This window comes from Azolla caroliniana, unplaced genomic scaffold, assembly GCF_043228905.1.
Source record: "Azolla caroliniana isolate FFs.n. ecotype wild unplaced genomic scaffold, voAzoCaro1.0.p SCAF_22, whole genome shotgun sequence".
NCBI classification, from domain to species: Eukaryota; Viridiplantae; Streptophyta; class Polypodiopsida; order Salviniales; family Salviniaceae; genus Azolla; species Azolla caroliniana.
In genome coordinates, this window is record NW_028230457.1 from 9,726,991 (window position 1) to 9,799,079 (window position 72,089).

The 72,089-nt window shown below is 39.4% G+C and overlaps 5 protein-coding genes and 1 non-coding gene across 6 annotated transcripts in view; 5 read left to right on the forward strand and 1 right to left on the reverse strand.

Moving 5' to 3' along the window:
- LOC147849953 (uncharacterized) overlaps positions 1-694 on the reverse strand; it is a 2,874-nt gene extending 2,180 nt beyond the window's left edge. Inside the window, 2 exon segments of the mRNA XM_087336988.1 lie at positions 1-152; positions 599-694. The exon segment at positions 1-152 is cut by the window's left edge and continues 394 nt beyond it. Coding sequence (XP_087193114.1) covers positions 1-152; positions 599-694 — 248 coding nt within the window.
- Positions 695-3,447: 2,753 nt separating this feature from the next.
- LOC147849954 (pentatricopeptide repeat-containing protein At4g13650-like) lies at positions 3,448-10,144 on the forward strand. Its single transcript, XM_087337162.1, has 6 exons — positions 3,448-6,394; positions 6,596-6,720; positions 7,577-7,637; positions 8,473-8,520; positions 8,641-8,738; positions 9,769-10,144. Exon 1 carries the CDS (start codon positions 3,847-3,849, stop codon positions 5,842-5,844), a length of 1,998 nt encoding a protein of 665 aa, XP_087193288.1. The 5' UTR covers positions 3,448-3,846; the 3' UTR covers positions 5,845-6,394; positions 6,596-6,720; positions 7,577-7,637; positions 8,473-8,520; positions 8,641-8,738; positions 9,769-10,144.
- Positions 10,145-27,410: 17,266 nt separating this feature from the next.
- On the forward strand, positions 27,411-31,295 carry LOC147849955 (hydroxyproline-rich glycoprotein family protein). Its single transcript, XM_087336976.1, has 6 exons — positions 27,411-27,625; positions 28,396-28,565; positions 28,670-28,746; positions 30,138-30,203; positions 30,289-30,363; positions 30,560-31,295. The coding sequence occupies exons 1-6, from the start codon at positions 27,474-27,476 to the stop codon at positions 31,052-31,054; spliced, it is 1,035 nt and encodes a 344-aa protein (XP_087193102.1). The 5' UTR covers positions 27,411-27,473; the 3' UTR covers positions 31,055-31,295.
- Positions 31,296-34,930: 3,635 nt separating this feature from the next.
- On the forward strand, positions 34,931-43,190 carry LOC147849956 (protein CLT2, chloroplastic-like). The gene is made up of 10 exons (XM_087336986.1): positions 34,931-35,663; positions 39,281-39,426; positions 39,615-39,652; positions 39,805-39,920; positions 40,384-40,486; positions 41,121-41,156; positions 41,783-41,833; positions 41,928-42,051; positions 42,216-42,341; positions 42,922-43,190. The coding sequence occupies exons 1-10, from the start codon at positions 35,023-35,025 to the stop codon at positions 43,074-43,076; spliced, it is 1,536 nt and encodes a 511-aa protein (XP_087193112.1). The 5' UTR covers positions 34,931-35,022; the 3' UTR covers positions 43,077-43,190.
- Positions 43,191-45,700: 2,510 nt separating this feature from the next.
- On the forward strand, positions 45,701-45,773 carry TRNAR-CCU (transfer RNA arginine (anticodon CCU)). The gene has a single exon. It is a non-coding gene; the product is annotated as a tRNA-Arg (tRNA).
- A 2,985-nt stretch (positions 45,774-48,758) lies between these two features.
- MNS3 (alpha-mannosidase 3) lies at positions 48,759-54,163 on the forward strand. Its single transcript, XM_087337034.1, has 6 exons — positions 48,759-48,956; positions 50,025-51,082; positions 51,581-51,848; positions 52,246-52,443; positions 52,538-52,686; positions 53,510-54,163. Exons 1-6 carry the CDS (start codon positions 48,888-48,890, stop codon positions 53,766-53,768), a joined length of 2,001 nt encoding a protein of 666 aa, XP_087193160.1. The 5' UTR covers positions 48,759-48,887; the 3' UTR covers positions 53,769-54,163.
- Positions 54,164-72,089: the final 17,926 nt, after the last annotated feature.

Genomic DNA, 72,089 nt, shown 5'->3' on the forward strand with positions numbered 1-72,089 from the left:
TCTTTACCTGAATCATGAGACTGCTTCACCATTTCTTTCCTCTTTCCAACCTCGGGTTTAAGGACCATATACATCCTTTGCACATCATCCATGCTTGTTGGGTGTTCTCTCTCAACTTTGGGTCTATAGAAAAAGAAGATTTCACCTTTTTCCTATAATAAAATGGCACGACAAAATATTGTCACCTTAATGAAAAAATTAAATCTGATTTAAAAATTAATACTTGCATGTACAAATAATATGTGCAACTACTACAGAAGAGTTAGTATTAATTATCCCCCTCAACTTTTGCCATTTAAGACCATATTACTCTTCTTACGGATACAATTGTCATCACAAACTTCACTCCTCTAGGGTTACATTTAATCATCACCACATACTTCATCGCTTAAGTTGAGTTACGTAATAATTATTCCAATAAGTAACTATTGCAATTTGCCATAGAAGATATAAGCAACTTTAGCAAACTCTTCATTATCTCTACATTGAAGAGAGGCAATTTTTCATTCAACCTCTTTATCATTGCAAGGGCCAATTCAATATCCATTGCTCTTAAATGCATAAAAATTCACAAAGAACTATCAAAATAAAAACATACCAAGATCTCGACAGAGGGACCATCAGGGATCATCAAAGCGATCACTAGACTTCGTTGTACTCTCTTTGTCATGTTTGTGAGCTTTGGCAGCTTCATGGCTACAAATATTTTCCATAGAAGAAAATTCCCTCTTGAATATAATAGGCAAGGAGAACAAGCTAGTTATGTTGAAAATAAGGGGTTTTGTGTTTGATGATCTAGTATGAAAAAGAAGACTAATTAGGGTTTTGCAAGCATAGAATTGTGCTCTACAACATGATGATGATGATGAAGATTTCACACTTGTGAGGCTCAATTTTCTCCACCATAGCCAATTTTCTCAATTTTCCTAGTTGGTTCAAGACAATTGGCAACTTCTTGCATGTTTGCCATGTCATACTTAGTTTCTCTAGGAAAACCTCACATGTGAACCTCTCTTGCCAAACTTAAGACAAAGTGAGTCATGTCCTTTGAAAGAGTGATTATAGGCACACCCACACGGAAATGCAAAGCACGCACATTCCATTTATAAGGGTTGTGGACATGAACTCTCCTCTACCATGAAGGCTAGACCGTACATGACATTTTTCCTAGCCCATGCATCGTGTGTTCTGAAAGAATCACAATCTTGCACACCTTGATTGAAATGTAGGGTGTTGAATGAATGACCTTGACATTTCTCACATATTGACAACCTTCGTGTACATATAGCTCTACAAACCCCGAAAATGACAAGGTTAAATGCATGTTGTATTATTGATGGTGTAGGAGACATTCCCGACATTTGCTAATGTTGTAGGAAACATCTACATTATTGTCACCAACAATAGTATCATAAATGTAGGCATTTTTATCATTCCTAGAAATTCAACCCCACTAGTGTGAAGTGCGCTACAATGTTCGAATATTTTTGTTTCGAGGAATAATACGATAGCTACCTCATATAAACAAACAAATCATAAGAGTTAATCAATTTAAGTTCAATACACATAATTGAATATTGTAGGAAAACAATAACATTATATGTTCAGATCACAATTGATCGAACAAGAAACATTATACATATGAATACATTTATGAGAACACTCCACGATTAGCAAAAACAACCTAGTCAATTCGTTGATGATCTGATGGGGGTTAGACCCATAAGTAGATGAGAAAAATGTGCTGAAATATTCACACGGTAAACAGAAAACAACAAAGTACACAATACACAGTTTTACGTGGAAAACCACAGGAACAGATATTCCACTATATCAACAGGAGTCCAGGGAGAAAAGAAGATTACACATATTTGAAACCTAGAGAATACCCCTTAGGGTTTAAGGCAAGTTCCACTGAACCATGTCATCGCTCTCTCGTCTCTTTGTCTTACTCTCTGTTACTCTTAGTACAACAACACTTCGTTATGTTCTACACTACACACACTAACACTATGTTTGCCCTAGGTGTATTTATACTCATACACAATATGGGCTATTTACAAACATAGCTTTCATTATAATTAATCTTAGTTGATCAGCCAACTAATCGACTCCTATGTCGATTTTCTAGTCGGCCCGTCTAGCCGACTCCCATGTGGGCTATCCATTCGGCTCGACTAGTCGGCCTTCTCCTTGACCAGGAGCATCCATGATGTAGTCGACTCTCTCTATCTCCTTCAAAGCACCGAGCAATCGACAACCCTGTCGACTCGCTGGTTGATCCAACCGACCATCCAATGTCGGCTTGTCTCTGTTCGACTATTGACTTCTCTCATAGACATCGACTGTCAACTTCTCCCATAGGAGGGACATATTCCTAACAGGATCAAAGTCACGCTTGGAGACTAATGGCACCCGAGATATCACTATCTTCATCAGAGGCATGTCGACATTGCAATTGTCATCCTTTAAAAACGATCCTATGTCTATTTGTATGTACATACGTACATAGGTATTTATGTATGTGTGTGTGTGTATGTATGTATGTATGTATGTTTGGACATATGGTTGGCATACATGAATGTATTGTATGAATGTTATGTAATTATGTATGTATGTTGTATGTTTGGACATACTATAGGGATGTATTCATACATTTATGTATTGTATGAATGTTATGTAATGTATGTATGTATGTACATACGTACGTACGTATTGTATGAATGTTTGTAGATATGTACGTATGTATTGGATGAATGTTTGTACGTACGTACATATGTATGTATTGTATTGTATGAATATACATATGTATTCATGTATATACATATGTACGTATATCCGATGGATGTATGCATTATATACACAAAGAAATACTTGCCTAACATGGTACTAGCTCTAAACCCTAAACCTAAATCGTAAGCCTCTATACGAACCCTAAACCTAAACCCTGTATGATTATGTTTACATGTGTATGTATGTTTTGCATAAACATAATTTAAACCTAAACCTTTAAACCCTAACTTCATTAAAATACTCAGTGAGAGAAAAACAGAAATAATGTATGTTTTGCATAAGCATAAATTTAACCTAAACCTTTAAACCCTAACTTCATTGAAATACTCAGTGAGAGAAAAACAGAAATAACTGGTATTTCCTTAGCCCAATGGGTGTGATTCCTCATTGACAGAATTTCTGGCACTAATAATACATATACAAAAATGATCGATTAATTTGTAGAAAAGGATAAAAAAACCTAGAATTTGCCACAATGGGCGCCATTCTATTACCTATTGCCACAGCATTACCCTCTGTGCACTTGTCGAATTACTTGAATCCAAGTTTTATAATGTATCTAATCTGTATGTGCATATATTTTACGTATATATTCAAGTTTTTTTTATAATGTATCTAACATTCAATCTGTATTCATTCAATCGACGCTATATATTCAAGTTTTTTTATAATGTGTCTAACATTCAATCTGTATTCATTCAATCGACGCTAATCTTTGTTCAAATTCACACAGCTATTTAATATCTACATGTTCGAATGGTTTAATCTGCAAAAGCTTCATGTGAGAGGGCAAATTCTGTCGCCAATCTTTGTAAGCATTAACTGGAAACTGATTGACGCAAATCGATCGAAGATTACATCTCGTAAAAGAGACATTGTGGCTCAATCGAACAAAGTTTTAGCATCGATGGAACAACGGAAAAGAAATCTAGCAGAGTTCAATATAAAAGACTTGGAATACCTTTGTAAGAGCTACTTACAGTACTGGTTGTACCCACTTCACCCAATCCCTTTCTCATCATTTTCCGTCTTTTAATCTGTGGCAAAGACGTCATGTCCGGGAGTAAATCGCTCACTGAAGAGCTCCAGCTACTCTGCAGCCAGGCCAAGCTCAAAGAGGCCTTGGACCTGTTATCGTCAAAGAGGAAGAACGGTGTCTACCCCACTTCAACTGATTATGTGTGCATAGTTCAAGGCTGTATCAGATTCAAAGCCATAGCTGAAGGTAAAGCACTTCATGCGTACATTCTTAACAGTGGTTTAAATGCTACTATCTTTCTATGGACATCTATTATGAACATGTATATCCAATTGGGAAACCTAGCCGAAGCTCGTTATGTATTTGATAGCATGCCTGGCCGAGATTTGATAGCATGGAACATGATGATAGGAGCCTACGCTAAATTTGCAAAGCCTAGATTGGCTTTTCAGCTTTTTGGTTTCCTTGAATGTGGGGGATTGAGGCCTGATTCTGTCACTTTGGTTAGCATCCTTAAGGCATGTTCTTCATTGTCCAATCTCAACCTCGGCATGTATATCCATGGGCATATGATGAAATTTGGTGTTGAAATCGGCCTCTTTTCAGCGAACACACTTATCAATATGTATGCAAAATGTGGGAGCATAGATGATGCTCGGGGAGTGTTTGATATGATGGCGCAACGCAATGTCGTGTCTTGGACAGCAATGATTGCTGGATATGCCAAACATGATCGATGTATGGAGGCTTTATGCCTATATAGGAGGATGGCATGTCATGGCATATTGCCAAATGAAGTAACCTTTGTGAGTGCATTGAATGCTTGTTCTGGCATTGGAGACCTAGAAGAAGGGAAGTTGGTGTTCATGGACATGAAGCGAAGTGGGATCAAACCGAATATTTTCATGGAAAATGCATGTATTGATATGTTCGTAAAATGTGGCAGCTTCAGTGATGCATGGCAAATATTCATGAATATGGCAGAGAGAGATGTGATAACATGGACCACAATCATTGCAGGATGTGCTCAGCAAGGTTATTCTGACAAGGCATTGAGTCTCATTGAACAAATGAAACAGGAAGGTCTTGAACCTGGGGATGTCTCACTTGTAAGTAATTTTAATGCTTTTGCAAGCCTTGGGAACCTCGAGCATGCTAGAACGATGCATGCACTTGTATTAAACTTCTTGAATAAGACAAATGACTTTGTTGGGAGTGCACTTGTAGATATGTATATCAAATGCAAAAGCATTGATGATGCAAAGCAAGCATTCTACCAACTGCCAAAAAAGGACATTATACTGTGGAATGCCATGTTATCAGGGTATATAGTTGATGGAAATGTGGAAGAGTCTCTAGAACTCCTGCAGCAAATGGATGATGTGAAAATGGTGCCCAACAATGCCACATTCACTATAGTTTTGAATACATGTGCAAACATGGCCGCGCTTGAACATGGAAAATACATTCATGCAAGGGTTGCGAAAGTGGGGCTTGTTTCTGATACATTCATAGGATGTGCGCTTGTTAACATGTATACAAAGTGTGGCATCATACAAGAAGCTGAACATGTTTTTTACAACATTCCGATGCGAGACATGGTACTGTATACCTCAATGATTGCTGGGTATGCTCAGCATAGTGAGGGCCATGCAGCCGTAAAACTTACAAACGAGATGTGGAAGGATGGTCTCACGCCCAATCATGTCACATTTGTTGGTGTGCTGTCAGCATGTAGTCATGCTGGCCTCATTGAGGAAGCCATTAGCCAGTTTGATCATATGTATCATTTCTTTAAGATCAAGCCAATAACAGAGCATTTTGTATGCATGGTTGATCTTTTGGGTCGTGCAGGTTGCTTGGATGAAGCAGAATTATATATCAACAAATTGACATGTAAACCTAGTGCCATGGTGTGGAGAGCATTGCTTGGCGCATGCCGGACATTTAATGACATAGAGAGAGCAAAGTGCATAGCTAAATGCATAATCGAATTGCAACCAGATGATGAGGGGGCCTTTGTTCTATTTTCTAATATATGTGGTGCAGCAGTCAATGCATATGATGACTAACAGGAAATGAATCATGGGTCGAAAGAACACTAATATCAGACTCGTATCACACAATGCGTACATACTGCAACAAAGCTGTAACCTCTTGTTATTGAAACACTCCAGCTATGGCACAAAAGGATTATTCTATATTCCTAGAGCAGTTTACAACATACCTTTGCATCTCTCAAATTTTCATATATGAAACAGAAGCCTTCCTAAAAGGTTATGTACAGTCGATTACAGGATGTATGTCTGATCCAGCTGATTCTAAATCTGGGGCTGATTGGATACAGTTACACTTTTTGTGCTCAGATTTGATGGCCAGTATCTGTTAGTCGAAGCTTGACCTCATACAGAGCTGTACCAGGGCAACAAATGGACTGTTACCGATGTTGACATGATCAACCCAAGGTTTGTTTTCAGTAAAAGCAAAAGGGAATGATAGTTTTGGATCTAGGATTCAACATAGTGTCAACAGGAAGATTGGCGTGGTTGTGGACAGAAATTGTGCTTGTTCAAATCTCCTGCTACTCGAGAAGAGAGCTAGTTATTGGCCAAACTTAGCCAGGTGTGTCGTCATGAACAATGGTTCTTTGTTGCAACATGTCACCTACTTTTTTCAGCTCTAAATCCAAAAGTCTCGCTCAAGATTTATCTTCAGAATTTTATCAGTAAAAGCAAGAAAATTTGTTTTCTCATAAAAATAGTCATAAGTGAGGTTTTTTCTTGAGAAAAGTAGATGATGGTTTCCTTTTCGTTTTGGATGTAGGATTCAACAATGTTAATGAGAAGACTGGCATGGATGTAGACAGGAATTATGCGTGTTTGAATATCCTGCTTATCGAGGGAAGACCTAGTTATTGATCAACTTAGTCAGGATGTGTCTATCATCAGGTGTGTCGTCATGAACAATGGTTCTTTTTTGTACAAGTAAGAGCCGCGTCTCGCCTAGTTTTCGCAGGTTTACTTTTAAGAATCTTGCTCTAGGTTTACCTTTAGTGGATCATTTGCTTCATTGCTTGTGAGCTCAGGTTACTGTGGACATTAGTGTGATCAATTAATTTTTGTTGGGTTAGTTAATTAAAGCTTAGATTATTAAATTATTTCTTTGCTAAAAATTTTAATTTCTTTGTTTTGGGTGTTTTTGGGGCACCTATTTGAACAGAACTTTATGGTTTCTTCTAGTTCTATTTTTTTTCTTTTGGGAGGGTCTGGGGGTCTTGCTGTCTTTTCTGATGTTTTGTTTATGGCATATATAGAAAAGATGAGAAAAAAGGATGTGATTTTATTTTTTTACTTTTCTTGGGTTTTACTGTCTTTTCTAGGGTTTCGGTTCGGGACATATATAAGATCAGATAAAACATATGATTTTATTTTTATTTTGTTTGGGTTTTACTGTCTTTTCTAGATTCTTTTCTGAGACATACATAGGATCTCAAAAAAAACATGGTTTTCAGATATGTAAAATGGATCAGTTGAAAGACAATTTTGTCCAACTATTTTGTTTTCGCGTCTTTGGTAGGATATTTGAGCCCACACATACAACATTAACTTATTTTCATTCTTTAAGTGTATTACCACGAGGTAACGTTTGAAGCTAAGGTTCTTCACTAAATGCTCTGTTCATTGTCGGTTTTCAGTATTGGCATATATTCTTTGCCATAGTTGAAAACTGGAATGAAATTTGGCAGTAGGATCTCTTTAAAAGTATTGAAAACTCAGTCTTTTGATTGCTTTATTGTTACTCCAGAATCTGACGAGATGGGGTGGAGCTTTGCTATAAGGACAAGCGTATGTGGATATGGTGAAAGGTATAAAGGAATATCTTTCTCAAACATACCTAGATCTTGAACATGTTTGGACTTATTTCCAAGAAGCTGTAGAAGTGATGATAAGTCTGCTCTCCTCTTCTCCTTTTGAAAAATTTCCAATTTTTTATCATGTGAAAACTTTGTCCTTAATAGAAATTCTCTTCTCCTCGATTTAGTGATGGCATATCACCATAGAATGTAAATTCTTTGGAGGTAAACTAAGGTATCGATATATTTTTTCTTAAATGGAAATACAACTCTTTATACTTGAGCATTGTTTTTAAGCTTTAGTGTCATAGTGCTGTTTAGGTAACATGGAAGTTTACTTTGATCGCATGAACATGTGTGTTTACTTAGGAAACCATTTTGATCTCATGAACACGTGCTTCACCATAGGTAATACGATGTGTGTTTTGATGAATGTAAAGACTTTTTAGAAGGAAATGGCTGCTCATCGAGAAAAACAACCTTGTGGCATGATGTTTCTTCCTGAATCCCTTGATATCAATAAATAAATCCTTCCTAACAAAGGCATATAGGATACGATGTGATCCATCAACAAAAAATTTCGTTCTATTTTGATGGTAACATCACCCTTTTACTTGACGATGTTATTTTTTTCTTGTACTCTATTTTGCATGGTCATTTCTTCCAACTGTATACAAGATTCTGGATTTATTGAATGTTAATGCACTTGCATTACTTGCACTATTTTATTCACTCTTCTTTTCATCACATTCGTATGCCCACATGCTACAAGATACATAGTTCTGGCCTAACATATGATGGTTTAATTTGAGGGCTAATCATTGAGAAAGTATGTGCTCTTTCCTAGGAACCTACCAATGAGTTACATCAAAAGGCAGTGGAAATGGCAATTTAGGTATCTGCACATAGTGGTTCCAAAAAAAAGCAATTTGAAAATTTGAAGTTAAAATTTTTGCCCCAGGTAAAAGTTGTGAACTTTCTTTTTCTGGTAATCCTGGTTTTGACTTCGATATAGGTTCTAGTGTCACACCAAGAACTCCAAGGTCAGTTGGTTGCCCCAAGGGTGTAGCTTTGATTCATCTTCTGGAGGTCTTCTGCAGTCTAGCTTCCAAGGTATGGGAAAGGAAACCCTTAATAAATTAGAAGAATTTGCTGTTTGCCAAAGCACAGTGAAAGCATTTGCATTTTATCGACATTCATTTAAACTATGCATAAATGTAATGCTTAAGGTTTTGCTTTATACTATCAAGCTCATGGGTTTAAGTCTAAAGCAATAAGTCTCTGCATTCTTCATTGTAAAACCAGTCATGTTTTCACTTCGAGATTATTACATCAATAAGTTCATTAACCATTTTCCTCCTAAGAAAAATCCTTTGGGACTTTGAGATGATTTCACTATTTACAAATTTCCTTAAAGGAAATGGATTTACAAACTCACTTCCTCTACAAAACATTCATATAGTTTGACCTTGAGATCAATCTACCAATAGCTAGCTAATGATTTTTGTCTATAAGGAAGTGTCATGATCTTGTGTCTAGTAGCATTCACTGTGAAGGGTGTGGCTGTTTCAATTTTCAATTTGTAGGGTATCATATCTTAGAAACATCTTTTTCATGTCTCAAAAGTTTCCCCTCTTAGCTTTGAAGATGGTACATCCCCGTGCCTCTACTCCATATTGGACTTGGACTACTATGGCAAGAGAATGTCCGAAAACAAGATTTAGTAACAAAATGAACAAAAATGTGTTAACATTAGGGTTATTATGTAATAAGCTATTTTTTTGTGTTGTTGTTGTCACATTAGTGGCTAAATCATGGGCATTGTCCATATTTATCCCAATTCCTTCTGAACATGAATTACCATGATGCTAAATTAGCAAAGCAAACAAATTTTGAATGATGAAAAGCCAACACATAATATATAATTAACATACTTGATGGATCAAAAGAATCTTAATGTTGAGCTAAATACTTTTATGGAGTATAACTTAAATATCTTAATAATCAAGACAAAATAACTCAAATTAAAGTATACGGCCTTTTTTAGAGGAATGAGTAGCGAACTTAGAATTATACACTTATTATGGACTTGCTCATTCACTACAACATTTGTACAAAGACTAAGTGCATCTCTTTATCACAGATTTCCTGGCCGAAGGTTTGGTAAACACTTTTGGATATTTGGACAAATTCCATGAGCCCTATCGGACAATGCTTATTTTCTCCAATGGACACGACTTTGGGCAATTTGGATCATTTGGACAACCCGCAATAATAAGGTCTTTTGATCGAAACTAATTGCATGAAATTAGCTTCTTTAAGAAATCCCTTAGGCAATCTCTATTTGATTGTTTGCAACTTAGGGACATCACACTCCAAATTTACAACCTTTACTTTGAGTGCTTTTAAGCTCTTTAGTGTCTAATCGACACTTGTATATTTTTCTTTATTCTTTGTGGGTTTTCACCTCACTTTGAGGTTTCCCACTAGTAATAAAAGTGTTACTAAAAAAAAGTTTTCACCATGGTACCATCTTGTGTACAAGGCATATTACTTTACATCATGTGACACTTTTGTCTCATGTGTATAGATGACCACAAATAGTTAGGAAAAATATGCAAATGGTTCAAAACAACAATTACAAATCTCCACCTTGATAATTAGATTTGTAGCTGTTGGGCCGAATCTTGATAGTCATCTAGAATCTTGATTATTGACGTAACATTCATCTTTGATCTATCACAAACCAACTAGTCATTTATAATATCTATCTATGCGCTCATATTCAAATGTTATGTGTCCTTCAAAAATGTTTAAGGGTAAATGGGGTTAAAAGACCTCAAGTTGAACTTTCTCTTGAGATAAAGTGCACATAACGTTTTTGGGTCAAGAAGAAACCAAATTCCTCATCATTTTGCTATTGGTGCCATGTTGATGCTAGAAGCATGCATTGGTAAGTAGTTTTACAAAATACGAGTTCTTGATGTTAAGCCATTGTGTAAAAACTACATAATAAATGTACAATATGTGAACATGGTGGTGCTAAAAGGGTGACTTCATGCATGCCCATCAACTTGCTAATACCAACATGTTAGACATATCATTTAACTCAATGAACAAGACCCCATTTTTGGTAACTATTCTAAGATTCAAACATGTAGGGTTTGAGTTACTATGACCATCCTTCCTTATCATTACATTATGCCTAAGGCACAGTACTAGAAGCACACCAACTTAATGGAAGGGCATTTAAGAAACGATCTTTTTAAGGATGCAAAAATAAGCATCACTAAATTCTACACTTCTTGACACATGAGAATAGATGTTGTTGTGCCGATGCTAGGATGACACATTGCTAAATATATGTAAGTAATGAATGTTTTTTACATAGTAAATTATAAGTTAGTGTTATGTTAATGCATGCATGGAAAGTGCAAAGTGAAAGTGCCCATCTTTCTATTGGTAGAGTTGGATTTCAATGACAATGTCATTTGTCAAGGGGTCCAAGCCGTCGTATTCCCTATTGATGGCGAGTCGGGCAAGAGAGGTTGTCCAACACTTTCATAACGTTACCCTCAGGTAGTGTTGATACATACACCTTGCTCCCCTCTCTCAAAAGTACAAACCTCATTAAGAAGCGCACTAGTATCTTAATATGGGTAATCATAGATACATACACTGAACTACAAACAAAAGAACTTATCCTTGTTCTATTAATGTGAGTGAAGACAAAACATACAAATGGAGGAGTGATTAGGGTTTGGCTAAATAATGCTTAAAACTAATCACTCCACAAATATATATATACGAGAGAGATGGAGATAAAGATTTGTTAAAAGAAATAAGGTTATATTCTTTAGTTTTAAACACCCTATAAGTCTTAGTCTTTCCAATCTAAAATATTGGTCATAGGCCAAATGTATGTAAGAAACATGACACTGTAATTTGTGGGAACTACCCTTTATTAGGTAGGAATAGTTAGTAACCAATGGGCTTGTAATGCGAAACAAACCCTTTATGATTTCTAACTTGTATAAAAGGGCACGAGATCTCATGTAAAAGAGGTGTTTGGATGCCCTAACTTTGGGGTGATATTTTGGTTCTCATTCTTTCCCTTTTGCATTCACTAAGAGTCACTTTCCTCCATATATCTTTTCCACATTAATATTTTTTACTTAGTAATTATATATAGTTAATTGAGACCCTTGTACGTTTCTTATTTAGTAATTATTGATTTAATTAAGATTACCATATATTAGTGTAGTGAGTAAGTGTGTGTTAATTTTATATTAATCTAATAGGCCTTTGAGGATCTTGTAGTTGCATGAAGTGGAGAGTGTTTTTATTGGTTCATGTATGAGATGGTCTTTGTCATTGGTGAGTGACGTCCTCCAATCCCTTGGTTAGCCCATCAAGAGGAAGGTGACCCCTTGAGACTTGATAGTGATCCTTAGAAGTGCAATACTCTTATGGGTTGTGTTGCCCCCCTTCGCAGAAACACAATTCAAACTATAACTCAAATTACAAGGGAGAAAGAAGACTAAATATTAAACAAGGAGCTAAAAAAGGAAGAAAAGTGACTTTTATAATTCACTTACGGAAAGATTGTCGTCTTTCACATTATAGACTGTAAAGAATCAAGAGATGGATTCTTATGAAGCCGAAGAGATATGAGTTATGTGTGTGTATGAGAGAGAGAGAGTGAGAGAGAGACAAGGAATAAGACACAGAGAATATGCAAGGTTAAGTATATTAACAAAGGAGAAAGACTCAACATTATACAAGGTGGGAGGAGAGTGCTTTATGTAGTCACCCTCTCTCTTCATTAACTACAAGCCCCATGGAGCATGGGGAATGTGAAAGCTCATAAGTTATGTGTCATAGAATATGATTCTATGACTCATACTAAATGCTAGAATACAAAGTGGTGACATAATGGTGACTCTTGACCGTTGGAGTGTCTCTTCACTCTCAAGGTGAGTTCACACACTAGACCAAGTTGAGCTTGATTCTCAACACGCCCCCTTAAGCTCAAGCCGGGTCGGTTTTAGACGGTATCCGAAATCCGCTTCAACTCTCGTTCCGGAGTCCGCGTCGGCTCGCTTTATGCGGAGTTGCGGAATCCGTGCTCCAACTTGCGTTGTGCGAAGTCTGTGTTTCGGCTTGCGTCTTTCTTCGCGGCTTTGCGCGGTAGATCGGCTCTTCGCTGCTTCGTTGTGTGGTTGCGGAATCCACGCGTTATTGCGTAGTGTCTTCAGTACTCCCCCTCAAGCTTGGCAGGTCAGGGATCGTCAATCCGAGATCGGTCATGAATTGCCACAGCTTGTCGGCTCCTAAGGCTTTAGTGAAGATGTCGGCCGTTTGAAGATTGGTGCTAATGTGTTGTAGGTTGACATCGCCAGCTAGAACGCGCTCTCGGATGAAGTGATAGTGCACTTCGATGTGCTTTGTCCGCACGTGGAACATCGGGTTCCAAGCCAGATAGATGTTGCTCATGTTGTCACAGTAAAGGGAAGTCAGATCCTTGATGGGTACGCCCAGATCCGTTAAAATCTTCTTGAGCCATACGACTTCACATGCAGCTACGGCTGCGCCCCTATATTCCGCCTCCGTACTCGAAAGAGCGACGGTGGGCTGCTTCTTGCTACTCCAGGATATTGCTCCATTGCCGAGGGAGAAAACAAATCCGAAGGTTGATCTTCTATCAGCTTTGTAGCCGGCCCAATTAGCGTCTGTGTACCCCTCGAGTCGTATTGGCATCACAGTCTCGTAGAGGATGCCGCAATCCATTGTGCCGCTCACGTATCGTAGAACTTGCTTAGCGCAATCCAAGTGAGTATCACGTGGTGTTTGCATGAATTGGCTAAGGAGACCGGCCGGATAACTGAGATCGGGTCGAGTGATCGTGAGGTAGATGAGACTCTCGATGAGTTGCCGATACTGAGTCGGCTCACACGCTTTGGTGCCGGAGTTCGCATCTAGTTTGAGATTACGATCGAGCGGGGTTGCCACAGATTTGCACTCAGCCATCCCGAACTTGTATAATAAGTTGAGGATGTAGTGCCGTTGAGAGATCATGATTCCGGCTGGAGTTCGAATTACCTCGATGCCGAGGAAGTAGTGGAGCTCCTTCATGTCCGTCATCTCGAACTTGTCAGAAAGGAGGGATTTGACTTTATTGATTTCGACGAGATGCTCACCTCCAATGATTAGGTCATCCACATATAAAATGATGACGATCGGACTTGCGGAATCGCTTCGTATGTAGAGGGAGTTGTCCGATTTTGACATACGAAAGCCGATTTCATGAAGATATTGCGTTATCTTCGAATGCCAAGCACGCGGTGCTTGCTTGAGGCCGTAGAGTGGCTTCTTGAGTCGGCATACGGCTTTTGGATGAGTGCTCGAGTTGAAACCAGGTGGTTGGATCATGTAGACCTCCTCTTCTAATTCACCTTGTAGAAAGGCGTTCTTGACGTCCATTTGATGGAGGTGCCACCCTTTGGCCGCGGCAATCGCAATTACGGTCCGCACCGTCGTCATCTTTGCCACCGGGGCAAAGGTCTCTTCGTAGTCGACGCCATGCGTTTGAGCGTATCCTTTTGCTACGAGTCGAGCTTTGTAGCGGTTTACGGAGCCATCAACGTTATACTTCACCTTGTAGATCCATCTGCATCCGATCTCCTTTTTGTGTGATGAAGTGGAAACGAGATCCCACGTCTCGTTCTTCCGTAGTGCCTGCATCTCCTCGTTCATTGCTTCGATCCATCGCGGCTTCCGAAAAGGTTTCCGGCTCCCGTACTGTCGCTACCTTCATCATAAAGGCGTAATGGTACGCCATATAATCATTGTAGCCGAATTGGCTTACGGGGTTCTTTTCACAGGTGGATCGGCAGAGTTTTTCATTTGGAGAGATGAGGGCTTTCTTAGCTCCGATTGGTACCTCGAAACCGCCGAACTCACTGTCGAGTGAGTGAGTCGATTCATCATCATCGAAGCGATCGTCTTCATATTCCGCCATTTTCGCCTTGCCTTTGTCCATCTTCGGGCTAGGCCGTGATGTGCTTTGATCACTCAAAGGCTCTTGTGGTCCGCTCAGTCGGGTCGTGATCGGACTTTCTTCGAACATGCGCGTAAGGTGATCTTCATCCTCTATCTCTTGTTCGGTGGATTCTGGGTCGAGCGGGGTCGGAGTCGAAGTTGTCTCTGGTGCGTACCAAGATGCGGACTCGTCAAAGACGACGTCTCGACTTACTCGAGATTTTCGAGTTGAGGGGTTGTAGCACTTGTACCCCTTTTGCTCCAGTGAGTATCCTACGAGGATACATTTCTCCGACTTCGGGTCGAGCTTTTGACGCTTCTCGTTGGGGATGTGCACGTATGCAATGGAGCCGAATATCCGAACATGTGATAGGTTCGGCTTCTTTCTGAGTGACCTCGTGCACGCCGGATGTTGTACACCGGTTCATTAGGTAGACGGCCGTATTTGCCGCTTCGGCCCAGTATGACTTGGGCATATGATTCTCGATCATCATGGCCTGCGCTACTTCGAGGATGTGCCAATTTTTGCGCTCGGCTACACCGTTTTGTTTGGGAGTGTGTCGGCAAGTGAATTCTCACCAAATTCCTTCCTTTCGGAGATACGTCGTGAAATCGTCCGAGAAGTACTCCTTGCCGCCATCCGATCGAAGGCATCGTACATGTCGGCCCGTGGCTTTCTCGACTTCATTCTTGAAATTTTGGAAGTGTCCGAACACTTCGCTCTTTTGCCGCATCGGGTAGATCCAAGTGTGCCTAGAAAAGTCGTCGATGAAGAGCACGTAATATCGGCATCCGCCGAATATCGCCATTTGAGCCGGACCCCATACATCGGAATGAATTACGTCGAGTACGCCTTTGCTCACATTCCGCTCCTTCGGAAATGGGTGTTGGTGTTGCTTGCCGAATTGGCACGCTTCGCATACACCTTCAATCTCCTTCTCTTTGAATGTCGGGAGTCCGATGACGACTCCTTTCGATTTCATTGCTTTGAATTTGTTGAGATTGATGTGGCCGATTCGCTTATGCCATAGCTCTATGTCGGAGTTGGCTTTCGTGCTTTTCGCGAACATGGCGGATTTCATCTCGTGCGAATCGAGAATGAACATCCGGCCCTCTCTTCTTCCGCGTTCGATGATTCGGCCTTCTTTTTCGATGAAGCACCCTTCTTGGTCAAATCGTACTTGCATCCCTTGCTCAACCATTTGGCCGACTGAGACCAAATTCTTTGTGATGGTGGGTACATGCAAGACATTTTTAATGTATGTTTGCTTACCTCTTTCGCCGAACGGAACATTGCCGATGTGCCGAATCGGGTGCGTAGTATCATCTCCGGTTTCGACATAACCGGGTCGCTCAGGCTCTCGAAGTTCGAGAAACCATTCTTTGTGGGATGTCATATGGTTTGAGGCTCCAAAGTCAACAAACCATACGTCCTCCGAATTGAGGGCACTAGTTGAGGTAGAGGCCGACATAGACTTTGCTCTATGTTTCATCATGAACATTCCGCCACGTTCGAAGTTGTATGCGTACATTCCACCACGATCCTCGTAGTCGGAGTTGTGCCCGTACATTTCGCTATACTCTTCGTAGTCGGAATTGTGCGCGTAATTCGTGAGTTGTCGGCTTGTGGAAGCCGATACACGAATCTTCTTTTGGCACTCTTCTTCGTGGTGGCCGAGCTTTCCGCAATATCCACATTCGGTTGTGTTTTGATGGCTCGGGCCGGAGTGGAAGCTCCTCCTTCTTGCGAAGGTTCCTCGTTGGCCTCCGTTTTGCGGCCGAAATTGGGAGTTGTTGTCGTAGGTCGGACCTCGTCCGCCTTGTCCTTGGCCGAATCGGCCTCTCACTCGTCCGCGTCCTCTTCCTCCATTAGAGTGTGTGTAGAGCATGTGGCCTTCCGACTCATTGCTCCTTGTACGCACGTGGTTTTCTTCGACCAATAACATTGATTGGAGCTCGAAGGAGGGAGATTTCTCCCATGCTAGAACGGCAGTTCGCATCGCGCCGAACTGTGGTGCGAGGCCGCCGAGGCATATTTGCACCATCTCATCATCATCTATACTTACTCTTATTGAGCCGAGCGAGTCGCAAAGCTCCTTGATCTTCAAGGTGTATGTTGTGATGGACATATCCATTTGTTGAATGTTGTTCAACTCTTGGTGGAGTTGAAGCTTCCTCGCGGTCGTGTTGGCGGCGAAAATCTTTCGTAGGTTTTCCCACGCGTCCTTCGGCGTCTTGGCTTCACGAATGTAACCGAGTATGTGTTCGTGAACACATGTCGCCAAACAATACATCACGCGGCTTGCGGCTTGCTCCCATGTCGCGTATCCGGGAGCCGCTTCGGCGGGTCGATCTTCATGCGCTCCTTTGATGTAGCTCCAATAGCCTTGTCCGACAAGGTATTGGTGCATCTTGTACTCCCAAGATGCGAAGTTGTTTCAATCCAACTTCTTGGTAGGGAGAGCGTTCCCCATTTGAGTATTCATTATGTCAATTCTTCTACTTCTTCTCCTCTCTTCGAATGCGAGCTATGTAGCGAAGCTACGATAGCGATGAGCCGGTTCTTGGTCGTCGGCGTGGAGCACAACACACGATCACGATGAGGCGAATGTGCTAGATCGAGCTACCAAATCGCTCTGATACCATGTAAAGAATCAAGAGATGGATTCTTGTGAAGCCGAAGAGATATGAGTTATGTGTGTGTATGAGAGAGAGAGAGAAAGTGAGAGAGAGACAAGGAATAAGACACAGAGAATACGCAAGGTTAAGTATATTAACAAAGGAGAAAGACTCAACATTATACAAGGTGGGAGGAGGGTGCTTTATGTAGTCACCCTCTCTCTTCATTAACTACAAGCCCCATGGAGCATGGGGAATGTGAAAGCTCATAAGTTATGTGTCATAGAATATGATTCTATGACTCATACTAAATGCTAGAATACAAAGTGGTGACATAATGGTGACTCTTGACCGTTGGAGTGTCTCTTCACTCTCAAGGTGAGTTCACACACTAGACCAAGTTGAGCTTGATTCTCAACATAGACCCTCTAAAAACTTCGAGGGGTTTCAACCTTATTTCAAGGAGCATCATTATGGTTGTAAGCATATCTTTTCTACCTTTTTGATAATGGTTCATATAGAAGGATGATCGATGTATGTGCTCGACTTATGGTTAGCAAGGATGTCAATGTCTATGCATTTAAAACAATTCACATGTTTGATAACTTTGGTTTTTTAAGTGACACGAGGATAAACGTACTTCTCTTTACAAAAAAATTCAATGAAAAGGACTCCCTCTTTGCAAAAGTCCTAAACAATGCGAAAGAAGTGTCAAAGGGTGTTAAAGCGCATGAGAAGAGCAACCTAGCTCACTGTCTGCATAAAGAACTACCACAATCATATATTTGCCTAAGGTTAATGATTTTGTGGTACTTGCATGGTGAAATCTTTTAAGTGATTTATGCATCAGCCAAATAATAGTGAGAATCCTCACCTTACCTTATGATTTCTTCCTCGCTGTTAGGGAGGTAACGTGATACGTTTGTCATTTAGTACAAGGTTAGGTAGGAGAGACATGCAAATTTTGTTTTTCTAGGGGAGAGATGCAACCCACGTTGAAGTGTATGTCTCTCACTCATGAATTAAGGTCTCCCATGCCGATCGTTATGTTTTTTTTTTGTACCCAAAATTAATTTGCATCTTCTTGCATAGATTGGTGAAAGGGTAACCATAGTTTGTCACTCGAAAGCCCAACAATACCTCCCCTCTCCCTCTGTATCCATTGAACAATCTTGGCCCATAAAGGAGTAGGTGATGACAATATGGTAGTTGTGTTGTGTGTTGGCAATGCGCAACCATTATTATGTTTTCCCATGCTCTTGTGAAGAAACTGGATGACGTCTTCGTGCAGTGCATCGAAGGTGGTGTCATCGCGTGGTGGGCGCGTGTCGTCCCAATTGTTTCGGTCTGACATTCTGGGAGCCACCATTTTTTCAACGATGCAATCTAGAAACAATCAGTGAAGGATCATAAGAGACTGGCCTACAATCATAGTTGAGTCAAGGGTTTGAGGATGGGAGAAGAAGATGGGTGGAATAGATGATCGTATTCTTACCTAAAGAGGAGGTTGAATTTAGGTCGGAGGTTCATTGTCTCTCTGTGATCTGCAAAGTGGTGGGAGCTCGGCCGAACAGAGGCATTGTCAGTCGCACGTAGGAATATTGAAGTACTTGTCAATACTTCTGTCAGTCCGTTATGGACTTGTATAAATAGTATTGTTTAGCACGTTGTATGTACAAAGTCGCAGAGTGTTTTTTTATCTTTGAATCTATGTTTATGTTTTGCTCTCTCTGTCTCTCTTGCGTATACTCTCTGTGTATTAAGCTTCTCCATTAAACCTCCATCCTATTCTCTGTTGCTATCCGGCTGAGCCAGTTCTGTCTAACGCTTCCGCACGTTAACATTCACATGGTATCAGAGCGCGAGGGTTGAGAACCTCTGTAGCTGACACTTGCTTTCGTAGACGAACCCTAGAACCCGGTAACAACATACAAAGAGAAGATATGGATAGAAGATATGGATAGAGGAATGGCGAGTTCACTTCCAACAGAGAAGCTCGATCGGAGCAACTATGCGTCCTGGTCATACAAGATGCACCAGTACCTGTTGGGGCATGGATATTGGAGCTTCGTGGAAGGAAGGAACGAGGTAGTGCCGAAGCCAGCACACGAGGACTTCCCAATATGGGAGCAAGGAGCGAGCCGAGTATTGTACTGCCTTGCATCCTATGTGCACGACCAGATGCTTGGCTACATAAAGGATGCAAAAACGTTGAAGCAGGCTTGGGGAAATCTGAGGAAGATATTCGCCGCGAGTACCACAACCCGTAAGTTGCAGCTCCGGCAAGAACTGAACAACATCCGGCAAAGAGACATGTCGGTTACGGACTACACCACCAAGATAAAGGAGATTTGTGACGCACTCGGGTCCATCAACGTGACGGTGGATGAAGAAGAGATGGTACAAATCTGCCTCGGTGGTCTAACGCAAAGGTACAGGCCAATCCAGACAGTGATCTGCACCCGGGAGAAGCCACCAACTTTTTTCGACTTGCAATCGATGCTAATGATCGAAGAAAACCACGCAAGTGGGTTGAGGACCACTCAATCGGACGACCGGATGCTATACATAGAGACAGATCGGCCCCATGGACGTGGTGGACGAGGTGGGTCGGCATGCAATGGAGGCGGCCAGCAAGAGCAGGACTGGAGGCACAGAGGTAGTGCGGACATCAGTTGCGGACCCTCCACAAGGTAGGGGGAGTCAAAGCGGCGCCGGAAGCCGACACGGAATGCTGGTACTGTGGCAAGAAGGGCCACAGGGAAAGCGAGTGCTAGAAGAAGCGCGTTGATTCGGACAAATCCGGATTTGGGAAAATCGGTTGGGAAAATCGGCAAAGCTCGCACTACGTGGAAGGATCGGAGGGATCCGGAACCGGGAAAACCGGAAAGGGGCCAACCTTCGTGATGAAGTACAAGGCTAACTCGATGAAGTAGACTACTTCCAAATCGGAGGAAGTATGGTACGTTGATTCCGGAGCGTCCAACCACATGACGAGCCATGAAGAGTGGTTCTCGTTTTTGGAAAAACCAGATCAACTGGGGATTGTCGAAACCGAAGACGACACCCCTCACCCGATTGTGCATGTCGGAGAAGTCCCTTTAAGCCATGTTGGACAAAAGGGGAAGCTAATGAACGTACTACACGTTCCAACTATCACAAAGAACCTGGTGTCGGTTGGACAAATCGTCGACTAGGGGATGCAAGTGCGGTTTACGCACCTTGAGTGCTTCATCGAGGAAGACGACCGGATAATCACGCAAGGGCGTAGGGAAGGGAGGATGTTCATCCTCAACACAAATGACGTTGGCACTACCATGTTTGCCAAAGGACAGAAGATTGAATCAGACATCGATCTTTGGCATAAGTGGATCAGCCACGTCAACTACCGGAGGCTTCAAAACCTGCAATAGAAGCATGTTGTGTTTGGTTTGCCGAAATTCAGTGGCCGGAAGGCCCAAGTTTGTGAAACCTGCCAACTCAGGAAGCAACACCGGCTTCCATTTCCCACCGAACGAAACCGGAGCCGTAACAAGCTCGATCTAATCCATTTAGATGTATGGGGACCGGTACAAAATGTTAGTCTTGGTAGGACTCGATACTTCGTCTCCTTCATCGACAGCTATAACCGGCACACATGGATCTACCTCATTGAGAGGAAGAGCGAAGACTTCAAATGTTTCCGAAACCTTCAAAGCTTAGTTGAACGGGAAACAGAGAGGAAGATCAAGTGCTTGCGGTCGGATGGTGGAAAAGAATACTTTTCTGACCAATTCAACAGTTATTTGCTGCAGAACGGAATTCAGAGAGAATTCAGCTGTAGATACACACCGGAGCAAAATGGTGTGGCCGAAAGGAAGAACCGGTCGATTGTTGACATGGCAAGGGCAATGCTAGAGGAGAAGAGCATGCCCCAATTCTATTGGGTTGAGGCGGTCCGGATGGCCGTCTACATCCAAAATCGGATCGGAGACAAGGTGTCAGCACATGAGCTATATTTCGGGCGGAAGCCGAATTTGAGGCACCTTCGGATATTCGGTAGCATAGCATATGTGCATGTACCGGATGAGAAGCGAAGGAAGCTGAATACGAAGTCGGAGAAGTGCATTCTAGTTGACTACTCGCATGAACAAAAGGGGTATAAGTGTTATAACCCTCAGACTAAACAGGTTTGAGTAAAAGTCAAGATGTCGAGTTTGATGAGACAACATCATGGTACTCCCTATCGACTCCAACTCCCGACGACGACCCAATCCCAGAGGATGAGGCCAGTGAGCCTGAACCGGTCCAGATAGAAGATGACGAGCTTGAGACTCTAGAAGAAAGTTAGGAATCGTTTCGGTTCAGCAGATCGAACGTGTGACTGGGTCAAAGTGACCAGTCAGATGAAGAACCGCCGAGTAGTGGAGACTCTGTCGTGCTCTCCCCGCGCAAGGAACTGAGGAGACCGTTCACGCACAAAGAAAAAGGGAAGCAAAAAATGTCAGAATACGAAGCCGACAACATTGAGTCGAATCAGAGCAAATCCGACTCCGGAAAGGATGAAGGCGGATCTTCGGGAACGAAGTCCGCACCGGCCAAGAAGGTCCCCAAATCGGGTGATGACAAGTTACGCCGGTCTTCCCGCCAGAAGAATCCCGTTACGCGGTGTCGTGATGTGGCATGTCTAGTGCGAGAAAAAGTCAAAAATTGAGGATCCACACACATTTCACGAATACTTGTAAAAATGAAAATAAATAAACCTAGGTCCCAATGGCATTGAGTGCATGTAGAGGGTTGCAAGTAGGATTTGAACCGTGCACCTCTAAGATAAGAGGCAATTTCCTTACCACTAAAGCTACTACTAAGTGCTTTAGATGTTCTATATTTCTTTCTCATATTCAGTATTCCGTAGGAAACAAACGAACAAAACCGTGTACACAAAACCACGGTTTTAAGCCCATGGTTTCCTGCATGTCACAAAGCAAAACTATGTGCATAGAAACCATGGCTCCAAGCCCATGGTTTTGTGCATGGACAAACCTATAAAACCCCTAGTACGGCTTGTGTAAAGGGGGGGGCTCAATATGATATGACCATCATCATCACCATCAATAATATAAGCTTCTATTTCTTCTTCTTCGCATCTATCTTGTAATTATTTATCTATTTCTCAAAGTGTACAATCTTCAATCTTCTCAAGTGTAATAGGTCTTCCTCCAATCTTACATTCACATCGTCCTCTTCTCAATACCTTGACGGACATCCTCCTTGGTCCAAGACCCCGGCGGTCCCGCTCAAGCGAAGCACGCTCGCACGCGCATCTTCGCGACAGCGGTACGGGTACAATGAGTACATGGCACATCACTATGTGTACATGATCAAAGTGGCGGAAGTGCGTGAGCCGGAGAGCTACGTAGAAGCAACAAAGGACACAAATTGGTGTGCCGCTATGGAGGAAGAAATGCGGGCAATTGATGCCAATGAGACATGGGACCTCGTTGACCCTCCCCGACACTGTAAACCGATGGGTTGCAAATGAGTGTACAAGGTAAAGTACAATGCCGAAGGTTCGGTTAACCGGTCCAAGGCCTGGTTAGTGGCGAAGGGATACACACAGACCCACGGAATCGACTACAACGAGACCTTCGCTCCAGTAGCGAAGATGACGATGGTTCGTGTGGTACTGGAGGGTGTTGCGGCAAGGGGGTGGCATCTTCACCATATGGCATCTTCAAGATGACCTTGATGTTGGGGCATAGCCCACTTGATGTGAGAGGTGCATGTGCATTTAGATGCCTTGGAAACAAGGTTTTTATCTTGTGGAGGCAATACGGAAAGGATATTGGATACTTCCGCTAATGATTGTCTTCCCGGGATTACGTAAGGAGTATTTGCCGATGCTTGGAGCGATAGCTTCGAGGATCGAAACAATGGTGAAGATCCAAGAAAGTAAGGCAGCAAGAATAACTAAAAGGTGAAGATTCTTGTCGGCCCGAATCTTGGTAGGATCACTTGAGAGCTTAGCTACAAAGATAATGCTACAAAATGCAGAAGGAGATCTTATCGAACAAAAGGTGGAGTTTGCCAGATTCCCCGAACAATGTTTCTATTATAGGCAAAAGGGACACTTAGCCAAGAATTCTCCAAGGAGAAATGCTAAATTGGGGGAAAAAAAACTTCATTGCGAGTATTGTAAACAAGATGGACATGAGGTAGATAATTGCAAGAAGAAATTAGCCTCAGATTGTATGCGTGTAAGGGCACAAGGGGAAATAGGAGAAGATCAATGGATGACTGTAAATGCTAATCATGGGTGCAAGTCATGTACGATGCCTACTCCTATTTCCCCTTGCACCCATGATTAGCATTTACAGTCATCCATTGATCTTCTCCTATGTCCAACTTCTATTGTCTACGATGACTGTAAATGCTAATCATGGATGGTACCACCAGTTTTCTCCCTTATCTCACTAGTGGGTATTGTCTGTTCTTGCATATCAACTTCTATGTCCAAGACATGCCTCACCTCTAATGCATACAATGCATTGGACATAGAAGTTGATATGCAAGAACAGACAATACCCACTAGTGAGATAAGGGAGAAAACTGGTGGTACCATCCAAACAAATGATGGGTGTGTAACTAGAACTTTTGCTTTGCATTTGCTTCGAAAAGAATGTTACATTCACGAAAACTAGATAATGTGGTCACAATAAGAATGCTTGGGATGTCAAAGGAGGATACTAGAAATGGTGGTTTTTCAATACTTGATTATGCAGCCCCCTTTGGACATGACTTTACAAAACATTTGGGTGTTAAGAATGTTCATGAGCTCACTGCAATAAGGGTACATGCTCTATTTAGATAGAAACAATTGGAAAACCCGTCCGTAGGTTATATTCCTTTCCGTTATGTGGTTATGAGAAAAATGTATGGAATCACCGTGATGTTATGTTGGCCATGAGAGGACAAGTTTTGCATTTTGCCAGGTATGTGCAAAGCCCTCATTTGGGGATTATTGGTGTGTTGTAAGGGATTTTAAGATGATTGAGAATCCCATTGATAGAAAAGGAGGGAGTGTGGTAACAATTCATGGGGGAGGAACTAGCAGTCTGGGAACGAATGTGTTTGAAATTACATATTTTGGATGCATGGCATATGCCTAACATGTATTGATCTCAGGAATCTTTGTGTTTCTCACGTTCTGATGGGAGAATTGGTGGAACCAATCTCTCAAGGTTGGATAGATTTTATGTTGGGGAGGCTTTTGTCTTAAATGGGGGGAATATCAAGATTATGCCAGGCATCGTTTTCTCCGATCATGCTCAAGTTATATAGAGAACCTTTTGTCAATCGAAAATGGCGTCCATATGATTTAGGATACCCGAAAACGTAATCCTAGACGATCAATGGTATCTTCAAGTGAGAGATATTTGGTGAAGCAAAGATAATATGGATGTTTCCATTTCCACCAAGGTGGCTTATGCGTTGACGGAAATATCACAATATTTTGCATTCAAATCAAAACCTGAATATATGGTATATCAGGAGAAGGAAAGTAGGATGCAGGCAATGTTGATGTCTTTGCAAAGATTGCAACAAGGTTGGCCAGAGTGTGCATGGGTAGCTTTACATCTTGAAGAAGCCCGAAACAGGTTCAACATATGGAAGATTGTCGTAGTCAATTTCATTATCACAACTTTGCTTCAAAATGGACGCAAATTGGGGATATATGTACATGCCATTTTTTAAATATGAAAGAACCCAAAAGAATCTCTAATATAATCTGTTGTATGCGGAATGAAAATGGCGAACATGAAATGGACCCAAATGTCATACGAGAAATTGCCATGAAGTTTTATGTTGCCCTTTTGTCAGAAGAGCCTATGGTTGAGGATATTAGACAAAATAGAATGAAGGTATGGACGGAAATTTAGCCCAAGGTTACTCGAGCAATGCAGGATTCATTGATGTCACTTATTAAAGAGTTGGAGTTGGAACAAATGTTACACTCATTATCGGACAATAGTCTTACACCTAAATTCTACAAGAAATATTGGGGGATATTGAAGGAAGACTTAAGATATGCTTACCAACATATGTTCGAAAGTGGAGAGATGCCCATGTTGTTATCTGAGGGGCTTATTTATCTTATACCTAAACAAAGGGGTTTTTGGAAGATATTCGTAAGTGGAGTTCGATCACCCTCTTGAATACTAGTTATAAAATATTTGCTAAGTTGCTTGGTTTTCGACTACAAGAGGTGCTACCAAAGAACATTCATGTATCGCAAACTGGATGTATGTCGGAAAGGAGTATTATGGATAATGTTTTAACATTTTGGGAGGCCACTACAGTAGTGGTGAAAAACAAAAAAAACCTAGTCGTGTTGTTGGATTTTGAGAAAGCGTATGATAGGGTTGACTGGAATTTTTTGGAAGGTACTATATATCGTCTGGGCTTCAACATGGCATGGATTAAGGGTGTTTCTGGTCTTTATAGGAATGCACATAGTTAGGTGTTGTTGGCAGGAGGAGTAGGACCTCGGTTTAACATTACTCGGTTTGTCCGCTTGCACCATTTTTGTTTATTCTATTTGCAGAGCATATACATGTATTTCAATCAGCACAATCTATGGGTTTGCGTGGTTTGGTGATGCTAATAAGTGGACAAGATATATTGGACTCGGATTTTGCAGACGATACTACACTAGATGTGGATGAGACGCTAATGAATTTGCAACATGTAGAAAGGGCTTTGTTACAGTTTTGTACATCATCCAGACCTAATCTAAATTGGAAAAAAACTATTGCATTTTGGGTGGACTCAAAGAGAAGTTGCGATTAGATACCTTGGAGTGCATGTCGGGATTGATTTGGCCCCATAATTACATGTTGCTCCATTATTATTAACTTTGAGGAAAAAGCTATTCTTGTGGAGCCATGCTAAGCTATCTTTGGCCGGTAGAGTGATAGTTGCCAATCATGTACTACTATCTACGGTGTGGTATATAACTTTCTCTTGGATCTTTTCAAAATCATGCATTGAACAAATTCAAAGGTTGGTTAAGAATTTTATATGAGCGGGGGAGGATAGGAGTCATGTAAGAGCGAAGGTGGCATGGTGTACGTTGATAACCCTGAAGCAACATGGTGGTCTGGGGATTATTAGTCCCCTAGATCAATGCATGGCCTTCTTAGCAAAGCTAATAGTTTGTGTCATTTTACTAGGACATGCCCCTTGGAAGCAATTGCTTATGCAAAGACTATATCGTTGTTCTCCACCGATGGGTGGATTATCGAGTGATAGTATACGATGGATCTTTATACTAGACAACAAATATGTTATGATTAGGAATTGGGAAGACCAATTTTTTAATAGTCTTGTAAGAGCATGGGAGCGTGTACATAAAGGGTTGGGACATGGTGTACCAACATGTGAGGAGAAATACTTGAGACAACACTTAGTGTGGAATTCGAATATGCATTTGTCGTCATGGCACATGTTGGGGTCCTGTACGAGATTGGATTGGGCCAAGCTCAATGCAGGACCAAGAGCGTCAGTTGATCAGCGTGGAAATCCTTTCTTACTTTGCATATAAATGGAAGGTCAGAATACTTTACCTCCTTGAGAGGGGGGCGGATTATGTGGGATCAGGTACATGCGGTTTTGGGGCACTCGTCCTCTATGATATGATCATTTAATCCTCCCAGGTGGGAAGGGGCATGTACGAGGGCTTGTCGATTTGGGTGTATAATTACTTTATACAGAGTACATTTTTGGACATAGGGGTAGTTTGGTAAATTTGGAACTTCCAGGGGCATTCTGGTAAATAGACGAACTTCCAGGGGGGGTAATCCTGATTGAAACATCCTCGAATGGGAATGCACGTATGGGACGTATGGTTCATAGTACATACTATGGATATACGTATAAAATACGTATGTACATAGTATACGTATAAAATACGTATGTATGGTATGTATGTATACACATGTTATGTATTACTTATTTCTGTCTCAGAGAAATCAAAGAAAGGAAAAATACGCAGAAATAAGTGATCCTAAGAAATCAGAGAAAACTCTGAGACAGAGACAGACAGACAGACAGCGAGGTAGCGAGCGTGCCTGCAGAAGGAGCAGGAAGGCAAAGAAAGAAGAAGAAGAAGAAGAAGAAGAAGAAGAAGAAGGAGAAGAAGGAGAAGCCATGGATCGGGCTTGGGGTAGTAAACCAGGGAGCGGTGGAGCTGCTTCAGCTCAGAATGAAGCCATCGACAGGCGGGAACGCCTGCGCCGCCTCGCGCTTGAGACCATCGACCTCGCCAAAGATCCTTACTTCATGCGAAATCATCTTGGCAGGCAAGTATATCTTCGCCCCTCCCTACTGTTGCGTTTACGTTAGCCTAACCCTAATTCCTACACTGCTTATTCTCTCAATGCCTTCCCCTTTAGTCTTCCCCTGCGTGCATCTTTTAGAAAAAGGAAACGGTCTTTTCTGATGCCTAAATCATAGTTCTCACCTCCGTCTGCAGTTTTTCCTTTCTTTTTTCTCTTTTTTCTTGTGTCATGACAGTGCTGTCTCTTCTTTTAAACCTGTTCTTTCTGCATGGCGGGGACCCTCTGATTTGGTTTTAGGTTTGCATTATATTTCTTCGCACAAACGGTTTTGAGCTCTTATCCTTTTTTCCTGTCTCTCTCGTATCTTTCTGACCGTATTATTGTATTGAAATACCCATTATTTTCCAGCTTTTCTGTCATTGGTACCGATAAATTTTCAAGAATCATAATCGATATAAGTACATATGCCTGAGAATAGGGTAAAGGGTTTGAGAAGATTCAGCAAAATACATCGGATCCATCAAGACCCCAAGGTTTGGGGCTCCTATTTGTTTCTCTCCACTATTCTAACTAGATTTGAAAGATCACAAGAAGAATGTATAATGTTCTGGCACAACTCATGTGCTTATAATACTGCTGAAGGAAGTATTGTTTTCTAATCAGGGTCATAAGTTGTATTAGGTAGAGGCTTGAGACGGGAAAATTCTTGAGAGTAAGTTTAGCTACTTGTGCTAATCTGTCTTCATCTTCTAGAATATGGATTTCACACTACTCTTGATTCTCTTGTGCAGTTACGAATGCAAGTTATGCCTCACACTTCATAACAATGAAGGGAATTATCTTGCCCACACGCAAGGGAAGAGGCATCAGACAAATTTGGCTAAAAGAGCAGCACGTGAAGCAAAAGAGGCTCCTATTCAACCACAGCCTAACAAAAGAAAAGTTGCACCACGGAAAACAGGCAAATTCTCATTTTGTTTATATGTTTCATAACTTCATTTTCCAAATATGGATTTTGGTTTGAGATTTGTTGATAACTTGAACCTCGTTTTCTACTTAAAACAGTCAAAATTGGGAGGCCAGGTTATAGAGTAACAAAACAGTATGATCCTGAGACAAAACAACGTTCTTTGCTTTTCCAGGTAATTTAATATCTCTTTTATTTTGTGTCGATATTAGAATAAATATGTTTTTCCATCTGTTAGTGTTTTGATTATGAGGTATTTTAGTTGGCTCAAGGTTAATCTCCCATAAAAGAAATGATTTTGTTAGTTTAAGGGCACAGAAGAGTTGACATGGTTACATTAAAATGATTCTTGTGGGCTGGGCCAGGAATCATTTTTTGGAGTTTCTTTAGACTTTCTAATTCTCCTTGATTTGTATGCACAAAAATGATTACCGTGCTTATTAAGTCCTCCTGCATAGTGCGGGCAAATGAATAATTATATTTGCTATTGTGGTCTATAGACCTGGGCCTCTTTTTGTTTCTTTGGTTCTGTCTAGGAATTTTGCAAAAAGGAACAGTATTATGTTGCACATTGTGACCTTCAAGCACATTAGTAGGAAACTGCTCCCTCTGATGATCATTCTGCATAATTTGTTTACGCCTAAATTTGCCTGGCATAAGGATTAAGGCATACCACAGAAAATATGAAGCGCCTGGATCCAAAGCACCATGGTCTGAAAACATTTAGTTGTTATCTGTGATTTGGTGTTTTAAAGATACCATATTTCATCTGGGAAAGAATATTTTCTCATTACAATGATCTAAGAATTTTCTCACTATGAATCTAGAATCAGCGGGGAAATGAAGGATGGATATATAAATCTACCTTGGAAACCCATGTTTACGAGAAATTAAAGAATGATCATTATCAGTGTTTCTAGAAACAATTGTTGCTCACTGAGACGCTGTTAAGATTTTGAAGATGAATTCATTTTAGTATGGTTGGAGATGACCCACGTTTTAAGAGGTTAGGTCTTTATATTGACTAGCAATATTTGAAATGGGTTTCATATGTTTAATACAAGAGGCCTCACACATCAGAATTTAGAATTCAGAGATGCCTTTATAGGGACTAGAAGTGGGAATAAGGCTGATTGGATGGAAAAAGAGACCTTAGTATCGGGTTGTCAGATTTTTTCTCCTTGTTGATGTTTTTGAATCATGTTTGATATTGTTTTATTCCCCAAAAAAACAGCTGACATGGTGTTTCAAGATAACTCTGCAGTTGTACATTTATAACAGAAGCTGACCTTGCAATTCTGTTATTTTAATCAATAAACTTATGAAAACAACTTCAAAATTTTGTCTTGTATATCATATTAGTGTAAATAATATTAGAAGAGGACTTTCTATAAAAATATCTCGTCTCATTGTCTCAATCTGCTGGTGCTATATATAACAATTACCAAAGTTGGGTTGTCACTATCTCTACCTTACGTTTGTGTTGTTTTGTTGAATTATATTTTATTCTGAAACTAAGAATCTGTCCTTTTGGTTGCATTAACACATGCTTTTTCTATATTGCAGATTGAATACCCAGAAATTGAGGATCTTGTAAAACCGCGCACCCGTTTTATGTCATCATATGAGCAAGTATGTGCCATTACTTTCAACCTTTGGATTGTTTGTGTATTACATTACCATACCATGTTTCTGATCAGCGTTTATTATGTTGCAGAGAGTGTACGCTTGTGACAGGAACCATCAGTTCATACTTTTTGCTGCAGAACCATATGAAATCATTGGATTCAAGGTAAATCAATGATAAGATAGAAAATTTAATTAGCCTCCATTACTTTCCAAGATTGCATTCTAATCGATGATAAGCATGACAAATGTATTGATATTCAACAGAAAAATTAAGCCATGTGAAAAGTTTATGCGAAATATCCATTAAGCATGAAGGCTAGTCTCTAAGTCTAACATCCCTTGTGATGTGAATAATGTAGATACCTAGCACCGAGATCGATTCTATCTCTTCAAATGGTTTTACACACTGGGATCCTGACTCCAAGATGTACACAGTTCAGCTCTACTTTAGGCCAAGACCAATAGGTGGAGGTCCACCACCACCACCACCACCAATGGTGAATGGTGCACCTCCTCCTCAGCCACCTTCAGCTCCACCACCAGTGCGTCCACCGCCACCTCAAGGTGGTTTAGGAATACCACCGCCACCAGGTGGTATACCACCTCCCCCTCGAACCTTAGCAAATGTTCCGCCACCGCCACCACCTATGAGTAACATGAATAATGGGTATCCGTCAGTAGTGCCTCCGGTTCCCGTTCCCCCCATGGGTGCACCTTTTTCTCAACCGCCGCCGCCGCCACAAGGGATGCGGCCTCCACCTCCACCTGCAGGTTTTTCCTTTCAGCCTCAGCAACAAGGTGTTCGACCTCCTCCGCCACCGCCATTGATGGGACAACAAGCAATGCAGCAATAGGACTGCTAGGAACTTCTTAAGGACAAGTACCACCATCAATTGGTCAACAAGCAATAGGCGCATTGCGTTTTCTTTTCATAGTTTAGAACACTGATGTACCTGTATTTTCTGGAGAGCTTTGTAGTGAGAACTGAGCTGCGAGCCATTTGGCTATCACTACCAGTACCACCATTAGTAATGAGTCAACACAACAGTGATCATTTTTGTTTCTTCATCATTTTATAGATTGATATCTTGTATATTGGCTTTGTGTAGCGATTGATAACCTTCCTACTGTCTGATTGCAAGCTGAGTTCGCCATCATAACCCACCAGCAAGTTAGCAACAGGCAATGACCTCTATGTGTTACTTTCACAGGTGGGTGTTTTCAGTATGTATTGGCTGTAGTTGGAACCTTCTAGTTTTTGAAAATTTGTTACATTTGCAATCATTTGGACACATTTGTTCAAGTTTCTGAAGCATTATGGGGGTAAATCGACAAACTTACAAATGTGTTGAACGTTCCATTTCTACATAAGTACCACAGCCACACTGTCATCAGAAGTTAATAAATGGTGGAAAGCATCAGCAAAGTTGCAAATGATTATGAACAAGGGAGATTTCAGTGTTAAATTTAACACCACATGAATGTTATAGAAGAATATGCAGGTTGTGTTTATTTAGAGAGTGAAATCTACTATTTTATTGTCTATCATCACATCAAGGAACAACCATATTATGCCATGTTATGGACGTAGTTTGTAATATTCATATACATCTAGTTTAGTAGACGTATGCGAACGTTTGCATATGTTCACGTATGGTACGTGATATTTGTTTCCCTTTTGGGTTTTTATTGGTGGTATATGCACATCGCAAGTCTGAGAAGGACGAAATGAACCAGGCACGCGACCTCCACCTGCGGCCCTCCTCCCCCTATCTCTGCAGCTGGACCAATTGATCATGTTCATTCTGTAGAAGATGATCAATGATGAAGGATGGCGGAGCAACAACCATGATGATGATGGTGGTGGAGCAACAACCATGGCTCCTTTTGCACTCCCCTGTTCCTCCACCCAATCATCATCCCATCTTTGTGCATGAGAAGCTTTGTGATAGCTCCACTTATACCCCCAAATCTAGAGGTCCCTTTTGATTGATTTGAGAGAGAGAGAGATGGATGGTTGTGGTTGCCTTTCAATGTGTTCCAGATGAAGAGGAGCCATGGCGTGGATAACAAAGAAGAGGGTCCAAAGAACACAGTGAATGGAAAACCAGAGCAGGGGGACTAGGCAAATAGAAAAAACAAAGCAAAAGAGAGAAATAGAGTAGTAAAAGGAAGCAAATTAATAGATCCCCCCATCGGTGTCTAACCCCCTAACAAGGGTAGGTCCATGCACTTTACGCATTGCAAACATCCAATTTGGCAACGGGCATATTTGGTGGGTCAAACAAAAGGCCCAAGGATGATTAACTTTATTCAATTATCCATGAATATTGAACTTCCCAAATTGACAAGGGTTAGAAAATCCCAAATTTTCAAATGTAAAGACAGATATCTATAGATGATATCACCCTTCCGACACAAGAAATAACATAAATATAAATATAGACGAATGGATTTCAATCATACATGGAACCATTTCATGTATGAGTATGATACGAATATTCACGTATGAGTATGACACAAATGGGAAGTATGGCTCGAACTATGGTTATGGAAGCTCTTCAATTTGTTTATGAAGATGAAATGCTATGGCCAAATAAACAAAAGTTCTAGAAGCCACATATGGAAGAGAATGCTCACGACCCTTTGTATGGTGATACGTATACGCAAATTCCACATCGCAGCATCCAAACCTCTTCATTATTAATTCTTAGAATGGCCTTTTGATTAGGTTGCAACAAGAATTGTAGAGGTGGGGGTTCAAACCTAACATAGTTCAATATTGATTGTGTTATGTTTCACAAGTTTGCTTGAGTAAGATTTGCTAATTACACTAATGAGTTGATAATCGTGTTTGACATCATATGAGGTGTTCTCATCATAGTTATCATAATCATCTATATAATATGGTCTATAATATTGAAGTTTAAATTATCAAGGCCATTTTAATGGTTTACAAAACATGAACATATAAACTAGTTAAATAAGTAAATATGATTCTTATTACTAGTTGTATTTTTCTTCGAATAACTTTGCCGTTTTCTACAAATGACTTAAGTAATACTAGATGTAGAACATACATGATTGTATTTATGTTATCCAAGAGGGCACCGCCTATCCAATGCATGCATCCTTGATGATTTTAACTTATCTAGTATGCATGAGCTGTTGACAACAATGCAAATTTGGCGATGGCGCTAAAGGATGCAAATTGGTAGTTTCTCCTTCTCCAAGAGCTTTTACAAATTGCTTTTCGTAATCCATGAGTTTAGAAAAGTAGTTGCACATGACATGCACAACCATAGTTAATCATATTCTCCTTCACTTCACAAATTTCCTTTTTTACATTGGAAACAATTGCTAACTGTGATTTGGTTGGACTTGTTGGTTCCAAGAGAATGTAAGTCGGCGATGTCTCCTCTTAAACATTCCAAACTTAAAAAGTGGCAAGAGGGTTTTTGCACATGTTTTGCAAAAGTTCTTATTCAAGAGCATACAATAAAAAAACCCATAGTTTCTCGTGCTTTCCAGATTTCACTTTTCACTAGCACAAAGTGTGGCTTAATTAAGGCAATCAGTAAAGGAATAAATGAACAAACAAGGCATCTGTTTGTTAGTTAAGTGACAAAGTGCACTTCGATGCATCGCCTCTTTATGCGTAAAATGTATGCCCTCGAGGCAATCAAAACTGTATCTAACTGTATCAACACATTTTAAACATCCAAGATCTTCGTTGACTTCCTTCTTAAAAATACGAAAAAGCAAAACAAAGTCCTTAAGTAACAATAAACTAAGTGATATATATACTAAAACACACTCTAGATAGAGATCATTTAATTTTTTCATCATCGTCACCACCAATTGTTGTTGTTGTCTGTACAAGAACCATAAAAGCTATATATGAAGTAAAGAAATAGAGATGGCTAAAATGATTGGAATCACTCAAATGACTTGAATCATCATCTTCATCATTGTTGTCGTCATAACGAAGGTTAGTTGTGTGCATACTTCGTTGGGTCATTAGCTCTTCAACATGGTCATTAAAGCATGGTTGTGTCTCATACACACACACACACACACACACACATATCACCCTGTTGTCTCTCTTAGGGTTTTGAAATGTAGTAATGGCAAGAAAGCAGCTAAACACAACAGTAATCGAAAGAAAGAGCCAGTGACCGTCTCCCATGACCATGACCATGATTCATGCATCCTTGATTACATATAGCATCACCCATCATAACTAATGACCATGATTCATGCATCCTTGATTACATGTAGCATCACCCATCACCCATCACTACTCATGACCATGACCATGACCATGACCATGACCATGACTATGACCATGATTCATGCATCCTTGATTACATGTAGCACCATCCATCATCACTAATGGCCATGATCCATGCATCCTTGATTACATATAGCATCACCCATCACCACTCATGACCATGAGCATGACCATGATTCATGCAATCCTTGATTACATGTAGCATCATCCATCATCACTCATGAGCATGACTATGATTCATGCATCCTTGATTACATGTAGCATCATCCATCATCACTAATGACCATGATCCATGCATCCTTGATTACATGCATGACCATGGCCATGATTCATGCATCCTTGATTACATGTAGCATCATCATCCATTCATCCATTCATCCATCATCATCCATCATCATCCATCATCATCATCATCATCATTCATGATTCTTGATGTTCTGTGTATATCACTCCAGACATGGATCGATGAAGTCTCTGCTGCAAGCAAGCTAACGCTTTCACAGCTCCTGCTGCTTCACAGTAAGAGATATGGTGTGCTCCCCTCCCCCCCCCTCCCTCTCTCTTTCCCCTTCTTCAATCGCCCATCAACACCTGCTTCTTCTCCTTCGTCTCCATAAGACCCGCTTGATCGGAAATGCAGCTTTTGTTCAAGCAAAACCGCTCCTCCTCAGTTTCGATCGCCCTCCTCCTCGGATTCGAGTGAAGAGATTCTCCCTCGCAAGCGCTCCTCTTGATGATCAAGGGACCGTGGAACCTGATGCAGAGAAGAGCGGCATGGAGAGTGGATTACCTGTGGGACCAGCGGAGAAAAGCATGAGAAATGAGAATGCAAATGCATTTGGGCATATGGAGATTGCCCCTGAAAAGCAGGGTAAACAGAATGGAAAGGGAATCGCTGGTAATGGATCGAAAACGGTGAAGGGAAGCCCAGAGGGAAACGGAGAGGAACCTGTGAAAGCAGATTCAGGTATGGAGACAAATCAAACAGGTTTATCAATGGAGAAAGAAATGCGAATCGGAAGGTTATCCTTCTCTCAGAAAGATATGAAAATTGCTGCTGGAGCATCTCTGGTTGTAGTCTTCTATTTGGCCAATAGATTGTTGTACAAAATGGCATTGGTTCCAATGAAAGAGTATCCCTTCTTCTTGGCGTTATTCAATACTTTCGGGTAAGCTATTCTTCTTTCTCCTTCTTCTCTGAATCTTGTATCATCACTGGACATCTTGGTGTGCTTCCGATTTTTTAATTCTCAGTGCTAGAAAATAATTCTCTCTTAATATTTTATCCAAGAAATGCTAAAGGTGAACAATTGAATAAGAATCACAATAACGACAACAAAAAGAACAAAGTGATTTGTGTTGCTGTTTATCCGAATCTTCTGCTGAATAAGAAATGGTGAAGATCGAAATTTTGTTGCTGATTTGTGTTGTTGCTTATCCGATGCAGCTGTTGATGAAGGAGAAATAGTATGATTCAAACTATGAACTAGATTTTTGTTGTGGTATGTGTTTTTACTTATCTGGCGCAGCTGTTGTTGAAGTTGAAGTTGAAATGCTAAGATTGAAATTGTGAACAAGAATTTGCCGCAAAGATAATGCTAAAAAAGTTTTGAGTTTGCGATTTTAACGTTTTTTAGGTATGCCAACGCAAAGATGAAGAAAGATTTGTGTTTAATCAAGCAAAAGTAAATTGAACAATGAGGAAATCGAAAAACTTTGAACATGAATTGCAACAACACAGCACATATGGCAGAGGTGTTCTTCATTGCAATTCTTGTTTGAAATTTTTTATCTTATCTTGTTGATTATATTCTGGTATATGCCAACGCAATCATTTCATCATCTCTGCCCATGCATGCTTGCTGCAATTCTTATCCAGGTTTTTTTATCTTGCAATTGTTCAATTGACTTTTCGGTATCAAAATGAGAAATCTTTCATCATTTCTGCCATGACTGCTTGTGTTGCAATTCTTGTTCAAGTTTTTAATCTTGTCAATGTTCAATTTACTTTCGGGTATGCCAGCACGGACCTTTTATCATCTCTGCTGTGCATGTGCTGCGACACTGCTAGTTCAAAATTTCAATCTGAATGCCATTAAGGAAACATAAACCTTGCGTCAGTTTTGCAATCAGTGCTCCATTTCTTCTACACATTTTTTGATCTTTATCTTCTTCAATACTTTCGGATGCATAAATATTTTATTGTTCTATGCTTATTCTTGCTTTCTGTGTTTGATATAAATCTATCACAATCCCTATATGTTTTTTTGTGGAATTCTTGTTCAAAGTTTTGAAGTTTGGATTACTCAGTGCTTTTGGGTAATCCTTTCATAAAATTTGTGTGCTTTCTTGTTGAAATTATTGTTCACAAATTTGAGTGTTGCTTCGTCCTTCTACATCACTGTATTGTTTGTTTTAATAATTGTTCTAACTTTTGGTCTTAGCATGATTCAATGTCATTGGGTAAGAAAACACAAGTCGTATTCAAAGTATTGAGCATTGCTCAAATACTGTTCAGTAAGCGTTGAGGAAACCTAAATCTTTCATCATCTCTTTGTGCTTTGTCGTTGCAATTCTTTTTCAGAATTCCACGTGTTCAAAATTGGTAAGCAAACATAACTATTCTTTCACCGCATCTACATGCTTTGGTGCAATTCTCGCTTAAGATTTGAGCGTTCTTCAATAACTTCCTGTAAACAAACTATATTCTTTCATCATCTCTGCATTCTTGTTACAATTCTTGTTGAAGTATAGATCATTGCATTACTGGATACTTTTGAGTAAACATTTACATATCCTTCATGATCTCTGTATGATTATTGTGATCCCTATACAACATTTTGGGCAATATTCAATACCTTTGGCTTAATCTTTCATAGTTTCTTTATATTTGTTACAACCCCTGCTCAAAGATATGATTTCTTTATCTGCTGAGATACAGATTGGCCTAGTAAATAATTTACATCGTGCTTTGTGATAAAGCACAATCGCATAGGAACAATGGATACAAGTGATTTGATGGATACAATGTACAAATTAAATAAATGCATAGCTTGAAGATTTAGAATGTCAGTGGATCATCCCATGAATGCCCTCAGAGGATGATTTGACTCTTCTTTTACTAAGATTTACTGTCAAATTTTTCTGTACAGAAGGACATTAATGCATCCACATGTCTTAGGAGTTTACTGTGAGAGTCTGAAATTATTGCAATGTCATCTCCGATCATCACAATGCTTCCCCTGTTGATGGTCGGTACAATGGTAGAAAGAAAACTGTCTTTGAAGTCCCTCCTGAGAGTCTGAAATAATCACAATATCATCTGAACTCATAACAATGTCTTCCCTCTTAAAGATTGGTACAATGGTATGCTCTGTCCAGCTAGAAGGAAAACCATCTCAGAGCTGTGTTCAAGATGTCTTGAAGAAGTGGGTTTGATCCATCATGTCCTTGTGTGTTTTGAGAACTGGAAACAATCCATTGTTCTCAAGATCTGTAGAGTAAAAAATTTGGGATGAACTGTATGGGTAATGGAGGGTGGGCCACCCAGGAGAGTCATAAAGTGCTTTTGCATATTCATTATAGGACTTAGGTGAAGTTTATTGTGTGCTAGATTGCCTTTCATTAAAGATTTGCCACCTTTCGTTGTTGTGCCCTAGGAACAACCAATATACCCCCGCTTCAATTTTAGCCAAATATGACGTCTTCTTTTTCCTTACAAGGCATACTCCAAATTCACTTCTTGTTGCTAGTGTCTCTTTGTATTATGACATTCTTCATTCTTCCAACTAATTTGTGTGGTTCTATCGGTGTAAGTGTTATTCTGCTGTTGTGTTGGAAAGGCATTTTTAGCAACACAATGCAATGATTTTGATGACCATTCCATAGCTCTAGGGAAGCGAAGGATCCAAATCAAGCATGCCATTGTATACTCCACAAGGCATACCCCAAAATCACTTGTTGCTGGTGCCTCCTTGTATTTTGACATTCTTTATTCTTCATTCTTCCAACTGTTTCGTGTGGCTCTACCATTGTGAGTGTGCATACCAACGATGGGAAAGACATTTGTAACTCCAAAATGCAATGATTTTGATAACCCTTCCATGGGCTTTAGCAAAAGCAAGGATCCAAATCAAGCATTTCATTGTATACTCCACAAATATCCAAATCAATGGTCTCTCGAGTAAGTTGGTGTTTAGCATGCGTAATCCCATTCTTAGCACGTGTGTGCTTTTGGTATCCACCCTCTACCCTGAGTCTACATATGCATGTTTTATTCGAGATATTGAACTCTCTTATCTTGGGTAGAAAGTTTTCCATATTCTGTTACTTCTCTCAAATCTTGAGCTGGTTGCTTTAGGCCAACTTCTTCTGTTGCAGTTTCTTCATATATGACCTCACTTGTATCAAACAAAGTTTGTTCATCTGTTCGTAGTGTAGCTTTTGAGGTCCTGTAACAGTATTATATTCCCCATACAAGAAAATCTTACAATATCATCATGTAACAGAACCTGCCTCTGACTGGCGACCTGTTGTTGTCAATTACCCTGGAGCAGTGAACAGTCCTGGTTATACAATGGTAGTATGCCTTCAGCAAAATAAATTTAAGAGGCATGGTCACATGCAAGTGTAGGCTTTCCATTACAGGTATCAGATAGGAAAATGACAGGTGTCATTTATATGCTTGGAACTAAAATTTGACCGGTTGAGTCATTCATATGTTTAGAACTGAATTTTGGTCCTAGTTCTGAAGACCATCTTATATGAATTCTTGTGATATACGCAGATATGTGCTAGTCTACTTTTCTATTCTGTATGTACGGTATCGAGCACATATTGTTACAGATGAGATGCTAAAGCTTCCAAAATGGCGTTTTGTCCTAGTGGGTTTCCTTGAAGCTCTTGGACTTGCATCCGGGATGGCAGCTGGAGGTAATCCAAGAACTTCATAAATGTATATGTTGAAAAACTCAATTGATTTTAGAGTGAACTAGATACAGTGGGTTAGACATAAATGGAGTGCTAGAGTTTTATATCAGTACAAATCCTGCACAGATAGGTGAATGATCTTCGTATGGAAATTATTTTAACTATGATTTTATTCGTGTTCTCTAAAACAGCTGTCCTTCCAGGAGCATCGCTGCCTATTTTACTCCAGGTATGTAATTATTTTTTGTACCAATTTCAAACGTTGTTTTTTCTTTTTCCACTGAATAAGTTGACTAATATGCAAACACAAGAATACATTAAATGTAAGATGACGATAGTATGTGCTATGCACAATCTTACTACTTTTGGTTGGATTTGCAGACCTTTCTTATTTGGCAACTTATTTTTTCTGCAATATTTTTGAAACGGAGATACTCCCCCTTCCAAATCATTGGATGTGGTCTAGTATTTGCAGGAGTGATCCTTGCACTCACCAGGTTTGTTGCAGAAAGAACTGGTGCTCTTTGTATATTTCTTCCATTTTCTGTGGATTGGGTACCTTGTGTAGGGATAAAAAGGGAAGTCACCACAATTTGGAGCAAATCTCTGCTAATCTTTTATCATGTTTCTGTTTGTTAATTTGGAAAAATGCAACTAACAAAATTCCAAGAACCAAAAAATGTTAGCACATTCAATAATGCAAGCAGTTGCTCAAGACCTGGTATTTTTGTTCTGTAGTAATTGCTGACTCGTTAGAGATGTCAATCTCCTTTATCGTTTATGCATGCTTGTATTTGCACTCTTTGGCAAGTGGGAATTTAGACATGCAACTGCATACTCATACACATTCGTAATCTTGTTTGTTGTAACTGTAACCACATACTCAAAACATATCTTCTTCTTAGAAAAATATTTTAGTGAAGTATCAAATTAACCTGCCTGAAAATTTTCTCTCTCCAGCACAAGTAATGGTATGCCATTCTCTACGGATCAGACACAGTTGTTTTGGCCATTTGTGATGATCTTATCGTCTTCCTTTCAAGCAGCTGCAAGCATAATTAAAGTGAGTATCCTGTACAACTCTTTGTTTTCAAGAAATTGATCCATTGTTTGACTAATTAATCTAACCTATTATGCATGATCAACTTTATTATGGAACAGTACTAATATGTTATGCACTGCGGAATAATGTTGTGGCCAATGAGCTTCGGCTCCCCCTTGCTATGCCTCTCAATGTTTTTCTCAGTAACTACATGGAAATTGTTTCATTGCTGTGTATCTAAATGTTAAGCAAAGGGTTAATTAAGAGGGAATCTCTTTGGATAATTTAATCTGCTTGACAATGATAAATGAAATATTGTATCAAAATTTTAATTTCGAAACAATCTTCATCAAAGAATCTCCACCAGACTAGAAGTCACCATATGAAGCAGTTTGCTATTCAAATCATTGCAGGAGCAGAAAGCATAGAAAAAGCAACTTTGAAGACTTTTGCTCTACTTTTTCATCTTCATCATCTACTTTTTCATTTTATCTACTTCTCTTATGCAGATGAAGCACATGTCCAGACTTTCTTATTTTATACTCAATCTGCAAACTTTTAGGAATCGTTAAATTAAATCTGTAGCATAACAATGTTTTTTTTTGTTAATTTCGAATTTTATGTTGAGTCACTTTTTTATTTGTGTCTGTTGCAGGAGTTTGTCTTTCGGGATGCAGAGAAACGCTTGCAGGTGTGTGATTTGACATTTACTGAATTTGGATAGAGATGAATATTTTTGATGCACTAGTAGTGCTAGAACAGCTGTGTTTGAGAAATGTATTCAAGGTCCACTTTCGTGATATGCTTAGATCTTATATTTCTCTGTAAATAATCATATTTTGCTTTCGTTCTCTATCTCATAAAACTTCTGGTGATTTTTTTTATGACACTAGGATTATGTTTTGATGAATAGGAATTTACATGTTGTATATGCATAAATAGATCACTCTCTTATGGCCAGAGTTCTTAATGACACATCACTATCTGGAGATGTGATAGAAACACACATACTCTTGGGCATGGACAATGTATTATGGATCCCATAGCATTCTACTGCAAACAATGCATGATCTTTTGAAAAAGCCATATACATTGAGATAGATTTCTGTAGTATAGATTCCCACTTACAGATGCACATTTCAAGCTCCAGCAAAATAGCACTACATTATGCAGAGTTCTAGTTTTATGTCATGCCATACATATATTTAATAGAGCTATTGCCAACCACATGCTCATTGTCTAAAGAATATAGGTTTCATACTAAGCCAGATATGAAGATCATTTGCATATTAAGGAAAATTCTCAATGTTTTTACAGGGTGGATCTGTAGATATCTTTGTCGTTAACTCTCTTGGATCAGGCTTTCAGGTAGGATACCAAGTTAAAGCAAAAGCATTATAGGGTGTCCCAAAATAAACTCATGTCTATCTGCTACTCTGAGCGTTTTTTTTGTATTGTACAGTCTCTTTTTGTTTTCCTATTGCTTCCCTTTCTATCTCAAGTACGTGGAATTCCACCGAACAAGCTGCTCAGATATGCAAGTGATGGAGCTGGTTGTCTGTTCAATATTGGATCTTATAGTGCAGGTGTTCTTTTCTCCTTTTTCTGGTTTTGCTTTTGTAGTATTTAGATTTGTACTGCATGACACATCTTTTAAAATTGGTGAAGCTCTCCTAATGTTTGTAGGAGTTTACATCTCTTCTTAAGATTGCAGTAGCTGATTGGCTGATTTTGACTCTAATTGTTGCAGAATGTAACAGTGCTACACTGCTGACATTTGGGTATATAGGTGTAAATTTGGCTTTTAACATCTCTCTTTTGTCCTTGCTGAAAAATTCATCTGCTGTGGTCACTTCACTCTGTACAACACTTGCAGGTATGAATCCCAAAAATTTATTTATTTTCTGCCATTATTTAATACACTGCAGTATGTTTACATCGTGACATATGGTAATAGCCTTCAGATATCCCAATGATTTGGAAAGTATTAATTCAACTTCTTAACTCTAATAAAGTTCATTACTTCTTTTGCTCTTTTTGAGCCTGTTCCATTTAGCTTTTTGAAAACCCATCAATCCCCTATTTAACCAGCTAGCCATAGTTTGTGCCAATAAGCGGAATTTTGCAGATTATGGAGACATTTGAATGATTTGAGAGATCAAAATATTATGGAGTGGTGCAATTTAGGTTGAATAAGATGAGTTTTCTATATGGTGGGAGAGTTTGGATAGGAAATTTCTTAAAACTAAAAATTTATATAGATTAGGGAAACAAACAGAACTCAAAGATGGTATAAGATTAATAAAACATGTACAAGGACCTAACCTAATTTCTGTGACACATCTAGGCTTAAATCCAACATCTATTTGTAGGAAGAATATGTATGATTTTATTCGAATCAGTGTAAATTGATCCAAGTAATGAAACACGATTTATTTTATCTTTCTTGTATGCAGTGCCACTTTCCATTTACATGTTTACACTTCCACTTCCATTTGTTGGAACACCATCAGCTCTACCCCCTCAATTTCTGCTTGGGACCATTGTTCTCATCTGTGGCCTCGCTATCTATAATTTTGCAGACCGTCTACGGAAGCAAAAAGTAGAATGAATGATTTGGTCTTCATTTCTTTTCAATGTAATGCAGTCATTGGTTCTATTTTGTAAATGTAAACATTACTGATACAACCTCTTATTTAATATTTTTGAAGGAAAACTCTCAGTATTTTGAAAGTACCAAAATGTCTTAAAAACCGAATGAAAAAGGGCAAATCATCTCCAATCAAGTGTTAATGATGTCTAGGTTACTGTTACATGTTTTTGCTAGCAACTCTTAAAAGAAGTAATTGATTCCCCTTATCAAGTGCTAATCACCGTTGATTAGTCACTAAGTAGCAACCATCAAAACACATAAAACATCAATGGCAGTAAAAAACATGTCCATCAAGTTGGGAATGATTGATTGTTGAGCCTCGATTGATCTTATCCAATGTGAATAACGTTCAATTCAATGCCAATTGCCTCCGACTCAAATTTTAATCACACTTTGAAACACTTGCAAATAAAGTAGCTTTTAACAATTTTGTACTAATCATATACATGCTCTAACCAATTGCATTTTAGCAACTAAAACTTATAGATTTGAAGAAGTTTTCATTAAATACAACATGGTATTCCCAAGAAAGTATAAAATGTGTCACGATCACATTAGTTGTTCATCATGGGTCGCATATTTTAATGCTTAGAAGATATATGCAACGAAAGCCATATCATTACTCTTTAATTGTGAAAGATGAGAATGGAAAATGAAACCCTCATTATTATTGAATATTAGTTTTACGCGGAGCCATAGTCATTACTCTTTAGTTGTGAAAGATGAGAATGGAAAATGAAATCCTCATTATTATCGAATATTAATTTCTCTAGGATGTTGGGATTGAAAAACAATAAAGAAAATATCATGTTGAACAAATTGAGTACGAAAGATCACATAGTAGAAAAATATCTCTTTGGCTAGATCCTAAGTATATCTAACCCTAAACCTAACTCTTCAACTTTACCAGTAACCTAAATTTCTTAAAAAAGTGAGCCTTATGTCAATAACCTTAATATACCCTAGACCTAAATTTGTAAGTCTATCCCTAACCCTAGTTGTAGCTATGAAACCTAACTCTAGCGCTAAGTTCCCACCCAAACTTCACAAAAAGAATATGACTCTTTGTTTGTGGTTTGCTCCTTGTTTAGAGGAGTTGTGCTTTATCGTTATCTCCTCATCTCACATGTTGTGTAAAACTTATACTTTCATCCTAGCATTAATTGCTTGAAATTCTTAGAGGCTTTGTTAGTTCAAATTAGGGTTTTATCTTTGTGTGAGGGTGTCTACATATCGCCCAAATAACTAGTGTATAGTTTTTCATCAAGTTTTCACTTTCCCAAATCTAAAATATTAGAGGTGGATGTGCACATGCTCTAGTCTTATATTATATTTGTCTTTTGGCTATGTATTGTTATGCTTCTTATTTATTGTCACAAATCACTATGCCATTCTCATTTATTCTCTGCTAAAAGTGAAAGCCTATGGATACATATATGTATGTCATCTTTGATGGTATCGATAAAAATGTCAAATTTACGGACATTAATTTGTGTGGCATTTAGACATATTCAGATGAAGTGGTTAAGGTCATTGGGTTGTTTGAACTACCTAAATCCATGTATTTCTTTCTTCCTCTTCATTGTTGCAGTAGCACACAAACTTCCTTATATGTGATGACTTTTGTATGATGGTTTAGGCATGTCAACAGTTTGCAATGAGTTTCCTTGTTATTATTACGTTTGGAAAGCATCTCTACAATTTCAAGTCCTTTGTGTTGTGAAAAGTGAATTTATGAAACAATTTTATTATTGGTGGAGTATAAGTACGTACATGAATACACATATCCTTGCCGCCTGAACTTGTTATAAATAATGAAATGCAAGTGCAAATTGAAAGTTTTAAACATATAAAAGGCAAGTATTGCTACCATCCGTCACTGTTAAAATTGGAGTTTTAAAGAAGGTACACACGAATCAATAGGTGATGTCTTTGTTTGCACTTGAGCTGGAGCATATGATAACCAACATTGGATAATTTGTTTTTACTATGGCAAGCCATGCAATCAATGGCTTTGTCACTTTGTTTTTTGTACTCGGGTCTTCGTTCTGCATGGTTGTGAGCATTGTCATAGCCATTCCGGAGACGACAAATGAGGCTGTGTCAAATAAGATTTTTGTTTACACATCAATGCCGAAGATGGAGCTTGTAGTCTATTGAAATCGACGAGCACACTTGATGGGTATATGTATGTCCAAGTCATTACTTTAGGTTTGCTCTTGATGAGACTTGGGACATATCTTTGTTGCTATCCATTTCCGGTTGAACACCGATTTCTCTTTAATCTTAAGAGATCAAGTGTTTGAAAGACAAGATCAATATGGAGAGCTTTAAAACCACAATAAATTTTTTTAAAAGGAAATAATTATAATGAGATGATTTTACATATATATATATATATAAGAAGAAGGAATAATAACGATGAGAGGAAATAATCAATAATGATTCATGAGAATAATATGAGAGAGAGAAAACAAACCATTAATAAGGGGGCAAATAAAATAATCGAATAAGTTAATTCAATAAAGCTTGTGACGAGATAATTAAGTTAATGAATTTAATTACAATTAGAATAAATGTAAGCGCCTGTAGCTCAGTGGATAGAGCGTCTGTTTCCTAAGCAGAAGGTCGAAGGTTCGACCCCTTCCTGGCGCGTCTTTCATATTTGTTTATATATATATATATCTTCTTCGTTAAGAACATTTCTCTCTCTCAAAAGACACAAGAGCTACTCGTGTGTGCTTGCTTGTTGTAACTCTTTTTCTTCTTAATCATGGGCCTTCTTTTACACTTAGACACACTAACTAGCATTTCTCATCGTAAATCTTCGTCACTGTGGGGCTTTCTTACACTTACAACCCCCCCACTCCAAAGCTTCAAGGCTACTTGTCATTGTGTTATTTATTTGGAGGATGCACGAGCGAGTGAGCAAGAAAGAATATGTGTGTGGTGTGTGGTATTGATTTGGCTCGACAATCATTGCATAAAGCTTTTTAATGGATTTCGCCACTTAAATTGAGGTCTAGGTTGGGCATATGTAATCCTTGGAGGGTCTCTTCGTATGTTTCCCGGTATTTCCACTTCTTCTAAGAGGGGTGAACGCGTGCTACCTGATCGACTAGGACTTTCTTGTGAACCTTTGCTAGTAAGGAACATGTGACATCCTTTTACCCTTATCAACTCAAACTCCGTGTCTAGTTAGAACTATGCCTCTACCTAATGTTTATTATCTTCTATAATGGATCTATTTCAAGGAACATGGCTTTGGACCTTTTCTCATTTAGTAATTGAAGAAACCATGTATCTATCTCCTTTTCTATGGCTTTAACACTTGTAAGATTTCAAATTTGTTATGTGCTAGCATTCTAATGTCATACTTGTGCTAACTTACTCATGCATTATAGTTGCTTGTCAAATGTAATTGGTTGGTATGGTTACTTTGGTTTAGGGATTTCTGTTTGTATGATCGTGCTCAACCAACCTCAATATGTTTTGTTTTGTTTTGCAAACACCTCATGGATGGGTAACATTTTTTTGCGCCATCTTCGATCAACGGGTTTGAGTTTAAATGTGTTTGCCCAAGATGCTTATCCTTTTGACATTTTTTGTCTAGAGCTTAGGCGGTTACTTCAATTACACGCATGTGGTCACTTTGTCTAGGAGAGAACATTATCCAAATATCCAATAGCTTTATTGAAGTTGTACTATTGTGGCCAAGACTCAATGTCCCTCTAAACATTCTAACTCTTTTATTATTTAAAAAGAATCTTTACATTCCTTAACTGATGATTGGCTAGTACTTACCTCAGTTGGTGGGTGTGACAGAAAAACAAAAATCAAGTGATTAGCTAGTACTTACCACACATGGCTAGTGTTTACTCCTTTGGGGTGCCTTGAATGTCCACTTTCTTTTGTGTCGCCTCTTTACTCTCTTGAAACACACCTCTTTGCTTTTGGATCTTATGAAAAGCTTACTAATGATTTCGAAGGACACACTCATCCCTAATAACAATGTCAAATTAGATATGTCGATTCTAGGTGTCTTACACTAAGCACATGGCTTTTGCTCAATTGGAGTTGTATCTCCCTATTAAGGTCATATTGTGGGATCGAATCACCATTTACCCTATTGTTGGCGTATAATGAAGTTGTTTGGATGGTCGTCTACATTGGGTTGCATCTTGTAGTTAATGAGATGGTTGTAACACTATTTATTAGTCATTGACAGGAAGTTGGTTGATAGAGTTTATGCGCGAGGATTGATTCATCCCATTTGTAATGATAGAGGTTGTGCACGAGGTTGATCGAAGGGGGGGTTGGTGGCAAACGGGATTTTTAAAGTGGGTTGTAGATATCATGAACTTGTATGTGGTTTGAGCTTACAATATTGCTTTTTCTTCACACACTATGTTGAAGTTATGCACCATTATGAGAGGAAATCACATCGCTTAAAAAAATCCATACAACTTAAATTCAATGATTGATTCATGCACTCACTCGCAAATAATATCGATATTTTGTTTGGACGATGGCTCCCTTGTGCAACGTCAAATCCACGTTGTTCGACGATCGATTCATGTGCTAGTAGTAACTTAGTAAGATCATCATTCTTTTGTGTTTGGTTCATGTAATATTTGATTTGAACATCAAAAGGGCATCTAGAGTTCCTTGGTGTTAGTTGCCTCTTCACATATGTTTGAGATACTAACCCTTTGACACCCTCCTTGATGATAGTAATAATCAACCGAATGCTTCAGGGGGACCAAATTCCATTTACTTGGCTTTCATCGACAACCATGCACATTATTGATATTCAATCAGAAGTATTCTGCAAACGTTGGCATGGTGCACCTGGATTTGAGTATGTCTTAACTTTGCGGGTTACTGTCCATTAGGATCTTTCGCTCCTCTGCATTTTGACAAGCTAGTATGCATGTCTATTACATTCACGTGTATGAGCAAAATATTTATGATTGTAGCTTCCGTGGTACGTGGGGTCCGACACAGATCATGTTCTTCAAAAGGCATGCATGCAATCCCCGAAGTCATTTACACAAATTTGGGAATGGAATTGAATGGATTTGAATTGAGCGAGCGAGTGTGTTTAGTTTTAATCTCATATCAAACCATTAGAAGAAGTATCATTTAAGCAATTCAATAATACAAATAATGTGAAAAAGAAAATACAAAAAATGCATTATATATATAGATATATATACATATGAATGAATATATATGAATAATATTATATATATGAGGAATAAAAGAAAAGAAATGAGATAATTCAAGAAAAAGGAATATGTATGTATGTATGAATGTGTTGGTCAAAATTTGAGATACATAATACATACAGTAAATTAAAATAAAAAAAAAAACAGGAAAAAAGAAGAAGAAGAAGGTGGAAAAAAACAAAAAAACAAAAAGAAGAAGAAAAGAATTAAAGTGAAGTAATAAAGTAAAGTAAAAGATTAAAAATAAAAAAAATAAAAAGAATAAAAATTTCTCTGTCTGTCTGTCTGTGTATGTGTCTTCTTCTTCTTCATCTTCTTCTTCTTCTTCTGTTTTGGTGGAGATCGTCGTGCTGAGCAGAGAAGGCCGAAGGCAGGAAGACAGACAGAAGGAACGGAGATCAGAAGACACAAGACAGAAGAAGAAGAAGAAGAAGAAGAAGAAGAAGAAGAAGAAGAAGAAGAAGAAGAAGAAGAAGAAGAAGACGAAGAGGAAAGGACCACGAGTCTGTCTGAAGACTCGAGAGTCCAAGAAAAAAAAATGTTGCCTACCACCGTTAACGATGCTGCATATAACAACGCCAAGGTTCGCAGAAGATCCAACCTTCAGGTATTTCATCTGATGACTGGTTTTGTGCATCTCACTCTCTCATCCCTCTAAATCTTTGATCATATCATATCGGATCAGATCTGATCTGAATTTTGGGTTCTCGATTCACTGATTAATGATAAGAGAATTCCATCGTGAGTATATGATCTGATGGAAGAATTTCACCATAGTATGCCGTGCATCAAAATGAAGCAGCTGTTGAGAATTCTCGTTTCATTTATATGAAGGATTTCTAGTCTTTTTTGGATCATATCAAATCTAGAATTTGTCCTCAATTCATGATTCTTAAGGAGAATCTCGTCATAGGGATGTAAAGTTTTCATACATTGTGAGGAAACATCTTTGTAGTTTTAGTTATTGGCTGTTGGTTACACGTCAACAATTCTCATGATATTATGAGAAGTAAGAAAAGCTAAGTCGTTTCTGCTCTGCAGGGCATGACATGATCTAGAAATGTTGGGAATTCATTGTATCTGCTGAAAATTTCTAATCCTAAGCATGCATGCGAATCCTTCATCAGAAAGAATATTTTCTGGCCTTCCATTCTCTTGGTCGTTACAAGATCTAGAGCTGGCTCTTTGTTCATTTGTATGATGATTATCCATAAAATGGAGGATGTTCTTACGCATCTTTCCTGCGGGATCTTAATGTTTTCTGTTCCGTACATTGTCATGGCGAGATCTACAATTTCTTCTTTAATTCATTGCATCTGATAAAGATTTTCATGATGATTCGCCCAATGGAAGCTTTTCTTAACACTTTCTGTTCTTTTTGTGAGAATTGGTCCTGAATTCATAGATTCTGAAGAAAAAACGTATAATAAGTATGTGAGACCCTCTTCATCAAGAAGATTTTCTTAGTCTTTTCTGCTGTATAGGTTATTACGAGATCTAAAGCTGGTTTATAATTTATCATGCCATCAAAAAAGAAACTATTTTATTGATATTTTATGTTCCCAAGATCGTAACAAGATTTAGGATGAATGCATCATTTCTGACACAGCACTTCATCAAAATTATGTACATACTTCTTAAACACGAAATTTTCCGACTCTTTTCTGTGGTTTAGGTCATGTCAAGATCGATGCTGAGCAGTGCTTCACGATGCAACTGTGGATCTTGTGGTATTGGCTGGGTTTTAGGCTTTCTACTGGTAACAGGCTTGTTCTACCTGACTATACTACATACCTCTGATCATACAAAGTCATTGAGATCTCTACAAAGCTTCACAGGAAAAAGATCAGATGGTAAAGATCAAGTAATGCTAACGGAAGAGCCAGGAAAGCTCATTAAGAACATTCTAGAAAAGAAGCCACCTCGTTTACCTCCACGAATAACCAACTTCATTGGAATCAATAATCAACCTAATAATGGGACCAATGCTGATGTGGGTCAAAGACACATGGAAATGATGACAATGAAGCAGAAGAAAACGGCTGTGAACCTTCTGTGGGAGAATAGGCAAACAAAGGTTGTGGAAGCATTTAGGCATGCATGGAATGGTTATAAAGGATATGCTATGGGGTATGATGAGCTGAAGCCAGTTAGCCGATCAGGCACAGATGGACTAGGAGGATTAGGAGCCACAGTGGTCGATGCGCTCGATACTGCCATGATAATGGGGCTCAATGATGTGGTTATGGAGGCTGGTTCTTGGATTGAGAAGGAGCTTTTCACGAGGATAACAAGCAAAGGACAAGTGAACTTGTTCGAGACCACTATCCGTGTTCTTGGAGGACTTTTAAGTGCTTATCATCTCAGTGGAGGTCATAGCAACTACACAAGCAATGGAGGAAATAGTGAGCAAAGTTTAGTAACAGTGAAGGGGCCAAAACCTGAGGTTTATCTTGAGCTTGCGAAAGCTTTGGCCGATAGATTAATGTCTGCTTTCACTTCAAGCCCTACTGTTATCCCATATTCGGATGTTGTTTTGAGATCAAATTCTGCCCATCCTGCCATGGGGGATGGTGGTGCAAGTAGCACCTCAGAAGTGACCACTCTTCAGCTCGAATTCGGATATCTTAGTGAGGTTTCTGGGGACCCAAAATATGAAACGGCTGCGATGCGTGTATTGGAATATTTCAAAGGCCTTCCAAAAACTGATGGATTGGTTCCTATCTACATAAGGTACATTATGCAATTCAACATTTGGGAACTTCGTTTCTTGGAATTCCTTTTTATATGTGAAATAAATTATTAGAATAGATGAGAAATTTGTAGGAAGATTCCCAAACTTCATATTAACTTTCAAGGAAATTGTTTCCTCCGTAGATATTTGCATTGTCCAAGCTCAAGATTTCATCCACCTTTTTTGTGACGAATGATACCTTTTTCCAAACCAGTGGGTACATGGCATGAAAGAACAATGCATCTTATCACATCACAATTTGATTAGATGTGTCAATGTTTACCATGACAATGACTTTTGATTGCCAAACGGATCATATGAATGAGTTTCTCGTTAGTTTCATCGTTCTTTATGTATATCTCTATGGTTTGCATATTTTCATTCCAAAGGTGATCACATGTGTGATGCTTGTTACATCTTTAAATGCAGAACTTAAAAATAAATAGTTCATGTGTTTGATGGCCTTTATGTATATCTCTATGGTTTGCTGCTTGCAGCCCACACTCGGGACAATTCCAGGGTAGTAATATCAGGCTTGGCTCACGTGGGGATAGCTACTATGAGTACTTGCTCAAAGTATGGCTCAGGAAAGGTGGGGCTACATCAGAGCATAGTTCAGTTAGTTTCCTGCGGGAAATGTATACAGAAGCTATGGAAGGCGTGAAGCGTCATTTAGTACAGAAGTCGAAACCAAAAGGCTTGACCTTTGTGGGTGAGCTTCCTGGCGGATTAGGGGCTGCGTTTAGTCCCAAGATGGACCATCTGGTAGCTATCTTCTCTCATTCATACTTTTTACATGTCTTGATTTCCTGGAGAAACTATGTATGTACATGCATACACACAAACACATGTTAGCAATTGTTTATTCAATGTATATGTGGGCCATACATTTATAAATATGTATCTATCTATGCATGTGTTATTATATACATACTACGTCCATCCATCCATATTTATTTGTGTAAATGTGTGTAATAACAATTACATACATCGATATATATACACACACGCACACACACACACACACACACATGCATACACCCATCCACACCCATGTATACATACATACATACATACATACATATATATGTCTATGCATATGGTTGACTATTCAAGAGCTTTGATGTGGGAGGTAACATCGACTAATTATGGGTGGGTGAAGGTTTGCTTTTTGGCAGGAAACCTTGCTTTGGGTGCAACAAAGGGCTTGACAAAGCAGCAAGCAATAGACAAGGGACTGTTTGATGCTCATGATGTAGAGAATTTTCAGCTTGCAGAAGATCTGGCAAAGACTTGCTATGAGATGTATGCAGTGACTGCCACAGGCCTTGCACCAGAAATTGTGTACTTCCATTTGGATGTATGTATGCATCCCTCCCCTCATGTTTACTCATCCTTTCGATTTTGTGAATATTATTGTTAAATGTCGAGGATGATAATGGATGGATGTATAGGAACCATTTCCTGAGGACTCTAGTGGAGGGAATCCAAATGCAGAATATAAAGAGGATATCATCATCCATGCTTTTGATCGCCACAATCTTTTACGTCCCGAAACTGTTGAGTCATTGCTGATCCTATTTCGAACTACCCAAGACCCCAAGTATGACTTATGTGACATATTTTTCTTTGCTGTGTTCACAAAATCAATGATGCTAGTCTCATGCTTGCTATGCCCACACAGCTAAACTTGATTAGGATTTGATAATAAGGCTAGAGCCAGGCAGATCTCATTTTTATTGGCTTTATCTGAATAATCAATAGTAAGACTAGAGATATATTCGCTTGAATGTGAAATGTGGCTAAAAAATAGACCCATTTGCATGTGGACTGCTCTGTCCATACTGTGAGCAAGTGGCTATAGTAAGGGTAACGTTAGAACTATTTGCATGTGGATTGCTTTGTCCATACTTCAATCAAGAGTCTATAATAAAGCTAAAGATAAGACCCATTTTGCATGTGGATGGCGTTGTTCATATCTTGATTAGAAGTAAATAGTAAGGCTAAGAGATACGTCCATTTGCATGAGATGGCGTTGTCCCTATCATCATTACAAATCACTAATAAGATTAGAGATAGGCCCATATGCCGGGGGATTACTTTTTCCATACCTTGATTGAGAGTCAATGATAAGGCTAGAGATGGCTTTGTCCATGCATGTAAGAGCTGTAGCCCAATGGTCAACTGCTCTGTTGTGTAGATTCATTCATTCAATTTCAAATTTACTTCTTCTAAGGTACAAGATAATACTAAACCCTCAATGCTCATATAGCATGAATCTAACTAAGCTTTTTGGCTAGCCAATGGATCTCTGCTCAGGCGCAGTGTAGAGTTAGTTAATGTCTCACATTACTTGCTTTATTGTTGGATTCTAGATTAATTTCATTATTTGCGATTACAATTCCATCAATGTCCCATATATGCAGGTATAGAGATTGGGGATGGAACATTTTTCAAGCATTTGAGAAGCACACAAGAGTTGATACTGGTGGGTTTACTTCCCTTGATGACGTGACAGTTATTCCCGCTCGGAAAAGAGACAAGATGGAGACTTTCTTTCTCGGGGAAACCTTGAAATACATCTACCTCTTATTTGGGGATAGCTCTACACTTCCTTTGGATAAGTATGTATTCAATACAGAAGCTCATCCCCTTCCGATCGCCTCTGTAACTGCAGTCCAATAATGAAGAAGCTACTTGGCACATAAATCAAAACAAAACCTTATATGCTCAATCACATTGGATCAAAGGAAAGTTCCAAGTTTTGTTGCATAACGAAAAGTGCGTGGATTGGGTTTCGGCAACCTTTTCAAGATTGTGAAAAATCTTGTCGAGTTCTGATCGAGTAATAGCAGACGAGATATTTGGCGAGATTCATTCCATGACCGTTTTTGAGGAGTTTTACGTAGTAGAGGCTTAAACTACAAGAATGACTTGTAAAAAAAAGAGGCACTTGTCAAATATTGTTTATTATTTTATTAAGGCAATGTTGTAACTACCGAGCGGCAATGTTGTAATTACCAAGCAAACAATAGATGTAGCAACTTAAATTTAAATAAATGATTATTGCCATGATATAATATGTAAAAGGGCCATTATAAGATAAGGAGTGTAGTACGAAAATTGCAGCAAACATTTTAATGCCTTACAACCCTTCCAACAACAACATAAATACCCACTTGGAGCTCTCGAGTGTATTGTACATACATGATTGCAAGTAGAATTGTCCATGTAGCAAAGGATATCCACATGCTTTCACATAGGATTCAATTTATGTAAATTTTAGACAATGAAAGGTTGGCATTGGTCTGAGTAATGTGTGTCGTTTAAACACTGATAAGCTTAACAACATTTTGTACCTATTGTGTTATCAAAATTGTGATTTCCATGTTAATTTTCACCACCAGATTGGAATAGTCATGTTGTTGATTCAAAATGTTTGGAGGTGCATATTAACATTTAGCCTTAAAATGCTTGGTGTACAATATAGTAGAGCATGTGCAATGCGAAAATGATCCATTAGTTATAACATAATTTTCTCCTTGCATGTATCTAAGGCTTCAAGTCGTCTCTTATCAAATGGATGGGCTGCTTCATAGTCAATTTCATGGATAGAACCTTATGGAAGGTTTCTTAAGCAATTTGTGTGACGTTTCCCTCACATTAGTTGGTAGGTAGTTCACATACATTATATGAGACCCTCACGGTATCAATTCCGATGAGTCAATCTCATTGGTATAAGGTGATACAAGAAGTTCAAAGAATGATAATTTGCTATACTAGACTCTGATGAGTAGATCTCTTTGGTATAAGTTAATCCCTGTATGAAATGTTAGAAATAGTGCTTGACCACAACTGAGTCCCAATCACACAATGGGAGAAACAGAAATACCGAAATAAGACGACACAAAATATTAATGTGGAAAACCCTAATCGGGAAAAACCACAGGAGCCCACAGACTCCGAAGAAGATCACTATAGAGAAGAGGTACAATTGTGTGAGACTTAGAGGCAATGACCTCGACCTCTACCTTTGCCAACCGACGGTTACAACAACAAAAGCTCTCTCTCTCTCTCTCTCTAACGCTGCTGCCAACGACTCTTTCTGTCGCTTACCGTCGTCACCATCTATAGCCGCCGTCGTAGCCGTCGCTGTTGCCGCTACCGCCATTTGTAGTGGCCGCTACTGCCGTCGTTGTTGTCGTTGTCGCTGCCCCCACTGTCATCGTCGTCGCTACCGTCGTCGTTGCCGTCGTCATGTTATGTCGCGTTTGCCGCCATCGTCGTTTGCCGCCGCCATTGTTTGGTTTGTAGTCGTTGCCGCTATTGTCGTTGTCGATCGCCGCTGTCACTTACACTTCTGACGACGACGTCGGTTGATAAACAAGAGAGTATAAATGTGCTTCTACACTTGTACCTAGCGCACAAGGCACCGATGCTCGGCTAAGTTTTCTGTCATTTTTGTGTTTTCTTTCTTTTATCTTTTGAATTACAACATGTCTTCTAGACGAAACCATAAGGAAACACACGAAGAAATTATACGCAAGGAAGATTTTTTAGATGTCCCTAACCGTTTAGTTAAAATAGAAAAATGGGCGAAAGAGATTGAAGTTGAAAAACAAAAAGATAAGGAAGAAAAAGAAGTGCTTATTGTTGAAATAACGAAACTTAAAGTAGACAACACGAACCTTCAAAAACAAGTTAAGGACCTCGAGACATCTAGGGAAGATGGTGAAATATCTTCCCTAGAGGATATTAAGGACGAGATAAAAAAGGTTAAGGAAGAGGTTAAAAGCGATATGGAATTAGCAAAAACTGGATGGGTTGATGTAGTAAAACGTAATATTAAAAAGGAACTAAAGGATGAAAATATTGTAAACACTACCCTTGAGGATGAAAAAATGCGTCAAGCTCGACGCCTAAATGTACAAGTTACTGGGCTCAAGGAAGGGGCATCTCTCAACGAAGATGCACAAATATTAGGGAAAATGTTGGGGTACGAAGCCCTACCAATCACTAAAACTTGGAGGGTAGGACGTGACACCACTAGGAAAAGAGTTTTGGTCCTTCAATTTAAGGACTCAGAATCTAGAATCACATTTTTTAAAAAGAGACCAATTCTTCAAGGATTGGGTCTACCTGGATGAAGACATGACCAAGATGCAAATTGAGCATCGTAAAACTTGTATGCCGTGAGTCATACAAGCTTGTAAAGAGGGGCATCGTGCTTTTTACCGAGATGGACGTGTGATAATAAATGATCGTGCCGCCAATTGACGGCTTGTGGCCCATGTGACAGACAATAAACTTAGGATGACTTTATGGAACTGTAACGGTAACACGTTCGCGTTCACAAGTGGACGGATCGCGCACAAATGGAAGGATAAGGAGTATTCTGTTTGATTTTGGGGCTTTTTTGCCATTTCACAAAACACCTTGATACCAGTATCACATGTTCTCAAAAACTTGATGAAAAAGCTAAAATTTTCACCATTTGGTAAAATTGAAAAAGGCCAAAATTTGGCCAAATACGAAAAGTAACTTTGTGTATTTTTAAGGAGAAATTACAACTAGTAGTATTTTAGATCCTAACGAAATCATAAGTGAAAGATTTCAGAACAAACAACTTTTTATTTTATTTGATAAAATGTTGTCTAAATTTCTTACATATTGTTGCACAAAAAATACATTTAGGAATTATTTGCATCACTATCATCATTCCTTTCATGAGAATCACTACTATAGCTAATATACAATTGTGACTCTTCCTCCTCATTTTCAAATGTACCAATCAAATCATTATCTTCACTAAATGGTGTGTCCAAATTGTGTGCACTAAATCTTGTTCGCCTTCAATATGAGATATCTTTTAGTCTTGGTAATATGTTTTTTATTATGTCTATCGTTGTCTTCCTTAAACATCCAACTTTTGTTAGTGTAAAGTCATACACAATGATATCCACCTCACTAATGTCAATGATAGATGTATTACAAAAGTTTAATGCATCACCACTTCCAAAACTTTACCAATGCAGAATTGGTGCCCTAGGTGATGGCCATCTACATGTGTAGTTATTAATATCCACACCTTGAGTTCTTGCAAGTTTCCTTGTCACCTGAGTTATGCTCGTGTTATCATCCTTAGTTCCACGTAAATGTTTCTCTGTTGTAGATGAACCAAACTATGAAGATCAACATTAAGTGCTTGAAGTGGTGATTAAGACCCACGAGAATATTTTATACACCACGTAAATGGCATTTGCAAGGTTCAATTACCATCAACACAATTATTAATGGTTTTTTGTTAAGCAATGAAGCACATGTTTACCATAAGGTGTCTTGTTCAACATACTTCTTTGCAGTATCGATATGCATCTTTTTCTCTTGTAAAAACAGAGATTTTAGTACAATTTGAGTTAATGTAAACCCTAAACCTCTTTTATTTGAAAAAAAAGAAGATTTCTAAACATGAGCTCCATACATTATATCGAGTTGATGTAAAAAACAGAGTTTTGATCACAATTACATGCAATGTATCAAATTCATGTTCAAAGTTTTTTACTCGGATTTAAAAAAATAAAAAAATAAAAAATTTGAGCTTGAGTTGATGAAAAAACCAGTTTTTTCACCACAATTCAATACAATGTATAGAGTTCATGTTTAAAGTAATTTTTTAATTTTTTTTTGATATTTTATTTATTTATTGTTAATTGTTTTTTTGGAAAAAAAAACTTTAAACATGAATTCGATACATTGTATCGACTTGTGATGAAAACTCTAGTTTTTTCATCAATTCAAAAAATAATTTAAAAAAAAACAAAAAGACCCAAATTAATAACCTACCTCCCCTTAAGTACAACCGATCAAACTCTAATCTCTCATGAAGACCGTAATAAAGTGATACGCCAAGAAATATGGAAAATTTACACTCGATATAAATGGATCACCCCACGATAGCCACTCCCATCTAAAATGGTGTACTATAATGAACACTTCTTACACTTCTCTAAGTTAGGTTTTATTACATGACTAAGATATCTAGATAAATTCTTATCAAATGCACTAAGGGTGGCCATTGGACAACTTAGGATATCATCTCACCAACTTGAGATTGAGAATAGTCGGGCTAATAGAGTCCCTAGAGAGGAAAGGCTATGTAGGTTATGCCACATAGAGATAGAGGATGAGTATCACTTCACATGCAACTGCCCAACTTATGCCAAGATACGGGCGGAATACCAAGACATATTAGGACCCTGTCCCACCCTCTCCAAACTATTAGATACCCCGGATGTAAAGAGACTAGGTAGGTATATTTTAGAGCTAAAACAACATAGGGAGAATAAATTACAAAGTGTTAACCATAACCCTTTCACTATTCATCAACATGTAACTAGTGTAATTTTTCAGGAACAAGGGGAGACGATGAATGTGGATACACTTACGCCGCTCGACCTCTCTATTGAGGAAGCAAAAATGCAAAGAACAACCAAACGCCCTCGGATGTTGGGCTTCAAAACAAGTCGACACGGAGTAGAAAAGATTAAGAATATAAGGGAACGAGAGCTACGTCGACTAGAAGCTATGATTGGGGTACCTTTTACATTGGGACCACGGGCCACATCCACACCAAAACCCTTTGACCTCCCGCTTCTCTTAGAGAGACTTGGATGGAAATGAAATTAGGCCTAGTATAACATAATTTTCATTGTAGAACATGTTTTTTATATAGAACATGTTTGTTATTTTACTAGAACTATTTAGCTCAAAACTCTATTTTTATCTTATTTTTATTTTTATTTTTCACTTTCGATGAATGGGTAATATCCCATTTTTTGTTGTAAACCATTTGTCTCATGGGCCAATTTTGGCCTTAGAAGATGTTAATATATCACGTTAATATATCACGTTAATATATCTTTCTGTGTGTGTGTGTGTGTGTGTGTGTGTGTGTGTGTGTGTGTACCACAACAACAATGATAACAACACCCACACACATAACAATATTGCCCTAGTTATATTTATACTTATATAACTTTGGGTTATTACAAATATGACCTCAAACAGTCACATCAGAATATATATACATATACTAGTCTCTGGCCGGATACCAACCGGATCCATTTGATCCGGTTCCGGATATCTTCCAGATCCGGTTCCTTCCTTCGGCTCGTCCGATTCTCATCCGGGTCCCATACCGTCATAAAAACATTGCTTTGGCCCCCAACACCACCATGATTCACTCATCCTTAAAAAATAGAGAATTTGCTTCAATGACCACATCGACCATCTCGATTTATACCACCGAGAACCTGTACAAAAAAAACCCAGAATGAGCTTACTCTCCTAATCCCCTCATGAAATTATGCTTCATCCCCGTACACCATCGTCATTCATCCTCTACATAAATGTGCTATCCTCATCCTCTCCAAGTTTCTTCGTTTTCCACATCAACCATCTGTGCAGTCCTATACAAACAAAAAAATAGAGTGAATGTGCTATCGCCATCCCCTCATGAAACATTGCTTCAGCCCCCAACAACACCATGTTTCTCTCATCCTTAAAAATAGACAATTCGCTTCAATGACCACATCAACCATCTCGATTTATACCATCGACAACTTGTATATAAAAAAAAAAAAAACTTAATGAAACTACTATCCTAATGACAAATTAATGTGGGCTTCCTATTTAGTCATGTTGTATTCAATATAAATGGCGCTGGTGGTGGAAATAACCAACAAGGTGGAACATAGTTCCACTTAACATCTTCACCTGCTACATCCAAGAAAATAGGAATAGCTGACTTGACTCCCTGCAAGGAGCTTGATGTAAAGTACACTTGAAAACTTTTCACAAGTCAATGATGAATTATGATGGTGATAAAAAACCGTTTGTTGAGCCAACGTACCCCAAAAGATTGTACCCCACGTGAATATAGCTGCCCTATACTTACGACCTAAAAGCCTAAGAATACGAGACCAAAAATATTTGGCCGTAACACATTCCCAAAAAGCATGATGCAATGTCTCAGATGCAAAACCACACCTACCACATGATCGATTAGATATTGTTCCCCTCAATAAAGCTCCTACTGGCAATGCATAATGAATCATTAACCATCGAAAATGCAATACCTTGTTCATACACTTAAGTGACCAAAACTGTTTCCAGAACTTCAACATATATGAAGATGACACATTACCTTCCTCCCAATATTGTTTCCTCACATGTATCAACTGTATCTCATTTAACAAAACATTTCTACCCAATGCCACAGAATATGTGAATAAAGGAAGAACTTTTGTTTGTGTAGTGTCAGACATGGGCAATTTCCAACTATAATCTGATGGATCCCACTGTAGATCAACAATTGGCCTAGAGTGTGAAACCCATATATGAGATGAATACTTAGCAATTAATGGATTAGGATCTATAAATATCTTTTTATCTAATCTAGCAATTACTCTCACTAGCAGCAACTTGGCAGAAGATATAATTGAAGACTCCTCCTCCACTAAAAACAACCTACCATTATCCAAAACTTCATAAAAGGAGAGGAAACCATTTTGATGATAGAAACGAGCTCCTATAAGTATATTCAATGTCGAAAACATACCATACCAATTTTGAAAATGACCAAATTGCAAAGTTGGTAGTGTTACTTGATACACCGTTCACACTTGAGAGAGCATAATGTTTGCCCCTCTGAAATTAGACACCCTAGTCTTTTGGTCTTGCACTGCAGTTTGTAGGAAATTTACCCAATCCGCAACCGTACGAGCTAGTCCATTATCCATTGCAGCCCAAGATAACCTAGGTCGTAAACCCAAAACACATGCCGCTTCATCAGTAAATAAAGGATTCCATAACAACGGTTGTCACATTAATTGATGATATGTTTTTGGTGGCAAGAAAACAATTGCCCGACGAATACTTTCCCATGCCCTTAGAATTCCATTAAAAAAACGTAAAGACCCAACCATAGACTTAGGCAACGGAAAATTTGAGTTAAAGAACCATCTAAGACTAACATGCCATTTACTACCAACCGATGGTTTAAATTTACATAAATGAGACATCCATAACTTTTTCCATAACTCCTCTCCTGGCAATAAACTCCTAACAACATGTTTAGCAAGTAATGCTTTACTTTGCATAAAAGGATCAATCAAACCTAAACCTCCTTTTTGTTTGGGTTGTATAAGAACCGATCAAGCTACCTTTGCTATAGTATTGTGTATAGTAGCATTCCCCCAAATAAAATTCCGCACAAGCCGTTGAACTTTAAGCATTATTGACCTAGAAAACAACCATTTAGACACTATATACCAAATGGAGGACAAAAGCACAGAATTTGCAACAACAACACGTCCTGCTAAGGATAACTTTTCCTTATTCTAGTATATTAGCTTATTCCTTAATCTTAACAACAAGGACGCAAGATTGTAATTAATGAGGATTGCAAGTATCTAGTGGTTTCTCACCAGACACCAGAGGGGGGTTCCAACAGAAGGTAAGTTATTAAGCGGGACTGTTTCCTCCAACATAAATTGGATATTTCAGGAAGTGCTCCCCCTTATTGTTAGCAGGGTCCGGTGCAAGAATTGGACGTTGTGGGACTTAACCCAACACCTTATGGCACGAGTTGACGACAGGTACGTATTGCAAGCACGCCATGGAATGGTTTAATGAGCGAGGTGCAGCTATGAACCCTGTGGATCATCCACACGCGATTTTATGTAACGAGATTCTTTGCTCATCTTTCAGCGATGGTAATGAAACGGATTTTCTTGTAGCGTGTCAATGGATCAGGGTATGAAATAGGCGGAGGTAATGACGAGCGTAGGGTCTTTCTGTCCAGGTGTGGGTAATCCGCACACCAAAATAGTTACGAAAACTAGTTCTCCCTCTTTTGAAATTTCATATCTTCTACCTTTAATCCTAACCCCACTCTATATCCTAAATACCTGTTGGACTGCCTGTGAAACCTGCGCTAGGTACATGAAATGGCAAATCTCTCGAAGCCACCCAAAAACATGATGATTTATCCCAATTGATCAATGCACCCGATGCATCTGAGAAGTCATCCACAACTTTTTGAACTTGTAACAAGTTAAATTGTGAGGCTTGAACATAAAGAGATGTATCATTAGCAAACTCACTATCGACGCCAACATCTACAAATGGAAATGCTAAACCTTTGATATTAACATGTTGAGAATTTAAGTGTACAGAAAACGCTTCAAATACTAATAAAAACAAAAAAGGAGCAAGTGGACATCCTTGTCTTACTAATCTTGAAATAGAGGAATGCCTACCAACATCCCCTGCAAATAAAAACGAACTATGTGCATTACGATATAATGCTGAAACACCCCATATCCATCTGTTTGGAAAACCCATCTTGAGCAAAGTACCCTCCATGAAATTGCAATCCACTTTATCATAAGCTTTTTCGAAATCCAAAAATACCACTGGCAACTTTTGATTCTGCACTTTAGGAAAAACTACCATTTCCCAGAAAAGAATAATATTATCAAAAATACTTCGCTCTTGTATAAAACCTGTCTGAGAATCATGAATCAATTAAGAAAGATAAGGTTGTAAACGTCTACCTAACGTTTTGGCTAATATCTTATAAATAACGTTTAACAAAGTAATTGGCCTCCAATGCTGAAGCTCCTCTATCTGACCACTTGCTTTGGGAATCATGTAAATTAAACTGTCATTCCATTCTTGCGGTATATTTCCAGAATCTAAAACCTGTTGATAAGCTTTAGTCAGTCTCTCACCTATCAAATCCCAATATTGTATATACCACTGAACCCCCAACCCATCCAATCTAGGACAAACATCCTTTGCTAAGGCCTTTGCTGCTTTAAAAATCTCTTGAGGACTTAGTGGTTGCAAAAGACATTTGGAAAGTTTAACAGACACTCTATATTGAATCCTCGACCAAATAATATCCCATTTAGATAAATCGTCAGTAGAAAAGGATCGAGCCTTCAACAAATCTTCATAATATTCAGAGGCTATTTTCCGCATTTGACTAGGATCATTGGTATAACAGCCATCAGGACATTTTAAACGGGAAATCCTAGTAGCCTCCTTATGGTGATTATGCATTTTAAAGAACATTTTATTTACTTTATCTCCCAACTCTGCCCATTCAGATGCTATAATGTGGTAAGTAAATTCAGTAGAAACCTTTTGTAATTCTAATATCTAATTCCCTACTTGTATCACTCTAGAACTTATATAAGTCGAATATGGCCTTCTCTCTTGCAAATGCTGCAAGGACCTCAATCCCCTCCGAAGTCTTCCTATTTTAGTGAAAGACGCCTGAAATATTTGTTTGGCCTTATAGTGAAAAAATTGTTGTATTTCAGTAATAACCTTTTGAACACTAGATTGCATAATCATAAGAATAGACATACTTATTCGACATATTATGCACAACAAGAACACAATCTTGTCTAAGAAACACATGATTCGGAATTTGAAATCTAGAAGTTTTATAGTGTTCCTGTCCCATGAAAATGAAGGTAAAATTCCAATGGAGCCTCCTTTGTCCCATAGAAACTTATCGGCATAGAATCTATCTAACCTAGACAAATTGGTATGTAACTCTCTTCTATCTGATCTGGAGTACGCTAAAGAATCTTGTAACCTTACAAAGGAAGACACATGCCACACATCCATTAATCCCAAAGAAAAAATCAATCGTTCCCATTCATATAATTCTGAACCAACTACTGTATGTGACCTTCCTCGTACCCTATCACACACATCCTCTAACATATTAAAATCACCTGCAATCGCCCAATGATCCACAATGGGTAACTGTGAAATTATGCTCTTCCAAAATATCGTTCTATCTCTTGCATTTTTCGGAGCATAAATATTCAATAAACCCCACTTCTTCAAACCTATTTGAAAAATTGCATATTGACCTCGACCACATGACAAGACTCCATCATGTAAGAATGAGAACAAACAAGTATCTTTTATTGATATACAGAGTCCAACTTTCAGCCTATTATCACCAACTGCAGGCACCCAAAGCTGCCTCCATTGACCTGGCAACAGATTTCCATATTTCCGAATCCTTTGTTCATTTAAATGGTGCTCTTGAATCAAAAGAACATCAATCCTACTTACCAAAGACTTCCTCAACTGACGACGGAAAACACTCCTTACTTTATGACAATTTCTACCTCCTAGAGCTCGTACATTCCATGATATAATATTTAACCTATCCATCATTCATATTTTTTCCTCCTATTCTTCTTTCTGCAAGTGCAACATCTCTACTCTTTCTTCCATCCCTTGAGGCCCGTAATTGTCTCCTATTAGACCAAAGGTCTTTCCCTATCAACTTATGGGACTGCACTGGCACATGTTTATCTACTATATGAACCCTATCAGAAGACCTATCCGTTGTAGTGAAAGAAACTATAGCCTCACAATTCATGTTAACATGTGCAATGTCTACCTTTCCCACTTCAATAGGCTTAGGGGCATATTAGATTGTTGTACATGATCAAAAACGTGTTGTTTACCCTTATTAAGTTGATTATTAACTTTATCAATAGATTCCAAAGGTTGTACCTGTGAAAGGATGTCCTTAGACTTATGTGCCACACGATGTTCCTTTGTAAAAATTGATGGAGAAAGTACGCTATCCATTTTAAAATTACTCGCATCCTTTTCCACTTCCTGTAAAGAGTGAAAAGGGTTACCTTCAAGTAATAAGACTGGATTAATCACTATATTAGTCGGTTTAAAAACACGTTTTGTTGAAACCATAGACCAACCATCTTTAGTAACCATTGGTTGATTAGGCCTATAGGCTTCTACATTTGGACGTCACTTCTGACAATCTCGACCTAAATGACCAAATTGACGACACACAAAACATTGATCCAGTGTCGTGAAGATTTTCGGCAATGGTATGAAAATTGCATGGAACGTACAAAATTAAGTGTGGTTCTTCACACGAGACATGAAACAATAATAGAGAAGTTACTATTTTAGATTAGCTTAATATCTTGGTATGGGAAGATGGAGGTCTTCAAGAGCTTCCGAATGCATTTTACTACATAAGAAACGAACATCTAAGTGTCAAGTTATGTGGGTATAAAGTTTTGCAAAAGAAAAAGAGAAAAATAAAACTGTGAAATATCCCACATAGATAGGAAAAGTTTAGGCTCCAGCTGTCAGGAACAGTACTAAGACAGAGAAGGAATTAATACTAAAAGAAGTATTAGTACTAAGAGAGGTGAAGAACTCTCGAGAGAAGGAAAGAGTGAGTGAGAGAGAGGGAGAGAGAGAGAGAGAGTGATGATAAGAAAAGATATATATTATGTGAAGAAAATGTACACTAGCTAGGAGGCTTAAGACTGGCGTTGAACCAATTTGGTTCGAAATAATTCCTTGTGCCTCCTTTTATAGTGTTCTAAGGAATACTCCTGAAGTTTCTAGAATGTTCCAGAGAAATCTGGAATATACATCAATTTTCTATAATAAAACATAAATGAAAATAATATTCTACGTATTACAATGTATAGTCTAATGGTCAAGAGCACGACCCATGTAGCATAAGGTCATGGGTTCGAGTCTTGCCATATCATGACACTATCCCCCTTTTAAAACGACGAGTGTAACGAGTTGTTTTGGATTGAGGACCCGGTTTGTCTGGATATTGACAATGGAAGTCTTCAAGAAGAGCACGAGCATTGGTGACATTCTCTATCGGTTCCCAAGTACGCTCGCTGGGACTATATCCTAGCCAATCGACTAGATAGTAGAGCTTGTTGCGAACAAGCTTGGAATCAAGGATGGCGGCAACCTCGTACTCAGGTCCATCTTCAAGCTCGATCGGGAGTGGAGGCTGTGTAATACGTCCTGGGATGATGCTCTCTTGATAGGGTTCGAGGAGAGAACTATGAAACACTGGATGTATCTGAAGTTGTGGAGGTAGATCAAGATGAAAAGCGACATCATTAATCTTTCCTATAATACGGAAAGGACCTAATCGCCGATAATCCAACTTCTCGCATGGGCGAGTGGTCTTGATGTGTCGTCGGAGTAGCCATACCCGATCTCCAATGTTAAAACTAGATGGGAGTCGATGACGATCCGCATAAACCTTGTGTGTTTGTTGAGCTTGTTGGAGGTGAGTAGATACATCCGCTTGTATCTTGCGTAACCGCTTGGGCGAATGCATCTGTCTTCAAGTCTTCGCGTATGGTATCGATAATGCGGGAATCCATGGGCATGTCAAAGATCTGTGTTGCTTGTAGTCGTGCCGGTCCCAAGATGACTTGTTTTTGGTTATCGAAAGCTGGCTCGCCGGGACGGGGTGCTAGATACGAACACCGTGATAATGCATCTGCCTTCCCTTGGTGCTTCCCCGGATGATATGTAATTTTGAAGTCGAAACGCGTGAGGAAGTGGGCCCACCAAGCTTGACGTCGATTCAACACACAAGCATCCTGAAAGTAGGCAAGGTTCTTGTGGTCACTAAATACAGTGACCGGATGAGAGGATCCCTCTAGAAAATGCCTCCATTGCATAAAAGAATCCACTATTGCCAATAGCTCCTTATCATGAATTTCGTAGTTGATTTCGGCGGCGTCAAACTTGCGTGAGTGAAAAGCCACAGGATGTAGCTTCTCATCATTCCCCTGTTGTGACAGAATGCTCCCCAATGCAAAATCTGATGCGTTAGCTTCAATAATGAATGGTTTTTCCAGATCGACATGAGCTAGAATTGGAGCCGATGTAAATGCCTTTTTAAGACTCTCGAAAGCCATGTCCGTTTCTTCAGACCAGATGAACGGTTGTCCCTTCCTGGTAAGTTGTGTGAGAGGTAGAACGATCTTTGAGTAATCTTGTATGAACTTCCGGTAAAAATTGGCAAAGCCTAGGAAGCATTGCACATCCTGCACCGAACACGGAGTCTGCCATTCTACCACTGTTTTGACCTTAGCTGGGTCCATGGAGATGCCTTCTGACAAAATGATGCACCCTAGAAATTCCACTTGGTTGCACCCGAAACTACATTTTTCCAGCTTTGCATACAGACCATGTTCTCGAAGTCGTTTTAGTACTAATAGTACATGAGAATCATGTGCTTCTTGGGTCTTTGAATAAACCAGTAGATCATCCAAATAGATGATCAAACAATCATCCAATAGATCTCGGAATATATCATTAGCCATGTGCTGAAAGACTGCCGGTGCATTAGTGAGGCCGAACGGCATGACCGTATACTCGAAGTGCCCATATTTGGTGCGAAACGCGGTCTTCCATTCGTCTCCTGGTCGGATCCGTACGAGGTTATATGCTCCCCGTAAGTTGATCTTCCTGAAGAACCTGGCACCATTGATCCGTTCTAAAAGACTTGAGATAAGGGGAAGAGCATACCTATTCCTGATTGTAACCTTATTCAGGCCACGATAATCTACAACGAGACGAAGCGATCCATCCTTTTTCTTGACGAAGAAAATGGGCGCGCCAGCTGGAGATTTCGAATGCCGAATGAAACCATTTTCCAAATTCTCCTTTATATAGGCCTGAAGGACTTCCAGCTCAGTTGGTGACAAATTGTAGATCGGTCCCCATGGCGGCTCTTTTCCTGGTTGTAAATCGATGGGGCAATTGTACGGTCGATGATGAGGAAGTGTGTTGGCTGGTACTTTATCGAACACATCGATGTAATGACGATACTTCTCGGGAAGTTGAACGGTGGATTCTTCTTTAGTGGTGCTAGAGGGGTTTACTGATATTGCAAAAAGGAACATTTCTTCCTTGCGCCCTTCTTTACGCAACTGACATAGCGAAATGGTTGCCATCTTCTGAGTTGACCATTGGGTTTGTCGACACTGGATTTCTCTTGTTCTCCAATCTATGTCTGGGTTATGGAACTCGAACCACGGTAATCCTAAAACTATGGGATGTTTTGGCATACTAATAATATTAAATGATACTACACATGCTAAGTTATCTAGGACAATATTAATGGGCTCTGACTCTTCTATGATATTTCCGGAAGCAATGGGACGTCCATCAATGACTACTATAGAGGCTGGACACTGGAGTTTTCTTAGGGATATCTTATGAGCTTGAGCAAATTTCTTATCCATAAAGCAAGAGTTAGCTTCGGAATCTATGAGTGTTAGGACATGTACTGGAGGGGTACTTTTAGTACTAACTATTACTTGGGCTACGAACACATCACTAACTTGCTTAGAGGGAATGGAACCACTAATGGGCTGCACAGATCTAGGGCTGTCCAACCAAATGACTCCTATTTTGGCTGGACTTAGTCGTTTAACTCTTCTTCTAACTAACTAAGGACATCAAATCTGTTTGCTAGATCTGGGCTATTAGTACTATTAGGATTATCAGATATCCCTACTGAAATAGGCTCGGGTTTAGTACAATTAGAACTAGCGACTATTTGGTTTACCTGTCTTCTTGGCCTATGGGGGCAATTTATTGCAATATGTCCTGGTCCACCGCAGTAAAGACATAGTCGATTTGTACGGCGTCGCTGCTTTTCTTCTTCGGATAATGGCCCTCAACGACGTGTAGTGTCAATCTCCATCGGAGTCGGAATATTCGCTGGAGGCGCATTATATGACTCCCTTAGAAAAGGTCTTGCTACCACTGAGGCGTAGGTGGGCTCTGATCTTGCCCTTGGCATTTGTAGCTATCGTTCCAAACGTCGCTCAAAGAGGCGGTTGTCACATCTCACCGCGCGACTGATTGCTTTTGTTAAGGACTTTGACTCTTCGGGGAAGGTCAAGAGTAAATCCTTGACGTCGTTGCATAAACCATAACGGAATTGCTCCATCAACGCTTGATCATCCCAAGGGATATCGGCGGCGAGTAGGCGAAAATCTGCAACGTATGCAGAGGCTGCTGGATGGTCACCTTGGCGTAATCGCCGAATTTTGTTGATTGCGGTCCTGATGCTGTCAGTATCTCCGAAACATGCTTTAAACTCACCTAGAAACTCTTCAAAATTGTTGAGTAACGGAGATTCCTTTTCTAATAGTGGAGCGAACCATGCCAACGCTGAGCCACTTAACAAAGTGCCTACTAAACCCACTTGTGATGCATCGGTGGGATATCAGGAAGGATGCATTTGAATAACTAATCGTACCTGGTTAAGGAACCCTCTAAACTGCGATCGCGTTCCATCGAACTTCGTGGGAAGGCCAATCTTGGGTTCTTTATGAATCCCTTGTGTTCCGGGCCCTTGTTGTTGCATCGCTACGATGGTGGCTTCGAGTTGTTGCACGCGTAACACAAGTTCCCCATGTTGTTGTTACGTTTGCTGCTTTTCTAAGGAGATTTGCTGAAGATCCCCCAGCAACCGTTGGTTTTCTTGTTCCAAAGCATGGAACTTCTCTTTCAAGCATTGAAATTCCGAGAAAACAGATTGATATTCTTCAGCGCTAACAGTGGCCATGGGATGAAAGAAAAGAGGAATAAGAGATTAGTAGGAAATGAGAGAGATAGAAGGTAAGGAAAATCGGTTCAAACTGTTAGGAACAGTACTAAGACAGAGAAGGAATTAATACTAAAAGAAGTATTAGTACTAAGAGAGGTGAAGAACTCTCGAGAGAAGGAAAGAGTGAGTGAGAGAGAGGGAGAGAGAGATCGAGAGAGAGAGAGAGTGATGATAAGAAACGATATATATTATGTGAAGAAAATGTACAGTAGCTAGGAGGCTTAAGACTGGCGTTGAACCGATTTGGTTCGAAATAATGCCTTGTGCCTCCTTTTATAGTGTTCTAAGGAATACTCCTGAAGTTTCTAGAATGTTCCAGAGAAATCTGGAATATATATCAAATTTCTATAATAAAACATTAATGAAAATAATATTCTATGTATTACAATGTATAGTCTAATGGTCAAGAGCTCGACTCATGTAGCATAAGGTCATGGGTTCGAGTCTTGCCATATCATGACACCAGCTATATAAGCAGATTGAGATCCATCATATTTCATCTATGTGTTAAGAGCACATAAGAAATAGTTGGACTTGAGCCAGTTTTGTCTAGATGGACATATGTGGCTAAGTCGTCGAACGTGGCTAAGTGCTCAAACCGACCGACGATAGAATTGGAAACCGGATGCATCCGGCAACTAGTGACCGAACGTGGATCTGGTGAGGTTTTGGCCAACCAAAACCGGCGGCGGAACCAACTACCGGTGATCGGCATTCGGCGACGGATCCGGTGATGAACGGTGACGGAACCGGTTACTCGACATCTGGCATCTGGCATCCGACGACCTCAGGATACGGACCAAACTGGCTCGAGATGCGGACCGAACCGGGCCAAACCGAAGGAATGCAAATCGGTCGTGGTGCATGGTGTTTTAAAGATATTTGGTCCAAAAGCCTAATAGTATTTTGTGCATAAAAGAAAAAGATGTAAGCAAGACTCGAACTTAACACCTCCAAGATATGAAGCAATAGGCTTACCATTAAGCCAAATAATTTTGTTAAGGATCATACTTTTATCATTATAGCTTTACATGTAAATTCTCATGTGTGAGAGCTTAGATGAGGACATGGCAAGCATGCATTGCATGCATTTCATGCATTCCGTGCATATCTTGCACCCTCACATGCACCATATGCATGGGGGCATCTATAAAAGAGTGGAGGAATCAAGTAAAAGGGGGATTTTTATCAAGCAAGCTTTTTACTTTATATCAAAATTAATATCAAGAAGAAAAATCGTTCTCCAATTGATGGTGTATCATTTTTCTTAAATCTAAAGTCAAGAGTTCTATCTTATCTCAATCTCTCTCTCTCTCAATCTATCTTAAATCCTTTCTCGCCAAAGCTAGTGCGTACTTCGAGTCCTTTCGGTCCAGAACCCCGGTGATTCCGCCTCACGATCCGCACATAGTAATGGATCTTCACGACACCGGCAAACCTTGATAATACACCTTTTTGGTGCGATCAACCAAACTGCTGGAACCCCACCCCCTCTATCTAATGCAATAGCTTGTCCATCGCGCGTAGCAATGACTTTACCTAGTAAAGCCTCAATGCGAGGAAGAACGTTCCTCCACTCCTTCCGCAAACCCGGGAATACTGTCGAAAAAACCATGCTAGTTTCTTGATCTTGTAAAATGTCATCCACCTTAACATTATGCGACCATTTGTGAAAGGAAATCCACGCACCTTCCACACCCTCCTCCTTAATCGCGAAAAGCTTGTTGATAGACTCCTCATTTGCCAACTCCACATGGTAACATCCTCTGGACATAAATTGAATGTCAAGGATGTTATCCATTTCCTCCGAAAAAGCAACATATAAAATATGGAGGAATTCCGATCGATTGGGTCTTGAACCTTGCACCTGCACAACCAGTGAAAATGCTTCCAACCTACGTACCTCACCTACCACTGTGATTTTATCCTCTTCTGATAGCACGAGGTCGACTATCTCATCACACAAATGAGGTGATGATTGGGGGGGTGCATTGGGCTCCCCTATTCGCATGTACAGTCCAATCGTCGATGGCGTTTGTGGTTGTTCTGTAGCCGACCTCCTATTCGTTCCTATCGTGGTTGCTGTAGTGTTCGCGCCTCCCACATCCTGCTCTGTACTCGTCGATGCCTTATGCATCCTCGCTTCTTCAAAAAACACCCCAATATTCCCCTTATACTACACATGTTGCACCTAACTACAAAACCATATTGTTCCCAGAACGGGGAAACCATATACATCAATACATGTTAGAGCCCATCCTGTTATCTGCCATTCAAACCATTGCTTCCATGTGACTTAACTCACATGCATTGCGATGTGAGATGGGGCGTTGTGGCACAAGTGATGAGAGTGGTCGAGTATGCACACTTTGCCCCAAACAAGTTTCAGAGTTTGAGTATCACACTTTGATACAATGTTATGCCTTTGATCATATTCGACCATGCTTTCTAGGGATCGGCAACGGTTCGGTTTAGGC

Bases quoted from the DNA above. Each gene is read 5' to 3' on its own strand.
- LOC147849954 (XM_087337162.1), top strand. From the start codon at position 3,847: ATGTCCGGGAGTAAATCGCTCACTGAAGAGCTCCAGCTACTCTGCAGC.
- LOC147849955 (XM_087336976.1), top strand. From the start codon at position 27,474: ATGGATCGGGCTTGGGGTAGTAAACCAGGGAGCGGTGGAGCTGCTTCA. The intron at 30,204-30,288 runs GTATGTGCCATT...ATTATGTTGCAG, and splicing joins TTATGTCATCATATGAGCAA to AGAGTGTACGCTTGTGACAG. The intron at 30,364-30,559 runs GTAAATCAATGA...TGAATAATGTAG, and splicing joins ATGAAATCATTGGATTCAAG to ATACCTAGCACCGAGATCGA.
- LOC147849956 (XM_087336986.1), top strand. From the start codon at position 35,023: ATGGTGTGCTCCCCTCCCCCCCCCTCCCTCTCTCTTTCCCCTTCTTCA. The intron at 40,487-41,120 runs GTGAGTATCCTG...TGTCTGTTGCAG, and splicing joins CAGCTGCAAGCATAATTAAA to GAGTTTGTCTTTCGGGATGC. The intron at 41,834-41,927 runs GTAGGATACCAA...TGTATTGTACAG, and splicing joins CTCTTGGATCAGGCTTTCAG to TCTCTTTTTGTTTTCCTATT.
- MNS3 (XM_087337034.1), top strand. From the start codon at position 48,888: ATGTTGCCTACCACCGTTAACGATGCTGCATATAACAACGCCAAGGTT. The intron at 51,849-52,245 runs GTAGCTATCTTC...GGGTGGGTGAAG, and splicing joins GTCCCAAGATGGACCATCTG to GTTTGCTTTTTGGCAGGAAA. The intron at 52,687-53,509 runs GTATGACTTATG...CCATATATGCAG, and splicing joins CGAACTACCCAAGACCCCAA to GTATAGAGATTGGGGATGGA.